At 46.8% G+C, this 71,492-nt stretch overlaps 1 protein-coding gene across 4 annotated transcripts; it reads right to left on the bottom strand.

Annotated features, from left to right (window-relative positions):
* Positions 1 to 20,296: 20,296 nt before the first annotated feature.
* On the bottom strand, positions 20,297 to 71,159 carry TMEM114 (transmembrane protein 114). Of its 4 annotated transcripts, none has more exons than XM_030798194.1 (4): positions 70,674 to 71,159; positions 69,870 to 69,950; positions 52,263 to 52,400; positions 49,636 to 50,140 (listed from the first exon to the last, which is right to left on the bottom strand). In XM_030798194.1, exons 2-4 carry the CDS (start codon positions 69,925 to 69,927, stop codon positions 49,908 to 49,910), a joined length of 429 nt encoding a protein of 142 aa, XP_030654054.1. In that variant the 5' UTR covers positions 69,928 to 69,950; positions 70,674 to 71,159; the 3' UTR covers positions 49,636 to 49,907. The 4 variants fall into 4 exon arrangements, with proteins under 4 accessions (XP_030654055.1, XP_030654054.1, XP_030654052.1 ...); XM_030798192.1 differs by lacking the exon at positions 70,674 to 71,159 and adding an exon at positions 70,276 to 70,495; XM_030798195.1 differs by lacking the exons at positions 49,636 to 50,140; positions 52,263 to 52,400; positions 70,674 to 71,159 and adding exons at positions 20,297 to 20,554; positions 70,276 to 70,495.
* Positions 71,160 to 71,492: the final 333 nt, after the last annotated feature.

Here is a 71,492-nt window from a genome sequence, read left to right as displayed (position 1 = left end):
TCTGTTTTCCCCTGAGTTCATTTCAAGGTGGCTCTCTTCATGAGGTGGCTCCTAGATTGGCAAGGATTAAGACAAGGATTGGCAATGGGTCAAATGCGGCCCACTGCTCCTTTTTGTAAATAAAGTTTTATTGGAATATAGTCACATCCATTCATTGAAGTGTCTATAGTCTATGGATACTTTTGCACTAGAGGCTGCAGCATTGAGTAGCTGCACCAGAGACTGAATGGCCCAAAAAGCCAAAAATATTTACCATCTGGCCCTTTACAGAAAAAAGTTTGCCAATCCCTGATCTAGGTGAAAGATCCCTACTTTTGCCATGTGTGGGTGTAAACTCTCAAAGGACATGTTTGGGACATGATTCTCGCCCTGAATCACGCTGTGGGGCCAGGGATGTAAAAATCTCTGACTGGCCAGGCTTCATCCTGGAACCGTCTTTTTGGCTGGGAGCTGGAACTGGGCAGGACACCTTGATGGAAAGCCCCACTGAGGCCGCAGGGAATGGAAGAGCAGCACTTCCCCTGGGGAAAAGCACAGCACTGTCACTACAGAAAAAGAGAGAAGAATTGCTAGAAAAATAGGGGAAGCCCATTACAAATGAATGAATGAGTCGACATAGCTTGGGGTGACAGGCACAAATGACAGACTCCCTGATTTTCAAAGGCATCCCATCCCGGAAAGTTCACTTCAAGTTTTGAGTCAACCAGAAGATGCTTATTTTCTGGAAGAAGGACTCACCCGGATTCCTAAGCTCAAGAATTCCAGCACTGTTTCATTCTCACCGCTGATGATTTAGCAGAGGAAAGAGAAAACAAAATAAAAAAAAACTATTGATCCTTCAGTTTGAGATATTGCCAAGGGTGGAGGCTGAATTGTTCATACGTCTTAAGCCATAGCTATAATCTGAAGCTGGAAATGACCCTTCAGACACTGCCAACATCCTCCCTTGGCTCTGGTCAAAGGGTTAGAGATGCTACCTCTTTCCCCAGTAGGGCTATGAAGATAACCCAAGTCCAAACAATTTAGACCAGGAATGCAAATACCTGGCAGGTGTCAGTCCTCCATGAGTGTGGAAGGCATAACTAATCAATCATGGGGATTTTTCAACACAGCAGACATGCACTCATTACTAGTTGATATTTACCTCTTTTGGTTAGCCAGACCCCAGAGTCCTCATCTGGCCACAAAAAAGACCTTGCACTACCTTCCTCATTCTAAATACCTACCCCTTTGGGAGGATCGCTTGAGCTCATGAGTTCCAGACCAGCCTGGACGACACAGTGAACATCTGCCTCTACAGAAAAAAAAAAAGTGTTTTGAATTAGCCAGGAGTGATGGGGCACACCTGTAGTCCCAGCTACTCAGGAGGGTGAGGTGGAAGGATTGCTTGAGCCCAGGAGTTGGAGGGTGCAGTGAGCTGAGATGGCTCCACTGCACTCCAGCATGGGCAACAGAGTGAGGCCCTGTCTCAAAAAAACAAACCAAAAGAAAACAAAACAAAACCTGCCCAATACCTATTTCCTCCATCAATTCCCAGACACAACAGTCCCTGTTTCAAAAATATTAAATGAGAAACCAAATGTCCGTCAATGGATGAGTGGATTTAAAAAATGCTTTGTATGTATCTACAATGGAATACTATTTAGCCTTAAAAATAAGGGAAAGTTGGGCCAAGTGCAGTGGCTCATGCCTGTAATCCCAGCACTTTGGGAGGCCGAGGCAGGCGGATCACGAGATCAGGAGATTGGGACCATCCTGGCTACCATGGTAAAACCCCATCTCTACTAAAAATACAAAAGAAAAAAAAAATATCTGGGTGTGGTGGCACACACCTATAGTCCCAGCTACTCAGGAGACTGAGGCAGGGGAATTGCTTGAACCCAGGAGGCGAAAGTTGCAGTGAGCTGAGATCGTGCCACTGCAGCCTGGGCAACAGAGCGAGTTTCCATCTCAAAAATAAAAATAAAAAATAAAATAAATAAATAAAGGAAAGTCAGATAGTTGCTACATGAATGAAACTTCCCAAGACATTATGCTAAATGAAGTAAGTCAGACACAAAAGGACAAATATTGTATAATTTGCTTATATGAGGTATCTAGAATAGTCAAATTCATGGAGACAGAAGGTAAAATAAAGGTTACCAGGGCCTGGGAGGAGAGAGAATGGGGCGTTCATGTTGAATGGGTGCAGAGTTTTAGATGGATGGTGGTGATGGTAGCACAACAATCTGTAATGCCACTGAGCTGGACACTTAAAAGTGGTTAAAATGGCAAATTTGATGTTGTGTATTTAACAAATATCTTTCCATTACCAGCGTGATGTTAGACAAAGGCCAATGATTTGACTCCCAGCGCTCAGTGCAGGTAGCTGCCTAGAAATGCCACCCCCATTCCTCTCAGAGCCCCCTCCCTTCCCTTCCATGGCAGGAGGGGGAGAGGGGTTGCCACAGCCAAACTTTCCTAATTACCTTCATAGCGGCTCGCAGGTCCCTAGCTGACTCTCCTGAGAAAGAGAAATGTCCTTTAGATGTGGGGCCCAAGCAGAGAGCTGGCCTTTGATTGGCCAGAGATAATTGGGCTGTTGTCTGGGTCTCCGGGAATGGGCTGTTCAGGAACATTAGCGAAGGCCACTGGCATCTTGCTGGGACTGTGCATGCAGAGAGACAGAATGAACCAAGCAAGGAGCCTTGTGGTCATCAGAAACTCCGCTGGGTTGCCTCGGGTCCCCTGGGGGTTGAAGGAGGACAAGCCCACAGGCATTTTCAGGAGTTGTGGTGGGTGTCCTCTCTGATTGCTTCTCCCAAAAGCCCCCTTTTGCAGCAAAGTGGATACAGCACCAAGTTCCAAGAAGCTGAGAGATTTGGGTTCAACCACCTACTCTGCCCTTGATCCAGTTCACTTTCATGAACCTCCATTTTCACATCCGTAAAACGGAGATAATGATACTAACTTGTTGGTTTTGTTCAAGGGTTAAAGGAAGTCTTATATACAAAAGTGTCTCAAAGAGTCCATGGAATATAAGTGATCAATACGGTTCCTTTCATCCTCAACTTTTGTTGGGGCCATTCTCGAAATGTTTTCCTGGTCCTGGCATCCAGCTCAAACCACATGAGCCCCCAGACTCTTCCTGGACTCCTCCAGTGGGGAATGATCTCCCCTGCTCCACATTCCAACCCACCTTCCTCGTCCCCACCCTCACTGCCTCTTGGCTCCTACTGAAGGAAGCCACTTGAAGGACTACTGACAAGGTAATCCCTGTTACAACAATTGTTGCCCTTTATTAAATGTTTACTACACACCAGGCCCTGTGTTGAGCATTTTCCCTGTATTGTCCCTTGTCATCCTCACATCTACCCTCTATGCAGTGTCATTAACACCTCTTTTTTAGACATAAGGAAACAGAGGCTCAGAAAAGCTAAAACAGGCTAGGCAGTGGCTCACACCTGTAATCCTAGCACTTTGGGAGGCCAAGGTGGGAAAATAACTTGAGGCCAGGAATTCGAGACCAGCCTAGGTAACACAGCTAGATCCCATCTTTAGAAAAATAAAAAAATAAATTAGCCAGGTATCAAAAACAAATTAGCTGAGTAACCTGTAGTCCCAGCTACTAAGAAGGCTGAAGTGGGAGGACTGCTTGAGTCCAGGAGTTTGAAGCTGCAGTGAGCTATGATTATGCTCTAGCCTGGGCAACAGAGTGAGACTCTGTCTCAAAAAAGACAGAGGAAGGAAGGAAGGAAGCAACGGAGGGAGGGAGGAAGGAAGGAAGGAAGGAAAGAAAGAAAGAAGAAGGAAAGAAAGAAAGAAGAGAGAAAGAAAGAAAGAAAGAAGAAAGAAAGAAAAGAAAGAAAGAAAAAGAAAGGAGAGAGGGAGGGAAAGGCGAGAAAGGAGAAAAGGAAGAGAGAGAGACAGAAAGGGAGAAAGGGAGGGAGGGAGAGAGGAAGGAAGGAAGGAAGGAAGGAAGGAAGGAAGGAAGGAAGGAAGGAAGGAAGGAAGGAAGGAAGGAAAAGAAAGGCTAAAACGCTTGTCCAAAGTTGCTCCATTAGTAAATGGCAGAGCTGGCCTTCAGACCCGTGGCCTGTCAGACACCAGCATCTACATCCTAACTACCACACTGTACCTAGGTGACATCACCATTTAACATGCTCTCTGCACATGTTCACCTTACTTTCTCACTCAAGGTTCATCATAACCCAGAAAAGGCGGAATTATTTTCTCTCTTCTCTATCACAGTTACTTCATAAATGAAAGGCCCAGCAGGATAAAGTTCTTACCCAAATCTTACCTCCGTTGATGGATATTAACCTATGAGGTGTATGGGTGAGGAATAAGGACACAGCATTCCAGTACAGCCTTTTCCCATCAACATAGCCTCTTTCTTAGGAAACAAAAATGCAGTTATCTTGGGACCTCATTGCTGGTTGTAAATGTGAAGTTAGAGCCTTATTTCTAACTCTGGAATTAAATCGTTCACCCTTGCATTTAGAATGTGAGAATTAACAACTGTCGGTTATTTTCTTGATACATTTTCTCTAAAGGGCAAAGATGAAGGCATCTTCTCTGTGTCAGCAGGAAAATCCCCAGAAAAAGACAAAAAACAAAAAAAGAGCTTCCTAGGTTGTCAATTAAACAAGAGTCTGTCTAAGCGCATCCACGCAGCTCTAGGCCACAAAGTTGTTTAATTTTTTTTAGCGACAAGGTCTTGCTCTGTTGCCCAGGCTGGAGTGCAGTGGTGTAATCATAGCTCACTGCAGCCTCAACCTCCCAGGCTCAAGCAATCCTCCCCTCTCAGCCTGCCGGGACCAGGAAGACATTTAAAGAATGGTCCCATCAAACCGTACTCTTCTCTTGCACAAATGCTGTTTCCCAGAAGGTCTTGAAATGTATTGGTCCTAAGCACATCGGAAGAGTAGCAGGCAAGATGCCATCACAGTTCATAGCCCAGCTCTGCCATATATTCACAGTGCGACCTTGGACAAGTGATTCTATCCCTCTGCACATGAGAATTCTCACTGGGAAAAATGGTGGTAGGAATAGTGAGCGCTCACCTCACTGCATTGTTGGGTGTATTTAATGAAACATTGGGTGCAGAGCCTTTAGTCAGGTGCTTTAGCTTATTAAGAACTAAAGAAATAGTAGCTTAAAAAGCCAGGAGCTTGAAGACAGAGAAGAAATAGCCCAGCAAGGAAAGAATGGGAAGGCTTGGAGGAAAGTGTTGCCTTCTGTATGGTGACACCAGACAGCAATGAAGGAGGAATCAGAAAATCCTGGCTTGACTGCAAACCACACCAGTTATATAACTGGGTGCCCAATCCCAACTGTTCTCAGCTTCATTGTCATGAAAGGACTCTTATGAGGATAAAATAGAGCACCACCTATAAAGTATCCAGCCTAATGCAGGGTGTTCAATGAGCTTTGAGTACAACCTTTCTCTCAACCTGCCGTAGCAACTGCCTGGTGTTCAGCAGTGGATACAGATTTGCCATCACTTCCCGCAGCCAGAGCTGTTTCATCCTTGATGGTTTCTCTCCCCTCAGCAGCACTCCCCCTCCTCCTCCACTGTCCCTGGGCACTGCCCACACCCCAGTCCTGGCCACCGTCATCTCCCACCGAACTCATGAGGCTCCCTTGAGATTCAGGTTTCACCCTTTCTCATTGGTTCATCTCCTCATTATATATTCAACTCTGCCACCTTCTCTCAAGAGCAGTGTCAGGACACAGATGAGGATGTTTTCTATATGGTCTAATTGCACTCCAGGGAGTCTTACCCGGAATCTCATCCCTCACTGATGAACAGCAACTCCTAAATGTCTTCCGGAGCCTCCGTTCCTGTCCAGCCTGGAGAGGGGCTCCTTCTCCACCCCGGAAGTCAGGCAGCTCCTCTAAGCCATTTCTCACCCACTTTAAGAGCCCTTTGTGCATTCTCCACCCACTCATGTTGGTTCCAACGTGGGAGTGTTTGAGTGGGCTTAAAGTTCACCTCTCGACTCACCAGCACACTCAGTTATTGAAAATGTCCCCACACACCCTCATGAGTGAACACCTCACCCTCAAACACCACAGCTGTCTGAGGTGTTGTTGGCCTTTCTGAAATGGGTTCTGTGAAAGTCCAGTTCTCAGAGTGAAGGTCATTCCAGCAGGGGTGGTGGACAAAAGACTAGTAAGATGTCTATACCCCGGGAATGAATCAGAAGACAGGGCCATAGAGGTAGCATCCGACACTTAGTCTGAGAGTGAAAGTGAGGCTACAGGGAAAAGCAATCTGAGCTGCAATATTGGGCACAAATCAGAAAATGGAGTGCAAGGTGAATTTATTGATAAATGGTTCATAGGAAACTTTATGGGGTCAATATCACACCAGCATGAGAGCTGACCTTGTGATGCAGGGCAGGTGGGCCCCAAAACTGGGGCTTAGCCCATGAAGATTCTTGGCTTCACTCAGGAAAGAATTCAAGAGCAAGCTGGTGGTAGAAGAAAGCTTAGCTTTAATGAAGCAGCAGCGGTGTTACGGCCTCATGATCGCTCCTGCAGAGCAGGGCTACCCCATAAACAGTGTGTTGAAAGTAGCAGCCTAGGGTCAGGTCTGCAGTCATAGTTATACCCAATTTTAATTACATGCAAATGAAGTGGCTTGTTTTTCAGAAATGTCTAGAAAAAGGATGGCAACTTCCCAGTCGTTGCTATGAAAAAGGGTGGTAAGTCCTGGGTGTTGCCATGGCAATGGTCAACTGACCTGGCACTGGTGGGCTTGTCTTCTGGAAAGGTGCTTTTGCCCCTTCCCTGTTTCAGCCAGTCTTCAGTCTGGTCCAGAGTAAAGTCCCACCTCCTACCTCACTTGCGTATCTCTTCCTTACTTCTCAACATCACATCAGTAGCTTGAAATTAACCGTGGTGGGAGTATTTACACCACAACAATAAACAAATGCTACGGATGTGAGTTTAGTTGTTTTAGTTTTCGTTTTCGGAAAGCTGGTTATTAAACATTTACCAGCACACCACTGGTAGACTAGCAGAACAGGAGGGTAGTTAAGGGCACAGGCATTGTAACCAGACAGACGGGGAAGCCTGCACTTATTTAGCCTTGCTGAACCTCAATTTCATAATCTGTGAAATGGGTTGAGCCACCTGAAAGGGATTCATTCAGCTTCAATGCTCTCATTGTACAAAGTGCTCAGCACAGTTTCAGGGACATAGAAAACCCTCCTTAAAAATGGCAATAACCATGCTGCTGGTGCTGCTATGACAGGGCTCCAGGTTTCTCCTCCTGACATTGTCTTCACAGTCAGGCATAAGCGGCCTAAAAGAGACACTCAGGGGCAAAGTGAAGCTGAATATATATAGTTTCAGAAGTGCCAAAGTCAAGAAGAAAATTTCTACAACTTCTCATCTTTGCCAACTTACTTTTTGGGTGTTTGTTAAAGAAATTGAATTCAAAAAGCCAAGTCATTCTAGAAGAATTTTTCAATAATTGCCTTTTTTCCCTTCAGATGTTCAGAGATTATTTCCGCCACCATCGAGATACAGATAAAAAGGAAGTCAAGTGTTTCAGTGCCAAGCCCAGCCTGCCTCGTGAGCAGGGAGGTTATAACAAGAAGATAGCTGTCTCCGAGAAAAGCTAATCCGTAGTTTTCACGTCCAACCTTTACAAATTGTGCCCGTGTGGCAGAGTTTGAATCACTCTCTCTAACAGCCTCTGAAAACAAATGCAAAACCTTTCAAGTTCATTCAAAGTCATTACAGCACTTTCTAGAACTGAATCAATTACCGTAACCTCTGTGGGTGTGTAAAATATGAAATTACCAGCACCCTCACAGAGCCAAAGAATTGGTAAATTAGCAAAAATTGATTACGGGAGCTTTGGGAGCAGCCCCTGGTGTATTAAGTGTCTTGATGACAAACAGCAATATATTATTTGTGAGATTTTGCTTGATGAAATTGTCTTGTCCGTTAATGGTGCTTTGCCTCGGTTACGGCTGATTTTGCCATCTCAGAAATTTACACGGGGGTTGAGCTTACCATGTTGTGACTGACAAAAACAAGACAATCCAGTTGTTCTGATAGAGCCAGTATTTATTTTGTATCACAATGAAGATGAGAGTTCGGGCTTTCCAAATGAGCTCACCACAGTTTCTCCTCTCTGGACACCATGGGTCATACATCAAGAACAGACTATTATTGAAACTCTCTCCATGTGGGGGAGCTGTTTGTCCTTCTCATCACTCCCTTCTCATAATCCATTCCTTACCCTCCTTCCCTCATGTTATCCTATGGATCCACTTTCTGAGCCAGGTTGATTAAGGGCAGGATCACTGTACACTAAAAGGTCAGTGTCTCTAATCCCAGCACTTTGGGAGGCCGAGGCGGGCAGATCACGAGGTCAGGCGATCAAGACCATCCTGGCTAACACGGTGAAACCCCGTCTCTACTGAAAATGCAAAAAAACAGCAGGGCATGGTGGCACACGCCTGTAGTCCCAGCTACTCGGGAGGCTGAGGCAGGAGAATCGCTGGAACCCGGGAGGCGCAGGTTGCAGTGAGCCAAGATCATGCCTCTGCACTCCAGACTGGGTGACAGCGCGAGACACGGTCTCAAAAAAAAAAAAGGTCGGTGTTCCCCATGTAGCCTACTCTTCTAGTTCCTGCTTTCTTGGTTTATGTCTTGATTTGTCTCAAAGCAAAAAGATAAGCTTCAGATTGTCTTTTCTTGGAATGAAGAGAGAAAAACAAAGGAATGTGGAAAATACCTCCCAGCACTAGCACTCTGAGACCTCATGGGACGTCTATCTGGCTCACAATAATGACCCCACTATATATAGGAACCCCTTCCTCTGCCAACGCAATCATAGCTGAGTGATCCCAGGCATGAGCACCTGGCTGGACCTGGGAAAATCGGATTCCCTACTGGGAATTTGATATTTGGAAGACGAAGATTTAGAAACTGCACGTCATTGGATCTAATGTACTCCAATGAGAAGCATCATGGATTCTTGAGCTCATGTCCCAGAGCAGACTTGGTTTTTGCCTTTATTGATTCTTGGTTATCCAGTACTTTCTGGGACTCCTTACGCTGTTCTGGTACCAGATTACTAAAGCCCCATCTTGTTTCTCCTTCGCTTTCTGCCGTGATGTAACTTTCCTGAGGCCTCCCCAGAAGCAGAAGCTGCTATGCTTCCTGTACAGCCTGCAGAATAGTGAGACAATTAAACATACTTTTTTTATAAATTACCCATTCTCAAGTATTTCTTTATAGCAATGCAAGAGCAGATGGATATACCCTCCAATCTAGCCACACCAAAATAATTCCCACCCATCCCCTGGTCTACAAGAAAAGTTAATGAATATGAGTTAAGTTGGTGGTTTCCCACCTACCCATGAACATTTTCCTGCCACCAACGCTTTAAACTTTGAACATGAAAACATGCTGAGTAGGCCAGGCACGGTGGCTTATGCCTGTAATCCCAGCACTTTGGGAGGCTGAGACAGGTGGATCACCTGAGGTCAGGAGTTCAAGACCAGCCTGGCCAACATGGGGAAACCCCAACTCTACTAAACATAGCAAAATTAGCCCAGTACGGTGGGCACACCTGTAGTCCCAGCTACTCAGGAGGCTGAGGCAGGAGAATCGCTTGAACCCAGAAGGTGGGGGTTGCAGTGAGCCAAGATCATGCCACTGCACTCCATCCAGCCTGGGCAACAGAGCGAAACTATGTCTCAATAAATAAATAAATAAATAAATAAGTATTCCCTCACTGCTCAGCTCATGGGCACTCACAGCTCCTAAGCTCGTGAAGCCATGAGATCTTCTCTCCAGGGAAGGGAGACAGCAGGGGAAAGTGGAAAAGCCCCAGCTTTGGTGTCAGGGACACCCAAATTCAAATCCTGCCTCTGCCTGTTAGTGTCTGTGTGCTTTGAGGCTCATTGTTTATCTGAACCTCAGTCCTCTTGTCTGTGAGATGAGCATAAAGTGGACACTTCCCCGTGGATTTACTGTGAGCACAAAATAAGACGACAACTGTAAAGCCCAAACAAGATTTCTAGTCTGTAGTAAGATTTTTTTTTAATCATGGAATTTTGCGTGTTTTTAGCCAGACTGCATTGAAACTGTACTCTGTGCCTGTACTAAGCCCCTTTCTTGTGCTGTGTCTTTTTATTCTCACATGGGACCATTGAGGGTGGTAGACTTGGACCCCACTTCACAGAAAAGGAAACTATGCTCAGGGAGGTTTAGTAACTTGTCCAAGGCCACACAGCTGCAAATAGCTACCAAACAGGATCCAATTCTAAATCCACGCCATGAGTCTGTCTCCCCCCAGTACGGGGTGCGGAGTGTGGGGTCTGTGAGCTATTTGCAAGTTATTATTTCCCCTTCCTCATCACCTAGACTGGGTCTCTAGTTTTCTGATCGTTTCTTCTTTGTTTGTTTGTTTGTTTTAGACAAGGTCTGCCTGTGCTGCCCAGGCTGGAGTACACTGGTGCGATCTCAGCTCACTGCAGCCTCTGCCGCCCAGGCTCAACTTTATTCTCCCACCTCAGCTTCCTGAGTAGCTGGGATCACCGGCACATGCCACCATGCCCGGCTAAGTTTTGGTAGAGATGGGATTTTGCCATGCTGCCCAGGCTGGCCTTGAACTCCTGGGCTCAAGTGATCTGCCTGCCTCAGCCTCCCAAAGTGCTAGAACTGCAGGTTTGAGCCACCATGCCAGAGCTAGTTTCCTGATGGTTTCTGATATGAATTTGTTCACCCAAAATGCGCACACACACACACACACACACACTCTTTCTCTTTTGAAGGAATTCATAAGTTCTGATAAAGGAGGAAGATGCATCTCACGTCACCCCACTGTCCCACTCTGCTGCAGAAGATGTACCTGGCTCATGCGCCATGCTGTTCTAGTTAATAGGCATCAACACTTTGCTGCCCCTTCTGACCTGCTCCCCCAAACATAGACAGCTGTCTCAAAGCATCCAATCACACCGTTCCTCAACCTCTCACACGAAGGGGGAGCATCTTCTGGAAGCCAGAGTTGAGGGGGACATGCTTTCACCAAGAGGAGCACAACAGGCTTTTGACGGATCAGAGGAAATGACTCTCTCTCTTCACTCTGTTAACATAATGAGGGGGTAACCCGGTATTTAAATCGCAGCCATGGTGGTAAATCTGCACTGTCAGCCTTCAACATGATTTACAAAATAATTTAAAAATGCATGAACTTTCTTCTTTATAAAGCATGAAGGTGCTAACTTAACTTCTAAATATTTCATAGCCCAAGGTGAGCTCTTTGCCTTCTGGCCACCACTCACTGAGCACACGCTCTGTGTGTGCTTCTGAAGACACTCCATTACAGGATGTGTGAATTTGCAAGGCACTCTTGGTAGGGGGGATATTTTGCCTCTGGTCATTTGAATAATGCTATTGTTTGCCATCTCCCTGGAAAATGGCTGCTGCAGGAATCCCTAGCAGACTCTAGATCTTGTCTATTTCATTACAGCTGAGCACAGGACTATTGACTTTGAAGATCTTTCCTGCAAAGTGGGAAAGGCACTCTCAGAAGAGGGCTTTAGAGAATCATTTGGAGAAGACAGCAAAATCCTCAGCATCTTCGCTATCTGGAAGAGATTGCAGCTGGCTAGGGTGAGAAGCAAGGATGACCAAAAATCCTCTACCATTATGGGAAGAGAAGAACGGCTAGACTTGGATGAAGGTTATTTCTCTCTTATCACTAGCTTTCCACTCAAGGCTAGGATTACGTGTGCAGCCCTGGAACTAAAAGTTGAGTACGGCTATTCCAAAATGATTCTGACCAGGACTCCCCAAAGCCATCTGAGACTGCTGGCCTAGAGTCAGAGCTCTCTCCCGTGCAGTTAACCCATTAGTGGAATTGGCTTCTTCTTGTCGCTGGAAGCAGCAAAGTGGCAGTTGGATAACTAGCAGGGACATTTGTTGAAGAGAATCAAATATCACATGGAGAAGTGGACAGGGAGTGTTTCTATGACTGTGGTCCTCAGATCAGCAGCATCAGTGTCATCTGGGTTGTTTGTTCAAATGCTGATTCCCAGGTCCCCCTTCAGAGGAACTGAATTGGAATAGGTAGGCAGAGGCACCCAGGAACCTACATTGATAATTAGCCTCACTGGTGTTTCTCATGCACGCTAAAATTTGAGAACCGGACGGGCGCGGTGGCTCACGCTTGTAATCCCAGCACTTTGGGAGGCCGAGGCGGGCGGATCACGAGGTCAGGAGATCGAGACCACGGTGAAACCCCGTCTCTACTAAAAATACAAAAAATTAGCCGGGCGTGGTGGCGGGCGCCTGTAGTCCCAGCTACTCGGAGAGGCTGAGGCAGGTGAATGGCGTGAACCCGGGAGGCAGAGCTTGCAGTGAGCCGAGATCGCGCTGCTGCACTCCAGCCTGGGCGACAGAGCTAGACTCCGTCTCAAAAAAAAAAAAAAAAATTTGAGAACCACTGGGCTTACTAGTAGTTCTGAATCCTAGCTGGACACTGGAATTCTTAAAAGAAAACTTAAAAAAAAAAAAAAAGTCCTGATATCTCAAGTCTCACCCCCAGAAATTCTGATTTCATTGACACACAGTGTGTCAATGAAATCAGTTTTCAAATCTCCCCTAGGTGATTCTGAGGTGCAGCCAAGGTTGACCAACACTAAGCTAGAAGAATTTTAGGCTCTTGGATTTCTATGAATTAGTATTTGCACTCAATCTGAAATTCTCTAAGTGATGGAATGTGCCTCACTTCACCACGTAGTTCCTTCTTTGACTGATGGTTCTGATCGTGAAACCTTATTTTTTCAACTGAACTGAACTTTTACTCCATACCAATTCTATTTCCTGGTCCCAGTTGCCTTCAGATCAAGTCATCCCAATTAATAAACTGTACAGTTGAAATTTGCGTTAGCTTTCTCCTGCCACATCCTTTTTTCACCTCCACTTTCTCATCTCCTTCCCACCCTCTAATCTCACCTGATAGCCAGTGCTGTGATCTGTCTGCCTCCATGAAAACCCACTCTCAGCAAAGTATCTGAGATGAGTCGATTGCTCACTGGCATGGTGGAGTCCATTGAGGGGTAAGTATTGCAGAGACCTGGCTCCACCTGGCTCTATCCCTGTGGGACCTTGGACATGACCCTTTCACTCTCTGGGTCTCAGAGTTCCCATCTCTAGAGCTAGTGGGACTAGTCTAGATTAGTTCTTAAAACTCTTTCAGCTCCCATAATCTAATCATGGAAGCACTAGACTGGGAAGCATAGGAGTAATAGCTAATGTAGCTAATGGAAAGAGAATGAGAGAGAGGAAAGTAAGGAAGGAGACAGGGAAGGAGAGAGAAAGGAAGATAGCGAGGGAGAGAGGGACGAGAGAAAGAAACCAGGAAGGAAAGAAGAAGGGAAGGTGGGAAGGATGAAGGGAGGGAGGAGAATGTAGTTAACCAATAGAGGAGGATGGGAGGGAGGGAGAGAATTGGGATTAGGGAGGAAGTTTGGAAAAGGAGGAGGGGCCGGACATGGTGGTTCACGCCTATAATCCCAGCACTTTGGGAGGCAGAGTCAGACAGATTGCTTGAGGCCAGGAGTTCGAGACCAGCCTGGCCAACATGGAGAAACCCCCATCTCTACTAAAAATGCAAAAATTAGCAGGGTGTGGTGGCATACGCCTGCAATAGCAGCTACTCAGGAGGCTGAGGAAAGAGAATGCCTTGAACTGGGAGGTGGAGTTTGCAGTGAGCCGAGATCACACCACTTCACTGCAGCCCGGGCAGCAGAGTGAGACTCTGTCTCAAAAAACAGGACGGAGGGAAGAAGGAAGGGAGGGAGGGAGGAGTGAGGAAAGAAGGGAGGCCCATTGCAGCCTTTTGAAAACTTTCTAATGCATTAAGCAAAATATTTTGAAAATGTAGACAACAACACTACTCTTTATATAGTTACTTATTACGCAGTGCTAGTGTGCTGTTTGAATCACAAATTGCATGCTAATGGCCTAATTCATAAACCATTGACATTCTTTATGAGTCCTTAGCATTCAGAAATGAAGAATTTCTGTTCAAAATATAATTTGCATTGCAAAATTCAATAATTTAGTTTCTCATATTCATTAATGCCTAAAACCACAACACATAACTTATCCCATTCCAACCCCCTCCTTGGGACACTGGAAAAAGAAGTGTTTCAGCTGGGAAATCAAGTACTGCTTTTTATGGCCACGTTTGAAACTGCTGTGAGAGTTATCACAAGGGAAGCCATGTTGGTTTTCTTCAAGGAGTGGGCACTGAAGGATTCTGCCACAACAAGATAGCAGAGGTAGAAGGGCCTCTTGCACCCATGCAGAAGTTTATTTAACCTTCCCAATCTCAGGAACCCCATCTGAGACCAAAGTTCCTGCTGAAAGAGATGTGTGAGATTTTCGGTGCACTCATCCATAGAAAACTCAATGAAGTGACCAGTGTAACATTCAAGGGAACAATTGAATAATTCATGGGACACTCAGTTGAATAGTCTGTGGAATCCTCAATGAAATGATCAATGTAACAGTCAGTGGAATAGTCCATGGGAAAATTGAATAGTCTGTGAAGCACTCAGAGGGATTGTCAATCAGATATTTAATGGAAAGGGCTGTAGAATTCTTTGTGAACTAGAAATGAGGAACATTCCCTTGGCAGATACCTCTTGTATGAGATAGGGAACCTACCTCATGTAGATGAGAAGTAAAGTTGAATTGATAGCAGCTCTAGCTGTTTTTGTGTCCAAGTATAAGTGAGGCACTGAAAATCTGTTGGAAGAAAGAATGGAGAGGTGGATTGCTTATGGAAGAGCCAGTGGGAATGCTTACCTGGCTCAGGTGCCCCTAGTAAGGTCTTTTGTGGTACTACCTGGGGTTAAGCTCCAACACACCAATCTTGATTTGATGGGTTTTAATTAGAATGTGCTAATATAAATTTTTCTTTTGAAAGAATGCGTAGGCTGCTCAGAACCCAGATCCTAGTATTCAGACGATAAAATTGAATGAACATAACTCCTGGAGTCAGAAGTCCTGCATTTTAATTTTCAGTCTGCCTCTAGCCCTCTGTGTAAACTTGTCCAAGCCACATCCTCTCTCTGGGACTTATAAATAGGGAAGTTTGGATGTCGTGGATCTCTAAAAACTCTTTTAACACTAAAACTTCTAGGACTTCTGAATCTGACCCTAGTATCATGATTGAAATTGGACACCAGTCACTCCTGTCTGGGTGTGTTTGCCTCCCAGAGCTGCTATCCAAGGCCATGAAAGGTGAAAGGCCAAACACCTTACTAGAATGTCAAGGGGTCCATTAAAGAGAACCATGTGTCTCATTTAGTGCTGTATTCCAGGTGCTCAGCATACAACCTGCATATCATTAGTGCTCAAGAAATAATCATTCAGGCCAGGCACAGTGGCTCACGCCTGTAATCCCAGCACTTTGAGAGGCCAAGGCAGGCGGATCACGAGGTCAGGAGATCGAGACCATCCTGGCCAACATGGTGAAACCCCGTCTCTACTAAAAATACCAAAAATTAGCCAGACATGGTGGCAGGCACCTGTAGTCCCAGCTACTCAGGAGGCTGAGGCAGGAGAATGGCATGAACCCAGGAGGCAGAGCTTGCAGTGAGCTGAGATCACACCCCTGCACTCCAGCCTGGGTGACAGAGTGAGACTCCATCTCAAAAAAGGAAGAAAAAAGAAAGAAAAGAAATAGTCATGCATTCATTCAACGGATATTTTCTGTGCACTGACACTGTGATGAGCTACATTCTAAGCAGTAGGGATACCATGAGGAACAATATAAATAAAGTCCCTACCTTTACGGAGCTTACATTGGACTGGAAGAGACAGATAACCAACAAATAAAGCACACATAAACAAAGCAAACAAGTTTGAATAGAGATGAGAGCTGATAAAATAAAGTAATTGATGGAGAATTGTTGAGATGAAGGGATTACTTCCAATTAGTTCAAGAATATATCCCCAGACATTTGATAGAACATTTGAGTTGAGACCTGGATGACATCAAGAAGCCAGCCGTGGGAAGATCTCAAAGCAGAGTATTCTGGAAAGAGAGAGGAGCAAGTGTCAAGGTCCTGGAGCAGAAACATGCTCTGCGAGTTCATGGAAGATGGGCCAAGGCCTGTGTGGATGGAGTATTGTGAGGGGCAATGAATGGGTGAGGTGGTTATGGTTCATGTCGGAGCCTTTGTTACATGGTCAGGAGTTAGTATATTATTGTTAGTGTAATAGGAAACCACTGAATATTTTTAAAAGATTAATGGCATGAACTGACCCAGAGCTTTAAACAACCAAGTGGATGCTTTATGGAAAATTGAATTGTTGAATGAATGGAGTATGAAGTACCAATTGAATGTTACATTGATTATTTCACTGAGGGTTCCACAGACTATTCAACTGAGTGTCCCATGAACTATTCACTTGTTACCTTGAATGGTACGTTGGTCACTTCATTGAGTTTTCCATAGACCAGCTTACCGAAAATCACACATCTCTTTCAGCAGGAACTTTGGTCTCAGGTGGGGTTCCTCAGATTGGGAAGGTTAAATGTGCTCCTTGGAAGACAGTCATCCCAGGAAAGTGACACCTGTCCAGGAGAAGGACGCAGTCAGGCATTTCAGAAAGCAACTCCAGTGTGACTCCTGCTGCTGTGACATCTGACCATGAAAGCCACCCCTTCTGCCTGGCACCCAGTACCCCTTTGTGAAGACTGAAAGTGACTCTCGTTTTGAGATTTGCTTCACTTCTCCCTCCTTCTGTCCTTGCAAAACTCTATCCCTGCAGCCTTGCCATGAGAGCAAGTCATTCATCAGAAAACCTGAAATATTTATTGTGCATATTTTAAAGGCCAAAGTGCTATATCATTGAGCTCTGCCCAGATGGGGACAAGGTTTCACAGTGTGATGACTGGGGTAAGGATGTGCCGGACAAAATTGCAGACAATTAATCTGTGCAAATGTAATTCTTCAAAGGGGACCGGAGGACTTGCTTAAGCGCCAAAGACAAACCAGTCCATAATGACCATCATTAAAATTTAATGCAATTTGCTTATTTGAAAAAAAAGGGAATTCTTCATGTCCTTTACAGCTATCACTTATCGTACTCCTACAGGGATAATGTGAGAAATGGGAGCAGGTGGACGGTGTAGAATTGCTTTGAGGGCTAACCATGAGCCAAATTCTGGTGGGAGGGTCTCTCCAAGGCAACTACATCCATAGACATCCCTCTCTCCTGTTCCCATCACTACTTTTCCTTTGGCAATGAAAGCAAAAATAGTAGTGGGATGGTACATCAGATGGGATGACACACACAAGTGCTTGGTGGGGGTGCTGAAGGCAGAGGTGCTGGTGGATAGGTGAGCAACTTGGTGGTTGTTACTGACTTTGAGCAAGTCCTTTGATCCTCAGGACTCTCATTTATAAAATCTACAAATGTACTTGGCACATGGTCAACATTGAATTCATGCAAATATCATCAGAGTTATCATCGCTATGGTTGTACTCCTAGATACTGGCTGTGGGCCTTTGGGCAAATCTCCTAAGATTTCCAAAAAGCAGAATTATTACTGTGTCTTCCCCATTGGGATCTTGGGAAGATTAGACAAAGTAACATGTGCCCAGCACTTAGGTCCCTGTGAAAGTTCAGAGAACAGCTACTCCCGTCATCATCACCTTCTCCATCAGTCTCAGTGATTGACTTTCTCCTAAGGTCAAGACTCGCCTTGGAAATGGGGCTGGTGCTGAGATGCTATGGTGGGGCGTGGTGGTGGAGGGGTGTGAGTGGTGGGAAGTCTCACCATCTGAGTGTCCTCTGTGCCTAGTCTCCGAGTCTCTGTGTCCCCCATCAGTAAACAGGGGCACATATTGGAAGCACATACTTCATAAGCCTTGTTTTGAAATAAAATGCAATCATAGATACTAAGGCATTAGGAAGGGTTAAAAAGCTCTATGTAAATGTAAGGTGTTGATGGTTATTGTTTATTAAGTAGCGAGGACTTTTTTATTATTATTTTGATTCCTCTAGCCCTGAGATAGCAGATAAATCAGAAAAATGTCAAGTCAGAGTGAAACATAGATCTCCAGGAACCAGGGTACAGAGCTTCACAGGGATTGTTTTTTCTTCTTAGAATCTTCGCTGAAAGACATTTGAAGGGAAGTTAATAATTGAAACGTAATGAATAATTGCAGTTTGGGGTCCATAGCACAATCATAATTGCCAGTTTATTACTTTTTAATATATTTGCCAAGTATTAATAATATTGAAATAATGCAAGAAGATCATGGGAAATAAATGAAATATATCATTTGTCAAGGAAAAAGGATTTCCAAACTGTAGGCACTGCTTTTATGAGTTCTGTGATGAATGTGGCATTGCAGCAAATCCTTCATTGTGGGAACGTCACCTGCAAATTTTGGTTCCTGCATAATTCTCATCAAGTCAAATCAAGGAGATGGTAGGGAAGACTCACTGCATAGGGAGCCATGCCAACTTTCATGTGCTGCCTGGGGTGTGTGGAACACCATGTTAAAGGAAGTCCCAGAGCTGAGAATCAGAATACCCAGATTATAGCCCCGGCTCTTTGGTTTGATTCTGAACAAGGGTCTTATTAAGTCCTCATGGTCAAAATGAAAGACAAAAGCTTCAAACATGAAGGGGTTGGGGAGGGCGCGGTGGCTCACGCCTGTAATCCCAGTACTTTGAGAGGTCGAGGCAGGCAGATCACCTGAGGTCAGGAGTTGAAGACCAGCCTGGCCAACGTGGTGAAACCCCGTCTCAACTAAAAATACAAAAATCAGCTCGGTGTGGTGGCGTTCACCTGTAATCCCAGCTACTTGGGAGGCTGAGGCAGAAGAATCACTTGAACCTGGGAGGCAGAGATTGCAGTGAGCCAAGATAGCGCTATTGCACTCCAGCCTGGGTGTCAGAGCGAGACTCTGTCTCAAAAAAAAAAAATTAAGGGGTTGAAACAGGTCTTGAATCCCAACTCTTTTGTCTCTAACAACCCATTTTATTATTTTTAGCCCCCAGGTACTTGCATGTTTTGCAAGCTGTTCATATAATAATTTGTACATAGCTAACTTCACCATGCCTTGATGTCTTCTTCGGGAACTTTAAGGGACTGAACATCCTTGTCTCTAAAATGAGAAGGTTGATTTGAGTGAAGGCTTGCAACCTCGGTATCTCAACATAAGGGAATAATGACTAGCAATGGGGAGAGTCACAACTAATTTATTACTAAAATCAGCTCCAGTAACGAAGTCTTCAATGAATTGCTTAAACAAATTAAAGTGGATTCAAAGGTCCCTCTGACAAAGCCATTCTTGCACCCTTAAGTTCAGATGCTTATTCTTTTTCTTTTTTTTTTTTATTTTGGTTTGTTTTTGTTTGTTTGTTGTGACTTTTTTGCTTCCATGTTTTAATCATCTACCAGGCATTGAGCTCAGAAAAAGGGGTGGACTCACAGTTGAGGCACTGGGAATCACCACTGTTCATGGTCTAATTATCCACTTTCAGTCAGTAGTAAAAGGCAGAGCAGGTGTGAAGGGCACTTGTTTGTTTCAAAATAAAGATAATATTTCCTTTGTCATAGCTGTAGGAATCACACATTTTTACTTTTATTAAAAATACAGGCCAGGTGCGGTGGCTCACACCTGTAATTCCATCAGGTGTGAGCCAAAGTGGGAGGATCATTTGAGCCCAGGAGTTGGAGACCAGCCTGGGCAACAAGATGAAACCGTATGTCTACAAAACATGTAAGAATTAGCTGGACTTGGTGGTGCATGCCTGTAGTCCCAGCTTCTTGGGAGGCTGAGGCTGGAAGATTGCATGAGCTCAGAAGTTAAAGCTGCAGAGAGCTGTGATTGCATCACTGCACTCCATCCTGGGCAACAGAGTGAGATCCTGTCTCAAAAAACAAAAACAAGCCGGGCATAGTGGCTCACACCTGTAATCCCAGCACTTTGGGAGGCCGAGGCCGGCAGATGACCTGAGATCAGGAGGTCAAGACCAGCCTGGGCAACATCATGAAATCCCGTCTCTACTGAAAGTACAAAAATTAGCCAGGCGTGATGGCACACACCTGTCGTCCCAGCTACTTGGGAAGCTGAGGCAGGAGAATGGCTTGAACCCGGGAGGCAGAGGTTGCAGGGAGCCAAGACCTCACTATTACACTCCAGCCTGGGTGACAGAGTGAGACTCCATCTCAAAAACAAACAAACAAACAAAAAAAAACAAATATATATTTATATATGATAATAAATCTGCCACCAGGATATAACTGATGCTAATATTTTAATAAACATTCTTCCCAATTCATATAGCTATACACATATATGTATAGATTCTATTTTTCATAACCATGATAATATCATATGATATCATATGGCGTGAAACTACAATCTGATTTTATCCCCCATTCTGTTTTATACCAGGAACTTCTTTCCATGACAGCAAAGCCCTGCAGAAGTTTTCCATTCTATTGATTTACTGTTAATAATTCATCATTGACATCCGTGGAGCTATCAAAAAGCAGCTGTAAAAAAGAACAAGAAAGCTTATTGTGTACTGATATGAACCAACTCCAAGATATGTATAAGCATAAAAGGCAAGGTTAGAACACTGTTTACTTTGCTCCTATTTGCGTAAAACGAAGAGAAAAGAGAAAAGAGGAAAGAAAGGTGTCGTGGCGGGGGTTGGGGAGCAATATTTAAACATTTTTGCCCTGAGACTGGGCGCTGTGACTTACACCTGTAATCATAGCACTTTGTGAGGCCAGGGCAGATAGATTTCTTGATCCCAGTAGTTCGAGACCAGCCTGGGCAGCATGGTGAGACTTTGTCTCTACAAAAAAAAACAAAAACAACGAAAAAAAAACTTAGCTGGGCAGGTGGTGCCTGCCTGTATTCCCAACTACGCAGGAGGCTGAGGTAGGAGGATCACTGGCCCCCAGGAAAGCAAGGCTGCAGTAAGCCATGATCCTTCCACTGCACTGTAGCCTGGGTGACAGAACAAGATGATATCTCAAAAAAAAAAAAAAAAAAAAGATAAACATATTTGCTCTGGAGGGGAAGCCAAAGAATTGATGGTGCTGGTTGTGCTGGGAGATAAGCCAGTAGGCAGGCAGAGACCTGAGGCAGGAGAGAGAAGTGTCATCGTGTACCCTATTGCACCCATGGAATTTTGGACCATATGACTGTATGAACCTAGACAAAGAATGTGTGTGCTGTGGTTTTTTTGTTTGTTTGTTTGTTTGTTTTTTGTTTTTCTGAGACAGAGTCTTGCTCTGTCGCCCAAGCTGGAGTGCAATGGCGCAATCTCGGCTCACTGCAAGCTCCGCCTCTTGGGTTCACGCCATTCTTCTGCCTCAGCCTCCCGAACAGCTGGGACTACAGGCACCCTCCACCACGCCCAGCTAATCTTTGTATTTTTAGTACAAATGGAGTTTCACCGTGTTAGCCAGGATAGTCTCGATCTCCTGATCTCATGATCCGCCCGCCTCGGCCTCCCAAGGCGCTGGGATTACAGGCGTGAGCCACCGCGCCTGCCCGGCCGTGCTGTGTTTTTATGTTGTATATACTTCATTGCATATGTGTGTGTATGTATGTATTTAATTTGAATACAGTAGATAAATTTGTGTTATATTTAAATTATATCATTTATAATGTATCTGTTTGTGACTTCGAGGAAACAGTTTATCACTGTATCCTCCATCTCTAGTCAAATGCCTGGAATAAAAGGAGCTCAATAAATATGTACTCAATAACTTGATGTTTGAATGAATAAATAAATTCTGATTATTAAATAGCATATTTGTGAGTTGCGATTTTTTTTAGTTACTTCCACGTTTTTCACTTTGGGTGTTCGGTCACAATCTGGGCATTGCCATGCAACATGTGACCCATATGAATAACGTGTGCCTGGTGTGCGGTGCTCAATAAATGTTTGAGGATCCCTGGGCCAACTGCCCTCAGGGTACTTCCAGCTGATGTAATCTGGAATTCCAGGATGCGATCTGGAAGACACAAGATTCATGGGTCCTTTTCCTCTGAGAAGGGAACTGAGGGGTGGGATGTAGAGAAGCTAGAAGCAGAATCCCAACCCAAGACCCACTTACCCAGAATACTTGACCCCAGCCCGAGTGACTGCTTCAGCTCCGCAAAGCCTCCTTCTCTCTCTGACCCTCATCAGACCCAGAGGAGGGCTCTGCCTCCTGCAAGCAGGCTCAGATGCCTGGGCAGATCTTCCCCGCAGGCTCACACCATCCTCTCCTTCCATCCTCCCACACCCCAATTCCCTTCTCCGAGGAAAATGACCCCTGAAGCTTCACACTTCCAGATCCCATCCTGGGATTCCAGGTTGTATCAGCTGGAAGCACCCTGCGTGCAACTGGCCCAGGGATCCTTAAATATTTATTCACCACCACAAGCAAGACAGACGTTGTTCGTATAGATCACATGTCCCATGGCAATACCCAGATTGTAATAGGAAACCTAAACTAAAAAAGAAAAAAAATGGAAGTAACTTAAAAAAATTACAACTCACAAATATGCTATTTTTTAAATTATTTTATTTTTTTAGACAGAGTCTCTCTTTGTCACAGAGGCTGGAATGCAGTGAAACAATCTCAGCTCACTGCAACCTCCACCTCCTGGATTGAAGTGATTCTCCTGCCTCAGCCTCTGGAGTAGCTGGGATTACAGGCACATGCCGCCATGCCTGGCTGATTTTTGTATTTTTAGTAGAGATGGGCTTTCATCATGTTGGCCAGGCTGGTCTTGAACTCTTCACCTCAGCCTAAGGTGATCCACCTGCCTCAGCCTCCCAAAGTGCTGTTATTACAGACTTGAACTGCCGAGCCAGGCCACAAATATGGTATTTAATAATCAGAATGTATTTATTCATTCAAACATCAAGTTATTGAGTGCATATTTATCGAACTGCTATATTCCAGGCACTTGGCTAGAGATTAAGGATACAGTGATGAACTACTTTTTCATAAAATAGTTTTTTTATAGGAGCAATAGAACAGTCTCAGATAGAGGCAGGAGCTCTGGAGTCCAGCCACCTGAGCAGGAATCCCAGCTGGACGCTCACCGGCTGGGTATCATTATCTCAACCTCAGTTTCCTCATCTGTCAAATAAGAGTGATGATGACTGCATTGAATTCATCAGATTGTCATAAGTCTTCAATGAAATAATGCAAGTAAAATACCTGGTATATAGCAAGCACTCCAAAAATCTCAGCTATTATTACTATTATAATAGCACCCATTTTATCTAAGGTTGGATAGTCAATGAAAGATACAGAAAAAGACAGGGAGACTTGGGAGTTGATAGGAACAGATGAAGTAGAACTGATGAATCAGAAAGCAGTGAAATTCCATTCACTTACTGAACCAATTTTTATTGACCACTCACTATAGCTCAGCATTCCACTAGGTACTGGGAACCAGTGGTAAGCAAAGACGGACATAGTTCCTATCTTCTTGGAGCTTATAGACTGTTGGGAGAGATGGACATAAACCAAAGAATCACACGAATAACTGCTAAATTTTGACAATGACTACTGTCACAGAAGAGAGATGTAGGATGTTTCAAGAGCTGACAACAGGAAGACTTGATCTAATGAGAGAGATCAGGGCAGGCTTCCCTGGAGAGTAGTGTTTGAGCTGAGATGCAACTCAGGTTAAAAGATTAAGCAGCAGGTGCAAAGTCCCTGTGGCAAAGACATATGCATGGAACTGAAAGAAGTCCAGAGTTGCCAGAGAGAGGCTACAACGTGGAGGGTAGAGTGAGGTGAGGCTGAGAGCAAAGTCTGGACCAGCCCCATGCAGGGTCTAATGATAATAATGACCACAAATAGGGTGGCAGCAATCATATATTGATCTCTTGGTATATGCCAGGCATATTATATCATATCATCTAAACTCATGACAATACCATGAAGTTGGTGCTATTATTTTCTGCGTTTTACAAATGGGAAAACAGGCTTGAGGTCATGTGGCTACCAAGGACGTGAACCAGTTATGTCTAACTCAAGAGCCCTCACAGTCTTGGACCCAGAACATCATACAATTTGTCATACAAATGAGGACAGTCCAGGGGTACATTATTAATAATACTAAGACCACAGACATAAACCAGGACCTCCCCAAGCACTGCTGGAAAATATCTCAGGATTTAAAAAAAATGAAAGTACTTTGTAAACGGTGATATCTACTAACAGATCAGAGACAATTCATCTGACCCTAAGGTTCAGGAAGGGGAAAGATCTCAGTGTAACCAGGAGATCCTTTTCTTGAACCAATGCCTCATTCTGCTACAACATGAAGCTTCTTCCAGTCCCACATCTTCAATATATTTGACACTTTGAAAAATAATTAATTGTGTCAGTTTTATTAATGTTTTAAAATACAAATTAAAAATGTGACAAATGAGTGAGAAAGAGCAGTCTGTTTTAATGAAAATTTCATATTCTCCATCAATAAATCATAAACTAAAGAGGACCCAACATAAGCCACGATATTCCTTGCCTGTCTGTGTAAGGGGTTACTTGGCAGAGGGTTCCACTTGGGAACTGGGAAGATTCTAGAATTCTGCAGGGCCCAAGAGTTCAGGCTGGTGAGGATCAAAGGGGTCTGGCTTAGAAAGATGTAGCACAGGCTCCAATTCCCCTGTTCTTTCCAAGAACAAAGGGCTTAGAGAGATGCAGCACAGTGGCCCAGTATGAACTTTACCTCCAATGGATCCACCACCCTGCGAGGCAGCTTTCACCAGGACAGCATGGTGATCAGGAAAAAGCACCCCACCATCAGGTTGAAATGCAGCAGAAGAATAGCATTGTGTGGCTGGAGAAGTCACCCGCCATCACCCTCCGTGGTTGAGATGTTGAGGATGATTCAGGGCAGGGCGTCCCTTGACCAAGGAGGATGTGAAACCTGGTACCCCTCTACTTCCTCTGCTGAGATTTCTCCTGCTTCAGACTCTGTTCCAACGGTAGGGCTTATTCCCAAACTTTGTGTCTAGAACGTCTACTGAAATGTTCTTTTCCCTGTTTTAACATCTTGCAAGAGATGTTTTATCCTACCTCTGGGTAGCAATAAACCAATTCCATCTATTTCACATTTTTAAAGAAACCCAGATAAGGAGATGCGAGGGTCTCCCTTGGTCATCCCAGGTCACTTTAAATTCCCAAGTCTGCTCCTCCAGCACCATCTTGGAAAACTCTCATATCTGATTTCAGGTTTGCAAAGGATTGGGCCTGATTGAGCTAGATCTGCTTTTCAAAAATTCTAAATATGTAAGAACGATTTGGCAGGGAGTGGTTGAAAATGCAAATTCCTTCGCTTTATAACGTTCTAAATATTGATTCTGTGGGTTTGGGGTGGAGGAGGCCAGCAAAGGGGGTAGGAGTGTGCTTTGTACATAAGCAACCGAGGTGCACTATTCAGAAGCACTACGCTAAATGAGCCTTGGAAGGAACAGGGGAATTGGAGCCTGGGGTTGGTGGGTTATTTGAGGGAACTGGGATATTTCCAACCAGAATCTCCTCAGTCTCAACTCCCCAATCCTCCCAGCTCTTCCCCACATCCTCCCTCTGCACCAGAGTTTAGCAAATGTAGTCTTCTTAGGCCAGATTGAAATGCCAGAATGTATGGAGATTAATCACAGAATAATACAAACTGCCTCTTATCATCTCCCATATATTTGACATAATTACCCTACAAGCAACATGAAAATGTTATACTGTAATAACTCCTAGCCAGGAGAAAAGGCAGTGTTGCTGATAACATGAAAATAGAGAAGAATACAGAACACAGCCCTTCGAAAACTTTTAATTAATTTTTCCCCCTTTCAGCATAATTGATGTCAGTTCAGGCTTCAGTGTTTCCGAAGTGCTTGGCCTCGTAGCGAATAAACTTAGGATCAGGCAGATTGACTACAGAGCTGGGCCCCAGTGGGGGACTACGGAGAGACGGCATGAGGAGCATTTGTTCATCTTTAAACACATAATTTAGACTATGTCACTTTTCTATGTAAATTATTTTATAGCTCCGCCTTGCCCCGCCCTGCAGAACCCAAAGACCAAGGTGCTTTGGTGTCATTGGGAATAATTCATGGTGTGGCACTTGCTTGTTACCTTGTCAATTTCACCTGCTTCCCCTACCCACCAAATGCCCTAGTGTGACTGAGTCGCTTGTATCATGCAATGGTGCACCTTGCACCATGCTTCATTCCTCCAAAACTTTGCACTTGATGTTCTATCTACTAGGACACCCCTCCCACCGAAACTTCATCTGGCCAACCCAACTCATTCTTTAAAACTCAGCTCAGATGTCATCCCCTCCCCAGAGCCTTCCTTTCTCAAAGACAGCCAAGGTTTCTGCCTTGGGCTCCTAGAGCCTCCTGACCTTCCTTCTAACATGGACTGTATCACCCTATATTGCACGAACCCACCTGTTTCTCTCCTCCTGTAGAATGTGAATGTATCATTCATTTCTATAGCCCAAGATCTACACAACGTCTAGGATAGAGCATGTGCTGAAAGAATATTTAAAGAATGAACAAATAAATATTCTCTATAGCTACCAGAGTAACCTAACACTTTGTCACGGTCCGTAACATAGGAACCTACACAGTAAATTCCTTGTGTAAAAAACCATGCATCTCTCTTTATAAACCACTGTGATTCATTGGTCAAACTGGCTTATGTAATCCAATATTTTCCTTTTTGCCTAGACCGCCAGGAAGCTCAAAGGTAAATGCCATGATGAATAATAACAACAGCATTAGCCTGGGTTTTGTTTTTGTTGATTGATTTTCTTTTTCCTTCACTGTGATTTTGTTCCTGTTTTTGTTTTCTGTTTCCCATTTACTGACTCATCAATAGCAAACAACTTTATATAGGCAAGCTGCAAAGACCAAGTAAAGGATATATGGAAGCCCTCTCATGCTTGCTTCATGTCTTACTTAACAGATAAGCACACCTTTTGGATAAATAACGAGTAAAATTTGTCTAGGTGGTAAATGAATACTCAACAAATATTTGTTGAGCATTAACTGAGCCAGGTATCAAGCTGGGTCCTGTGCATATAGAGAAGAAAACACATGCTCTCCTCACTCAAGGAGTACATTGTTTACTGGGAAGTAAAGGGGGTGATATTTGAGCAGGGTCTTAATGGATATATAGCGGTACACCAGTAGAAGAAACAAAACCTGCTGAATTTTAAGAACGTCAAGTGACTTGATATCGCTACAGGATACGTGTGAATGAGCAGTCGCTAGACGACCAACCTGTTGAAATGAGGAAGGATAGTTCATAAGACACTTAGGAACAGACCTTGCTGTTAAGTTTAGACTTTACCCTACAGGCCATTGGTCTATAACTGTTTTACATAGGGGGACCCCTTTTCGGTGTTCAGAGATTTTATGGCAGTACTCTCAGTGCAAATTGACTGAGAAAACACATGACAGCAAAAGTCATAGTAAGTTCAGTGATGCATTTAAATTAATTTATACTTTGTTCAACCCAATCAAATTTACAGACATTTGAAAAATAGCTGCACCCAGCAAAACATACACTGCTCCCCTCAGAGATATAAATAAAATACGAATGTGTCTATTCTAAGTGGTTACTCTTCTCCTCAACATCTTTCTCTCTTTCTCTCTCTCTCCCCCCGCCCCGTAATATCTTATCTTGTGAGGCTTGACATTGAAATGCAGTTTCCACAGTGCGTGTTTCCAGTGTGGTTATAACTTGTGGATCTGTTTTATCAGATGCTCCTGTCTTTTGTTTAATCAGGCCTATATTGCACGCTTTCTCTTTTCTTTCTATTTGTTGTCTTCTTTCTCCTATGTTCTTGATCACTAGTCTATTGTTGGCCAGGCTCAGTGGCTCACACCTGCAATCCCAACACTTTGGGAGGCCAAGGTGGGAAAATTACTTGCGTCCAGGAGTTCAAGACCAGCCTGGGGAACATAGCAAGATCGCTTATCTACAAAAGAATATCTACAAAAAAAAAAAAATAACCAGGCATAGTGGCACATGCCTGCAGTCCCAGCTACTCGGGAGGCTGAGGCAGGAGGATTGCTTGAGCCCAGGAGGTTGAGGTTGCAGTGAGCTGTAATCACACCACTGCAATCACCCTGTCCAACAGAGTTATACTCGGTCTCAGAAAATCACCATCATCATCATCATCATCATCACCATCATCATCATCTATTGCTGTCAAGTTACATTTTGATATGTTAATCTAATGTTGTGGTCCTTAAATGTTCATGTGTATCAGAACCACCCAGAGAGCTACTCAAATACAGATTGCTGGGCGTCATTCCCAGAGTTTCTAATTCGGTAGATCATTAGTGGGGTCGGAGAATTTGCTTTTCTAACAAATTCCCAAATGAGGCTGATGCCGCTGATCCAGGGGCCACACTTTGAGAATCAGTGAGCTACCTTATCTCCCTTCTCCTACTATATTACCATTTCATCTATGGTTTCATCGGTTTCTTACATATTTTACCCTTCTTAAAATTCTCAAGCCTTTGATTTCATAAATAAATGCTCAGCCAGGCAAGGTGCCTCATGCCTGTAATCCCAGCACTTTGGGAGGTTGAGGGAGAAGGATTGCTTGAGCCCAAGAGTTTGAGACCAGCCTGGGCAACACAGCAAGACCCTATCTCTACGGAAAATTTAAAAATTAGCTGGGTGTGGTGGTGTGTGCCTTTAGTCCCAGCTGCCTTGGAGGCTGAGGTGGGAGGATCACTTGAGCCCTGGAGATGGAAGCTACAGTGAGCTATGATCATGTCACTGCACTCCAGCCTGGGAACAGAGCAAGACCCTGTCTCAAAACAAAAAAGAAATGTTCAAAATGAATAAAACAATTATATTAAGAGCATAAATGTTCATAAACACATACAATCCTGAAGAACACTTTTACATGCACCACGATGTTTAAGACTGATTGTGTATAGATTATAGAATTTCTTAACTCATTTCAAACTGTTAAGTAAGTCAACACATACAATTTGCATTCCTTCTAATTGTCACCTGTCAGTAACGGTAAACATGTGTAAATGAGGAGCCAAGACTTTCACGTGATCTCTTTAGGGTTACGTGTTTACCTGAGAGACTCAATGTACTGACAGTGGCCGGACTCTATATAAAGATGAACCCTGACCCAACAGTCTGCAGCGACCAGCCTGGACATAATCTACAGGAACCCGCCCAGGGTGCCAGCCTGCTCTCTGTAAGTCAGACTTGTAGAAAGTCCGGCCACTATCTCTAGCAACTGGTTCAGGAAGCCAAGCAACCACCCCAGTAACAATCAGTCCCAAATGCCCAGGGTTCAAATAATAACTGACAGCTTCCCTAAAATTTTTATCCCTGCATCCAACTGGGGATAAACCCAAGAAAGCTACACAGACACCCCTACCAGATTACAGCAGATGACCACTTCTAATTATCCCACCTTCAGGTTCCCCATGACAACAGCTCCAATCAGAGTGCACCAAGTCTTCTTTTTCTTCTGCAGTAAACATTTCCCTCTCCTCTATCTACCTTTGAGCGTCTGCCAAAACGCAAGTGATTCTGGCTGACTCCCTTGCTACAGCAAGCTCTGAATAAATAGCTTTTGCTTGTTCTTATTTGGTTGGGCTGTGTTTATTTCTAAAGCTAGCTGGGAGGAAAGGGGAAAGCCACAGCCAACTGAGCTTTGGCTAAATGTATCTAAGCATTACATAAAATACCTGTATGTACAAGACCCATTAGAATGTTTATCCAGTCTGCATATAATGGTTGCTGCAGGTGAGTGTTCTCAGGCTCTTTTCCGGAATTCTGTTGAGGGATCGTGTGGTCTCATTGACAGCAAATACGGCTGGGGGAAAGGGGGAGTCATCAAGGAATTTTTGAGCTGAAAGGCGTCATGATTTTTGCATTAAAGACACCAGCACAGCAGCTGTGTGGAGGAAGAGGCGTAAGGAAGGGCAGAATGTATCAACCAGGATTTCTCCAAAGGGGTTAAGCAAGAACTCTAGACCAGATTCTGTCTCCGTGGAGGCCCTTCCTTGTCCTGAAATGCATTCCCATTGCCCCTGAAGAGACACGCCTTCTTTTTTTTTTTTTTGAGACAGAGTCTCAGTCTGTCACCCAGGCTGGAGTGCAGTGGTGCAATTTCAGCTCACTACAATCTGTGCCTCCTGGGTTCAAGCTATTCTCTTGCCTCAGACTCCTGAGTAGCTGGGATTACAGGCGCCCGCCGCTATGCCCAGCTAATTTTTGTATTTTTAGTAGAGACAGGGTTTCACCATCTTGGCCAGACTGGTCTTGAACTCCTGACCTTGTGATCCACCCACCTCAGCCTCCCAAAGTGCTGGGATTACAGGCGTGAGCCACCGCACCCAGCCAGCACGCTTTCTTTACTGAACACAAAGGTTGGCAAGGTTGTCTCCTCAGGCAGGAGGAGGTCCTTGCGTGGCCTCTGAGTGAAGTCTTGGGGAAGTGCGGACCACAGTCATGGTTATTTAATTAGCATGAGAGATTCTCATCAGGACACCAACAGGCAAGTTCACAGCTGAGAAACCCCTCTTAATTGCTGGGCTTGGGAGGCCCATCATTCCTTTGATCGGCCTGTGGCTTGCTCTTTTGACCTCCCACATCTGGATTTGCTGGGGCTGTGGAAATGATTCCCAGTCCGGGTGATAGAAATGTCAGGAACAAGACTCTGGCCGAAACATTTGGCCAGACTTTGTTAATTTCATGAAGAAGGGGAAACGCAACTTTCACGCTCCTGGAACGGCTGCAAGCAAGACCCTCTGAAAAGCCTGTTCTTCAAATAAGTTAAACACCGTGAGTTTGAATCTAAGCTCTAGCCCCTAGTAACGGTGGGACCCTGACTGAGCAAGGGGTTTAGTTATCCTCTCCACCTCTGGATTTTCTCATTTGTGAAAAGGATGTAATATGAGTTCTTGCCTCTCAGGGTTGCTGTGAAATGATGCATCTAAAGGGTTTGGCAGTGTGCCTGACCCATAGCAAACTCTGGCAATTATAACGCATGTTTCCTGAGTGCTAGATGGCACCTCTATAGTTTCCTACAGTCAAGGTCAATGATTCTCAGATACTAGCCATGTACAGCATGGCTTTACAACCTTTTATTATTATTACCTCCCTGATGAGTCTTTTAAACTTTTTTTCCTAATCGTCACCCCACACACACCCTTGAAATAATAGCACAGGTGCACTGTGTATCTGTTTCTGTACTGTGACCTTTTGCAGGGCCACGAACCATTGTATAGTATCCAAGACCTTTTTCACCCACTAAGAGCAAATTATCTCAGCAGAGATGAAATCTTATATGCATTTTTTGTCCTTTTTCTTGCCCATAGAGAAGTGAGCTAAAAATTGCCATGTATATATGTATACAGAAAAAAAATACACCCATATGTGGAAAATACTTTGTTTTACTTTCGCTGATGGGAATGACCATGTGAAATATTTCAATTTTACATAGTCGGTGGAGGAGCTAGTGTTAAAAAGAAATAAAGCATCTTCCAATTTAACAAAGAGGGTGAGAGAGAGAGATCCAGTTGTTGCCTGCGTTAAGAATGCATGATCTCGCCAGGCGTGGTGGCTCACGCCTGTAATCCCAGCACTTTGGGAGGCTGAGGCAGGCGGATCCCAAGGTCAGGAGATCTAGACCATCCTGGCTAACACAGTGAAACCCCATCTCTACTAAAAATACAAAAAATTAGCCAGGCATGGCAGCATGCATCTGCAGTCCCAGCTGCTGGGGAGGCTGAGGCAGAAGAATGGCGTGAACCCTGGAGGCGGAGCTTGCAGTGAGCCAAGATCTCACCACTGCACTCCAGCCTGGGCAACAGAGCGAGACTCCGTCTCAAAAAAAAAAGAAAAGAATGCATGATCTCGGGTTGGGGGTGGTGCCTCACACCTGTAATCCCAGCACTTTGGGAGGCCAAGGTGGGTGGATCACCTGAGGTTAGGAGTTCGAGAACAGCCCGGCCAACATGGCAAAATCTTGTCTCTACTAAAAATACAAAAATTAGCCCGAAGTGGTGGTGGGCACCTGTAGTCCCAGCTACTCGGAAGGCTGAGGCAGGAGAATCGCTTGAACCCAGCGGGCAGAGGTTGCAGAGAGCCACGATTGAGCCACTTCACTCAAGCCTGGGCAACAAGAGCAAAACTCCGTCTCAAAAAAAAAAAAAATGCATGATCTCAAAGTGAGATCTGTGTGAACTGAGAAAAATAAGAAAGTTCACATGCATTCTGTTTAAAGTTCAACCTTTTATTCCAAGATGTCGTATTTTCTTTTGTGTGTGTGTGTATGTGCGTGAGAGACGGTTGTAACAGGAAATGGTAGTGATTATCTTTTTGTATGTGGGCTTCTGTGTCTGTGTGCTCAGGTGGTGGCTGAATTGATGGACTTACTTGCCATGATGAAAAGTAAGTAACAGAACTTCTACCTGTATTAGTCAGGGTTCTCTAGAGGTCAGAACTAGTAGGATAGATGTAGATATATATAAAAGGGAATTTATTCAGGAGAAGTGGCTCACATGATCACAAGCTGAAGTCCCACTACAGTCCATCCGCAAGCTGAGGAGTAAGGAAGACAGTAGTGGCTCAGTCCGAGTCCCAAAACCTCAAAACCAGGGAAGCCAACAGTGAAGCCTTCAGTCTGTAGCCGAAGGCCCAAGAGTCCCTGGCAAACCACTGCTGTAAGCCCAAGAGTCCAAAATCCAAAGAACTTGGAATCTGATGTTCCAGGGCAGGAAGCACGTGCTGGAGCATGGGAGAAGATGAAGCCAGAAGACTCAGCAAGTCAGCTTCTCCCACCATCCCCATCTTCTGCCTGCTTTTTCTAGCTGTGCTGGCAGCCAATTGGATGGTGTCTACCCACATTGCGGGTGGGTCTTCCTCTCCCAGTCCACTGACTCAAATGATAATCTCTTCTGGCAACAGCCAGAAATACCCAGATACACCCAGGAAGGATACTGTGCATCCTTCGAGCCAATCAAGTTGACACTGAATATTAACCATCACAGTACCCCAGAATTTTGTTTGTGTTCTCTGGAATCTAAAATCTGGTCCCTCCTGGCTGGGCGCAGTGGCTCACACCTGCAATCCCAGCACTTTGGGAGGCCAAGGAAGGCGGATCACGAGGTCAGTAGTTTGAGAGCACCCTGACCAATGTAGTGAAACCCCATCTCTACTAAAAATACAAAATTAGCCAGGCGTGGTGGTGCATGCCTGTAATCCTAGCTACTGGGAAGGCTGAGGCAGAAGAATCACTTGAACCCCAGAGGCGGAGGTTGCAGTGAACCGAGATCGCACCATTGCACTCCAGCCTGAGCAACAAGAGTGAAACTTCGTCTCAAAAACAAACAAACGCTGGTCCCTCCTAACACTCCAGCTCTTGGGGCTCTGAAGGTTCACCTCCTGCCCACTCCCATATCCACACATGCTTGTGGCTGCTAGACAGATTCAACCCCTTCCTCACCCTGTGGTCCTCGCTGAACCCACAGGAAAGAACGTCCGCTGCTCTCCTCCTGAGAGAACCGCAGTAGAAGAAGACTGAGCAAAACATTACTGGGCACAGCTATTCTGCACCTCACCTTGTACTTGATTTGCAGAACTACAGAGATGAATGATTCGTGGTTCTGACCCTAAAGGAGTTCAAAGTCTAGCAAAGGTGACAGAGGTCTCCCGCCATCGTGTTCGCTCACTCTTCCTTGTTCTACTGAGCTACGGGTCTCCCAGGAAACCTGCTGTGGTCTGTAGCACTGGAGGATTTTTTCTTCAAAGAAAGGATCCCCTAGAATTCTGGTTTTTACCAGAACCAAGAACCAGGAGCAAGACTCTGGCAAAAACATTTGGCCAGACTTTGTTAATTTCATGAGGCAGGGGAAATGCAAGTTTCATGCTCCTGGAATGGCTGCAAGCAAGACCCCCTGAAAAGCCTGTTCTTCAAATAAGTTAGTCAGAAATCATGTGTTTGAATCCAAGCTCCAGCCCCTAGTAACGGTGGGACCCTGACTGAGCAAGTGGCTTAGCCTACACTGTGTAGCCTTCTCTACACTGTTATACTTAAAAGTAATACTTAACGTAAAAAAACAAAGATGAAAATTTAAAGGCCAAATTAGGTGAGCATTGCATAAGAAGAGAATGCCACAAATAAACTGTTGGCTCCAAACTCAACTTCCTGTGGCCAAAGCAAAGAGAGAAAGTCCATCAGTGACAACATTCCCAGTATCCTCAGATTTAACCATACTAAAGGTTGACAAGAAACATTGACTTTCTGTCTGTGAGGCAGGACAAAAATTCATCTTTGCAAAACCTTTCATAGAGTAGCACAATTGATATTATGAGACCATCTGAAACAATACTCTGAAATAAAATTTAACACTGTGTTTCTAGGGGTGTTTTATTAAACTTCTCCATTCAAGCTCATGTACCAAATGTAAAACCCATGGTCATAATTGTGCAGAACTGAGAGCCACCTAAATGTCCTTCACTAGGTTATTGGATACACAAATTGTACTACATCAGAACTGTGGAATACTACTCAGCAATGAAAAGGAACAAATGCAACAAAGTGGATGGATCTCAAAGGTATTATGCTGAGTGAAGAAAGGCCAGTCTCCAAAGATTCTATATTGTAAGATTCCCTTTATATAACATTCTCAAAATTACAGAGCTCCAGAGGTAGAGGACAGATGAGTGATTGCCAGGGGTCAAGCAACGACTACAAGGGGGACCAGGCACAGTGGCTCACACCTGTAATCTCAGCACTTTGGGAGGCTGAAGCAAGAGGATCATTTGAAGCTAGGAATTTGAGACCAGCCTGGGCAACACAGAAAGACCCCATCTCTGCAAAAAAAATTTTTAAATATTAGCCAGGCATGGTTGTGTGTGCCTGTAGTCCCAGCTACTAGGGAGGCTAAGGTGGGAATCTCACTTGAACCCATGAGATTGAGGCTGTAGTGAGCTATATTCACTCCACTGCTCTCCACCCTGAGCCACAGAGTGAGACTCTATTCTTTAAAAGCAAAAAAAAAAAGACTACAAAGGGTAGCTACATAGAGCTCCTTTGAGTTGATGGAAAAGGTCTGCTTCATGATTGTGCTGTGCAAAAATCTATACATGGCAGAAATTTGCACAAAACTGTACACACACACACAAAGATAAGATCTGTAGTTTAACAGTATTGCAATGTGGATTTTCTAGCTTTGATACTGCACTGCAGTTATGTAGGATGTCACCACTGGGGAAAGATAAGTGAAGGGCTCAAGGGACTCTATGTACTATTTTTGCCACTTCCTGCGAGCCTATAATTATTTCAAAATAAATAGGAAAAAAATAAAAGACAATAGCTGTGCTCTAAGGTCCTACCTGCTCCTGAATTCTCTAACTCAGGGACCCTGGCCTTCTGCCCTGAAGGTGAAACCTTGCTGTTTCTGCATAAACCCCTCCCCTCCCCTCCCAGCAGCCCTTGATTCTTGGGCTTAACAGCTCCCAGGGCCGGCCGAGCTGTGATTCTGAAGTCGTCTTTGATCACTCACTTTAGGTCTCTTACCACTTAAGCTGCCTGTATTTAAACTCTCCCCGAGTGATCTCCATCCTTTTATCCAGGTCCTTTGATGGCTTGGCTCTGGTCACTTGCTAATCCAGCCGAGGTTCTTGCTTCCTGCCAGGTTTTTCTTCCGACTTCTCATCCTCCCCTTTGTTGCTCACCCTTTGCTTGGCGAAGAGGCCAGGATGGAGATGACAGGAGAGCACAGGAGTGCTGACCGCAGCCGTTTCATTCCTCTGGTCTGAGAAACACTCAGCTGGCCCTGGGGCATCAGCTCAGTGCCCCTGCTTTCCAGACCAAGAATCAAGACCTGTGATTTAATGGGCATTGTTTGATATCACTTTGAAATTGAGGTTCTGGAAAATCTGGCCATGGGTGGTCCCTGTGAGTGTCTGCGGCCAGAGAACTCTTTCAGGAGAATGCAAATAGCTGTAGAGTCCAAAGAATCAGGAGATGGAGATTCAAGGACTTGAATCTTTTTTTCTGAGACTGAGTCTGGCTCTGTTGCCCAGGTTGGAGTGCAGTGGCACGATCTCGGCTCACTACAAGCTCCACCTCCTGGGTTCATGCCATTCTCCTGCCTCAGCCTCCCAAGTAGCTGGGACTACAGGCGCCTGCCACCACGCCCGGCTATTTTGTATTTTTAGTAGAGATGGGGTTTCACCGTGTTAGCCAGGACGGTCTTGATCTCCTGACGTCATGATCCGCCCACCTGGGCCTCCCAAAGTCCTGGGATTACAGTCGTGAGCCACCGCGCCTGGCCAATCTCAGCTTTTGAAGTTCATTATCTTCCCACCTCAGCCTCCCAAGTAGCTGGAATTACAGGCTCACACCACTATGGCTGCTAATATTTTTTTTTTTTTTTTTTGAGGCAGGGTCTCTCTCAGTCACCCAGGCTGGAGTGCAGTGGTGCGATCTCAGCTCTCTGCAACCTCTGGCTCCCAGGTTCAAGCGATTCTCATGCCTCAGCCTCCTGAACAGCTGGGATTACAGGCATGTGCCACCACGCCCAGTTAATTTTTGTGTTTTTTGTAGAGACAGGGATTCACCATGTTGCCCAGGCTGCTCTTGAACTCCTGAGCTCAAGTGACCCTCCCGACTTGGCCTCCCTAAGACTGCTTCACTGTAATACTTTTTGCAGAACAATAAGAGATGCGTGTGAAAGGGCTTCCGTTCTTTGATTTTCCCCTTTATTGATTGCCTGGGCCCTGCAAAAAGATGAGGTCATGTGATTTCAGGGAAAAAAAAGGGTAGAGGCGGACAGCGTGGCTCAAGCCTGCAATTCCAGCCCTTTGGGAGGCCGAGGCAGGAGCATCGCCTGAGACCAGGAGTTCGAGACTGCAGTGATCTATGATTGCACCAAACTCTGTCTCTAATAATAATAATAATAATAATAATGAGGCACCATTGCTGACCAGAGAGAGAGTCTCCTTCTTGACCTCTCAGCCCCTTCATAGCACTTGTCTCCGTTTGGAATCATACATGTGACACTTGATTGATCCTGACCCCCAGCTGTGCTTTCTGTGGGGTGGGCTCTGCTTCTCTTTTGCTCTGCATGGACAGGGTCTGCTGGTGCATACTAAGTCTTCCATAATATTTGCTGAATGTAAGAATGATGGAGTTAATTAAGCCCAAGGAGTGAGGCCAGGTTCAAAAGGCCCGGAAATGAGTCAAATAAGAATCCTAAAAGCAGCTGACACTGGCTTAGCGCACACAGATGAGAAGTCCTGTTCTACGTACTTTGCCTGCTATGACTTGTGCAATGGCCACAACAACCCTGAGGGTAGGCACTGATGTTAGTGCTGTCTTAAGGATAAGAAGTTGAGGGACGAGGAGCTTAAGCAGTTTGTCCTTGGTACCACAGCTGGGTGTTCGGATGCCTATAGAGCCTGTGCCTTGAGCCCCCGTGCTCTGCAGACACGCAGAAGTAAACGTGGAAATGCGGTCTCATAGATGGCTGGAAGTCAGAAGGTGAGGCAGCCTTCAGTACCAGGGCCTGCCCACTCATGGGGTTTCCTTCCCCTCTCCTCCCAGGTCTCCTTCTCAGTAACCTTTGTGGTCTCCTCTGGTTTCGCCCATGTGAGTTGGTGTTTATCATGCACATTTCCTGAGCTCTTCTCTCTTCGCATGTGACGCTGACTCTCTGAGCATCTCATACATCCCAAAGGTTTGCGCTACAGATGCAGGGCAGGTTCTTGGCTTAGCCCAGGAAGGATTTCAAGAGCAAGCCTGTGGTAGAAGAAAACAGCTGAATTGAGGAGGTGGCAGGGTTGCAGCTCTGTGACTGCTCTTGCAAGAGCAGGGCTCTTTATACCCACTTTTATTGATATACTAATCAAGGAGCAGCCTTTCAGAATCAGCTAGAAAATGAGCAGTAACGTCCGGGTGGTGGGGAGGTGTTGCCATGGCAAGGCAAGGGGCAGTAACTTCTGGGTGTTGTCATGGCAATGGTAAACCGTCATGGCGCTAGTAGATGTGTCTTTTGGTGCCTCTTCCCAGCTTCCACCAGTCTTCAATCTGGTCCGGGGCCCCGTTGCGTCTGCTGCCTATCTCGCTATTGTTTTCACATCGATGACTCCCCATGCGTCTGACCAGGTAATTCTCAACCAGGACAATCATGTCTTCCAGGGGACACCTGGCAATATCTGGAGATGTTTTTGGTTGTCATAATTGCAAAGATGGGATGCAGTTGGCATCTACTGGGTGGAATCCAGGGATTCAGCCGAACAGCCTACAATGCAGAAGGCAGCTCCCAAGAACAAAGAATATCTGGCCTCAAATGTCACTGGTACCAAGGTTGGGAAAGCCTGGTTGACCTAAACCTAAGAAGTATCTCCAACTACCTCTTGGACATGTGCCTCTTGGATGTCCCCCAGTGTCTCAAGCGCTGTCTTCCAGAATCAATTTACTATCTACTCCCCTCCTTCGACACCACCTGTCAGCATGCCTCCCGGCATTTTCCAGCTCCGTGAATCATAAAACCATCCACACTCATATTTCATCTGGGAACCTGGTCTCTTCTTCCTGCATCCATCGCTCACCCAGTCCATCAATTCTACCTCGTAAATGCCAAGTCTGAATTCTTCTCTCCTTCCCGCCAGCTCTGCCCACATTCTCTCATCTACATAAGTATCAGCCCCTCTGCCGGCCTTTGTCCTGCAGTTATGCCAGCCCCCGCTGCTCCAGCCCATCACTCAAGCTATAGACAGAGATCCTTCCAGGGCACAAAAGTATCGCCTCCTCCATAGAACTCCCCACTGGGTTTCCTTTTGGGTTGAAAAGGGGTGAAAACATTCATCTTTTTCATCCTTTGGGGATGAAAATATTCTAGAACTAGATGGTGGCGATGGTTGCATGACATTGTGCATGTACTGAATGCCACTGAGTTGTGTGCACTTTATTTGCTGCTGTTGTTGTTTGGAGATGGAGTTTCACTCTTGTTGCTCAGGCTGGAGTGCAGTGGTGTGATCTTGGCTCACTGCAACCTCCGCCTCCCAAGATCAAGTGATTCTCCTGCCCCAGCCTCCTAAATAGCTGGGATTACTGGTGCCCGCCACCATACATGGCTAATTTTTTGTATTTTTGGTAAAGATGGGGCTTCGCCATGTCGGCCAGGCTGCTCTCGAACTCCTGACCTCAGGTGATCCACCCGCCTCGGCCTCCCAAAATGCCAGGATTATAAGCGTTAGCCACCGCACCTGACCCATGTGCACTTTAAAATGATTGAAATGTAAATTTTATGTCTTGTGTCTTTTATCACAATTTTTTAACACCCTTCACATTGATCTCAATGCTCCTCCCTGGGGCCTTCCGTAATGTGGCCCCTGCTGACCCCTCCAGCCTCTGTTCTTGCTAAGGATGCAAATAAATAGTTGGATTTTGCTGGGGACCAGAGCTGGAGGTGTCTGAGATCCTAAGGTAGAAACAAAGAGTCAGTGAGGCTTGAGAAAACAGGCTACACTCGGAGAGGGTAGCAGATTGTACTTTCTAAAGGTGGCTCTAGCAGCTTCCAATCCCCCACACCCTTGTTAGAATAGGACCTTGATACTCCTCCCAGGGAGGTGGAGGTCTATGTTCCCTCCTTGTGAATCAGAACAGGCCGTGACTGTGGCAGAAGGGATGCTATATGACTTCTAAGACTGGGTCACAAAAGGTAACGCGTCTTCCACCTTGCCCACGGGAGCACTAGCCCTGGGCCCAGGAACTGCCATATAAGCCTCCCAACAGCCCTGATACTACCATATTGTCAGGAAGCCCAGTCTAGCCCATGTGGAGAGCCATAGGGAAAGGCCCCGAGATGATGTAAAGAGAGAAGGGCTCAGCCTGCCCCTAGCTGCTCCACTGCGTGCTTTTCCAGCTCCAGCTACTGCATAAGAGAGGCCAAACCACAATCGCCCAGCTGAGTCCTTCTGCAATTCCCACCTCTCAAAGACCACAAGCAATATACAAGGGTCACTAGTTTCAGCCACTATGTCTTGGGTGATTTGTTAGGCAGCTACGAAGAAATGTATGTGGCCCTAAGAGCACAAGTGCTGGTCAGCAGTCTTGGTCCCTTTTCCAGAACCAACTTGCCCAGGGCATGAACTCGGGTAATTATTTCCTGCCTCTGAGCCTCAATTTCCTCATTTTGGGAAAGATAATAACAGCACCTACTTCACAGACATCGCGGGAAGACTGAAGAAGATAAAGTGCCATCATCATCTGGTAATGTGAGCTGTTATTAACACTTTGATCTTTAAAATCATCTTGTGATAAAGTGACTTTAGTAACCTCTTAGAGCTGCCCTAACTAACCACCACAAATTAGGTGGCTTCAAACAACAGAAATGTATTCTCTCACAATTCTGAAGGTCCAAAGTTCAAAATCAGTCCAGGCTGGTGTGGTGGCTCACACCTGTAATCCCAGCACTTTGGGAGGCTGAGGCAGGTGGATCACCTGAGGTTAGGAGTTTGAGACCAGCCTGACCAACATGGTGAAACCCCATCTCTACTAAAAATACAGAAATTAGCCGGATATGTGGTGCATGCCTGTAATCCCAACTCCTGGGGAGGCTGAGGCAGGAGAATCACTTGAACTTGAGAAGTAGATGTTGCAGTGAGCACACGCCACTTCACTCCAGCCTGGGCAACACAGCGAGAGTCTGTCTCAAAAAGAAAAATAAAAAAAACAAAGTTCAAAATCAAGGTGTCAGGTGGGCCATGCACCCTCTGAGTACTCCAGTGGAGGATCCTTCCTTGCCTATTGCAGCTCCTGGTAGCTTCAGGTGCTCCTTGGCTTGTGGCAGCATCACTCCAACCCCTGCCTCTGTCCTCATGTGGCCTTCTCTCTGTGTACCTCTCCATCCTCACGTGTTTTTCTTAGAAAGACACCAGTCCTTGGATTTAGGGCCCACCTTAATCTAATATAACTTCATCTTAACTATAGTAATTACACCTGTAAAGATGCCTTTTCCTAAGTAAGGTCACATTTACAGGTACTGAAGTTACAATTTCAACATGATCTTTTTGGGACATGTGCTTGAACCTGCAACAGTCCCCTATTTAGGTAGGCAACTACAACACCCACCCTGAGCATTTCACCCCACCTCTCAGGGCCCCATTGACAGAAGGTGGAAGATCAGATGCCGATATGATTGCACCCAGTTCTTTTTTTTTTCTTTTTTTTTTCTTTGAGATGGAGTTTACTCTGTCACCCAGGCTGGAGTGCAATGGTGTGATCTCGGCTCACTGCAACCTCTGCCTCCGAGGTTCAAGCAATTCTCCTGCCTCAGCCTCCAGAGTAGCTGAGACTACAGGCACCTGCCACCATGCCCAGCTAATTTTTTTTGCATTTTTAGTAGAGATGGGGTTTCACCATGTTAGCCAGGATGGTCTTGATCTCCTGACCTTGTAATCCACCCGCCTCAGCCTCCCAAAGTGCTGGGATTACAGGCGTGAGTCACTGCGCCAGGCCTCTTTTTATTTTTCTTTTTGAGATGGAGTTTGCTCTGTCACCCAGGCTGGAGGGCAGTGGCGTGATCTCGGCTCACTGCAACCTCCGCCTCCCAGGTTCAAGTAATTCTCCTGCCTCAGCCTTCCGGGTAGCTGGGATTACAGGCATGCGCCATCACACCCAGATGATTTTTGTATTTTTAGTAGAAATGGGGTTTCCCCGTGTTGGCCAGGCTAGTCTCCAACTCCTGACCTCAGGTGATCTGCCCACCTCAGCCTCCCAAAACGCTGGGATTACAAGCGTGAGCCACCGGACCCGGCCTGAATTCCACCCGGTTCTGACACTAGCTGCTTCCATCACACACATCAGGACCAACGTCCCAGGTGTGGAGAAAAAGCGGCTACTTCAAGCATTACAGGTGAATCCTCAGCAGCTCCCTGAGCTGCTACTTCCAAGCAAGGACCCAGCAATCCAGTCGGCGCAGGAGGGAGCAAACTCCACCAAGGAACAAAGGTAGAAGGGGATGGGGGAGTCGGCTTTTTCAATGCATGAATATTTTATCAGTCATCAAAGCGTTGTTCCTCTTGTGAGGCTCTGAGTACTCTGTTAAAAGAAGCGTTTCATTGAGGAAATAGAAATGAATGTGGGGCAGACGCCGATGTTCTAACAGAAGCCCCATGCCACCCTCACAAGGAGAAGGTGGTTGAGCCCTGCAGTTGCGATGCTGCCGACTTCGTGCTGCTGATGACGTAGGAGCTGCGTGTGCGTGAAGCCCAGGGTTCCATGACACGGAAGCTGCAGCACCAGGACAAGGACTGAGCTTCCCATGGGGCTCTTTAGACCCCAAGGGTGGGAGGTTGGGAGCCTGGGGTGGCTGAATGGGAGGCAGAAGTGGGCGGCTTAGCTGGGCACTCAGAAGACCGGGCTTTGAGTCTCCGTTCTGCAAATTCCTGGCTAACGATCTTGTTGTGGCTGTTGTTGTTTGAGATGGGGTTTCACTCTGTTACACAGGCTGGAGTGCAGTGGTGCCGTCACAGCTCACTGCAGCCTCGACCTCCTAGGCTCAATTCCCCCACCTCAGCCTCCTGAGTATCTGGGACTACAGGTGCATGCCACCATACCCAGCTATTTTTTTTTAATTTTTTGTAGAGATAGGGTCTTGCCATGTTGCTTAGGCTGGTCTCGCTATGTTGCTTAGGCTGGTCTCAAACTCCTGGGCTCAAGGGATCCTCCTGTCTCAGCCTTCCAAATTGTTGGGATTACAGGTGTGAGCCACTGTGCCCGGCCTGGCCAGTGATCTTGGATGCATCCTTGACCTCCCTGAGTTTCTGTTGGCTTGTCCATCAGTGGGAGCGAGGGTGGGCATCCTCTCCTTGGACAGTGGCAAGGGTCAGATGAGCCTTGGAACTTTCGCTGGAAACTCTAAAGTGCTTGGCCAGGTTAACAAAAGTTCGCATGCCAGCGTGGCCCATCCTCAGCGACTAGGGGCTGGGCACAGGGGAGGCACTTCCTGCTGGCTCCAAAAGGCAGGTTGTTTATTCTCAAGGAAGAAAGGGAGGGAGGCAGCCTGGGATGTCAAAGGGAGATTCTGAGGCTGGAGTTGGAGTCTCACCCCGGTTTCTCTCACTATCAGCCTCTACCAGAGCAAGTCTTCTCTTTCTGTGAGCCTCAGGCTCCTGTCTGCCAGTCAGAGCATGAGAACATGCTTGGCAAGTTTCCAGGGGGCCCTCACTATGTCTGGGATCCCCCATCAGCCCCAACGTTCACCTCCAGGAGAAGGCACCAAAGTTAGCATTGGGGACTGAGCCTGGGTGTATTAGTCTGTTCTCACATTGCTGGTAAAGACATACCTGAGACTGGGTAAATTATAAAGAAAAAGAGGTTTAATGGACTCACAGTTCCACGTGGCTGGGGAGGCCTCACAATCATGGCAGAAGGCAAAAGGCATGTCTTATATAGCAGCAGGCGAGAGAGAGAATGAGAGCCAAGCAAAAAAGGGAAACCTCTTAAAAACCATCAGGTTTCTTAAGACTTACTCGCTACCACGAGAACAGTATGGGGGAAACTGCTCCCATGATTTGACTATCTCCCACAGGGTCCCTCCCACGACATGTGGGAATTCTGGGAGCTAAAATTCAAGATGAGATTTGGGTGGGGACACGGCCAAACCATATCACTGGGTTTTCACTCTACCCCTGTCGGTCCAGCCCTAGGGAGATTCCCCTTCCCTTGCCTACAGCAGAGTCTTGGGCAACACTTATTGAGCTAATTAATCAAGACAAAATTAGGAGGAAGAGTTGCTGGTCTCTCAAAAGATTGGACAGGGTATTATATTCATTGTACAACACACTCTTCCCTGCCACCTTCTCCACGTCTGCTTTACAGATCTTACCAGGAAGCATACCCGCATTCCACCAGCCATGTTTATTGTCTGTCATACCCGTGCACTCATACACACACGTGCACATGTCCCAGAATGTCATCTTCAAAAGGCAGGTTTTGAGTCACTTTTGTTCACTGCTAAATCCTTGGTGTTTTAAAAAGCACCTGGCACATCAGGCATCAAATAAGTCACTGCTGAATGAATGAGTCGATGAACGTATGAATGAGTGACTGAATGAATGAATATATGAACAAGTGAGTAAGCGAGTGAATGAGTGAGGGAGTGAATGAGTGAGCAAATAAATCAATGAGTGAGTGAGTGAATAAAAGAATGAATGAGTGAGTGAATGAATGAGTGAGGGAGGCAATGAGTGAAGGAATGAATGAGTGAGTGAGGGAATGAGTGAGTCAGTGAATAGTGAACGAGTGAGTGAGGGAGGGAGTGAATGAGTGAATGAGTGAGTGAATGAATGAGTAAATGGGTGAGTGAGTGAATGAGTGAATGAGTAAATGACTGAGAGAGTGAGGGAATGAGTGAGTGAATGAGTGAGTGAGTGAGTAAATGAGTGAGTGAGTGAATGAGTGAGTGACTGAATGAGTGAGTGAATGAATGAATGAGTGAATGAGTGAGGGGATGAGTGAGTGAGTGAGGGAATGAGTGAGTGAATGAGTGAGTGAGTGAGTAAATGAGTGAGTGAGTGAATGAGTGAGTGAGCGAATGAGTGAATGAATGAGTGAGTGAGGGAATGAGTGAGTGAGTGAATGAGTGAAAGAGGGAATGAGTGAGTGAATGAGTGAGTGAGTAAATGAGTGACTGAGGGAATGAGTGAGTGAATGATTGAGTGAATGAGTGAGTGAATGAGTGAGTGAGTGAATTAGTGAGTGAATGACTGACTGAGTGAATGAGTGAGTGAATAAGTAAATGAATGAGTTAGTGAGTGAACGAATGAGTGAGTGAGTGAATGAGTGAGTGAGTGAATGAATGAGGGAATGAGTGCGTGAGGGAATGAGTGAGTGAGGGAATTGGTGAGTGAGGGAATGGGTGAGTGAATGAGTGAGTGAGTGAATGAATGAAGTGAGTGAATGAGTAAAGAGTGATGAGTGAATAAGTGAGTGAATGAGTGAGTGAGTGAGTGAATGAGTGAGTGAGTGAATGAGTGAGTGAGGCAGAGAATGAGTGAATGAGTGAGTGAGTGATGAGTGAGTGAGGGAATGAGTGAGGGAGAGAATGAGTGAGTGAGGGAATGAGTGAGGGAGAGAATGAGTGAATGAGTGAGGGAATGAATGAGTGAGTGAGTGAATGAGTAAATGAATGACTGAATAAGTGAGTGAGTGAATGAGTGAGTGAGTGAGCAAATGGATGGATAATGATGGATGGGTGGATGGATGCACGGACGGATGTGTGAATGGATTAATGGGAAAATGTATGAATAAATGAACGAATAAGTGAGTGAATGAATGAAGCATGGGACAGGTATAAGTGAGTGAATTTATGAATGAACAAAGACTGAATATATAAATAAGTGAAGAAATGAGTGAGTAAATGAATGGATGGGTGGATGGCGAGTGAATAAATGAATGAGTGAATAAATGAATGGATCTTCTTTGCCAGATAGAGCACCTTCTCTGAGAGAAAGAGAGCGGCCGGTTGTTTGCCAGGGGTTACAGCCAGGTCTGGACCTGAGGGGACAAATCTGGGCTGAGCCTCCCCAGCAAAGGGACAGGTGCCCTAGTCCCTCTTCCTCCTCCTGTTTACCTTCTCATGAGTATAAATCCCCTCCTCTAACCCCCTGGTTAGTCCAGCACACCTGGATCCGACCACACCTCCACCTGCTCTGAGTTCTTTCTCCTCTCATCTGGCCCTGGGAGGCCCCTCCCTGGACTTCCTGCATCCACTCCCACCCCTGCAGGCCCGTCCATTCACCCAACAGACCTAAGGGTCTTAAAACAATGGTTCTTACCTCCCCTGCACAGCAGAATCACCTGGGGAACTTTGTGAAAATAACAATGCCCAGGTCCACCCTCGAGGGTCTGATTGCATTTGGCTCCATTGGGGCCCGAGTGTTAGCAACTGGTTGTTTTTTAAATAAGACCCCCATGTGATGCTAATGTAAAGCCAGGGTTGAGAACCACTGTCTTATAGGCACATCACTCTCAAGAGAAAGTCTAAATGCAATAGGAAAATAGAAGAGGAGGGGACAAGACAAGATGGAACTGAACAGATCAGAGCAAAATGGATCAGAATAGAACAGAACCGATCCAAATGGATTAGAATAGAACAAGACAGATCAAAACAGAATGGATCGGGCTGGGCACAGTGGCTCACGCCTGTAATCCCAGTACTTTGGGAGGCTGAGGCGGGTGGATCATGAGCTCAGGCGATCTAGACTATCCTGGCTAACATGGTAAAACCCCATCTCTACTAAAAATACAAAAAATTAGCCTGGCACGGTGAATGGTGGTGCGCACCTGTAGTCCCAGCTACTGGGGAGGCTGAGGCAGGAGAATCACCTGCACCTGGGAGGCGGAGGTTGCAGTGAGCCAAGATTGAGCCACTGCACCCCATCCTGGGTGACAGAGCTAGACTCAGTCTCAAAAAAAAAAAAAAAATCAGAATAGAACAGAACAGATCAGAATAGAATGATGGATCAGAATAGAACAGAACAGATCAGAATGGATCAGAATAGAACAGAATGGATCAGAACAGAACAGAATGGATCAGAATAGAATAGAACAGATCAGAATGGATCAGGATAAAACAGAACAGAATAGAATAGAACAGCATCCCAACCCCACTTAATCATCAGCACCTCCTTACCACAGGCCATGGGCACCTCCCACTGCCTTCTCCCTCCCCGCCTCTGCCTTCACCTCCTATTTCTCTCCATCAACCCTCCCTCTTCGTTTCCCTCAAACACAGAAACTTCCTCCCACCTCAGGGCCTTTGCTTGTGCTGTCACCTGCCTGGTCTGCAGTTTCTCTACCTACAGGTTCTTCATGAGGGTCTCAGCCCAATGCCACCTCCTCCAAGAGGCCCTTTCTGATTGTCCTCCCTGGAGTCACATCTCTCCCAGACACCTTTCATCCCATCACCCTGGTTTTTATTTATTTATTTTTTTATTTTTTTGAGACGGAGTCTCACTCTGTTGCCCAGGCTGGAGTGCAGTGGTGCGATCTCGGCTCACTCTAACCTCCGCCTCCTGGGTTCAAGTGATTCTCCTGCCTTAGCCTCTCGAGTAGCTGGGACTACAGGCGCATGCCACCACACTAGGCTAATTTTTTCTTTTTTTTTTTTTTTTGTATTTTTAGTAGAGATGGGGTTTCACCATGTTGGCCAGGCTAGTTTCGAACTCCTGACCTCAGGTGACCTGCCCGCCTTGGCGTCCCAAAGTGCTGGGATTACAGGCATGAGCCATAGCGCCCGGCCTCATCACCCTGTTTTGTTTCCCTCTTAACACCAATCACTGCCTGAATCTCTCAGATAGATTATTCGTTCATGTGTTTATCGTCTGTTCCCATGTGAGCTAGGAAGGGTGGAGATTTTCTTGGCCACCCCCATTCATGTGTCCCCAGGCACTGGAACAGTCTCTGACACATAGTAGGTATCTGGCAAGCTTTTGTCAAATGCATGAATGGATGGGCGAATGAATGAGATTCTTCTATGTTGTCAGTTCCTGGGGTGCACACATGTTTTGGTTTGTTATTGTCCATTATTGCTCGCTTAGCAGAGTGTCTCAGCGTGTCCCAAGGTGGACGTGTGGGACCAGATGTCCTGAGCATCGTAGGATGTTGAGCATCCCTGGCCTCTTTCCACGGAGATGCCAGTAATACCACTCCCTAAGAACAACTAAGAACTAAGAACAACCAAAACTGTCTCCAAACATTGCCAAATGTCAGGTGGGGGAGAGAATCGCCCCAGCTGAGGACTCTGGCCCTGCAGTATTTAATCCAGCACTTGGGCCCAAGGAGGGCTGAAAACGTGTCTTGTGACGAATTTGGGAATTAAATCCTGCCTCTGGAGCAGTTCCACAATAACACCAGCAGGTGGAAGCAGAGACCGCCCTTTCGGTAGCATGGTTGCCCTCACTTTGCAAAAACTTTCTTTTCCCCAGCATAGCAGCTGATCTTCCAATGGCGCTCATTTAGCCCCATGGGGCCGTGTGAGTAATCCACTCCATTTGCGCCTTTCCGGATTAGACAGGGACGTCGCAGCAACTTCCTGAACCCAGGAGCTGACAGCCAGTAAAGAAGTGCAGGCGTTGGTGGAAGTAGGAGGAGGACCATCTTGGGATCAGGCAGTTCTGAAGTTTGCTCCCAGTTGCATCCCTTTCTCTCCTTATGCCCTTAGTCCAGTTATGTTAACCTGCCGGTGCCTCAGTTTCCTCATCTGTACCCTGCTTTGCTTATCTCCTAGTCCTCATCATGGGCTACATATTTCATATGCCGCTCTCTCCTCAATCATGTGGCACCCCACAGAGCAAGGGCTGGGTCTGGAGGAGTCATTGCCCCCCTAGTTGCTGGTGTATACTGGCCTTCCTTTGGGTGTTTGTTGAATGACTGACTGACCGACTGGCATGGAGAATAGCACAGGTGCATAGATGTGGGTGTCAGCTATGATGATGACAATGCTGATGTCATCGTGGTGTCATGTCATTGTGGTGGTGATGTCATGTCATGGTGATGATGTCATGATGTTTGTTGAATGACTGACTGACCGGCTGGCATGGAGAATAGCACAGGTGCATAGAAAGTACTCAGTGGGTGTCAGCTATGATGATGACAATGCTGATGTCATGGTGATGATGATGTCATAATGAAGATGATGACGCCATATTGTTGATAACGGTGTTGTCATCTTTTAATCCACACCAGTATTCCCCAAACCATCAGGACCTCCCAGAGTTTCCTAAGCCAAAGGCTCCTCGGGCCCTCCCCTACATCTCATGACTTGGAATCTCAGAGGAACAGAATCTCAGCCATGGTTTTGGGTTAGAATAGCCTGGAGAGCTCTTAAAAAACACTGCTGCCTGGACACCAGCCCTAGAGAATTTCAGATGAAGGTTGTAGCCAGAGCAGCAGGATTTTTGGAAGATACCCAGGTGATTCTAAGAGCAGCAAGGTGACAACCCTTCTCTGTCACTTAACAAACGCCCCCCCACCTCGGCATTTATGCAAACAGTGGCTCTGGGCCAGAAGCCTCGGCATCGCCTAGAAGCCAGTTAGAAATGTGAGTTCTTGGGCTTCACCCAGGCTTCCTGGCTCAGACACCCTGGGGGTGGCATCAGCCCATGAGTATCAACAAGCCCGTAGAGTCTTGGGCATGCTAAATGTGAACAGCACTGCCCCAGGGACCCGGATGCGGAGCCCATTCCCAGGGGCAGAACACCAGGATGAAAGGAGGGATGGATTTTGCTGGGGGAGGACGGAAAAGGTGTGATTAGTCTTGAAGAGTGCTCTGCCAATTGGCCAACCTCTTGGGAGTCTTGCAGCTTCATATTGTAGACCTAACCCGACTCCGTAGAAAGCCAGTGTCATGCCAGAGTTATTTTAGAGCAAAAGGAAGAAAGCTCCCCAGAGAGCTCAACGCACTACAGGGCCCAGGAGGTAGGGCACCCTCCCGCTTTCCCAGACCCACCAGGGAGCTGATCCAAGGGACACGGGTGAGGAGGAAATGAAGTCGGAGGCGGCGTGAGGACTTTGCAATCTGTAAAGCTCTGTGTGTGATTAAAGGATCGTTTTTATTTCTCGCGAAGCGGTTTGGCACTCCCTCAGGCTCCTCCAGGCCACACGGACACACACGGTCATGAGCACACAGGCACTAGGATAACAGCCAGGACCCGAGCTTAGTCCACGGGGATTTGTGGGGGAAGTGGGGGGTGCCTGGCCTCCCCGAGTGGCCTTTGAGGAAGAGGAGGCCGCAGCCCATGGAGATGGGTCCGTGAAGCTCCGGGGCCAAGCCCCTCCCTCCCCTCCACGACCCAGAGCCCAGGCTCATATGGCCTGGTCCTGCCTTCGTCTCAGGCTGAGCTCGCGGGCTGCTGCCAGGAAGGCCGCCCCGGTGAGCAGTTCAGCGATGAAGCTGATCCAGCCCAGGGCCAGGGACCAGCCGAAGCGGATGTCCACCTGGTCCAGGAGGGCCTTCTCCTCCAGGAGACACAGCGCCTCCCGGAAGGCTGCGGCTGAATATGCTATGTAGACGCTGATCCCAGCGAGGGTCACCATGGCTGCAGGGAGGGCAAAGGGAGAGCAGATCAACCCCCACCCCGCCCCAGCCCTCACCTCCTCCTCCTCGCCCTGCCCAGCCACACTGCCCAACGTCCAGCGTCCTCGCTCCTTCCTGCCGCGGGACCTTTGCGCATGCTGGTCTCCCCCCTGGGTGCATTCACTCCTACTTCTCTGCCTGTCATCGGCAACTCCTACCCTCCCCACACATCGCAGCTCACGCTTCAATTCCTGGACTTGCCTGAGCAGTGATTCCACAGCACCATATAGTTGCCCATCACTGCCCAGGTCACAATTGCAACTTTGCATTCTTTTGTGCAATTTTTTTTTTTTTTTAGACAGAGTCTCGCTCTGTCGCCCAGACTGGAGTGCGGTGGTGCGATCTCAGCTTGCTGCGATCTCAGCTTGCTGCGATCTCAGCTTGCTGCAACCTCTGCCTCCCGGGTTCAAGCTATTCTCCTGCCTCAGCCTCCTCAGTAGCTGGGACTACAGATGCCCACCACCACACCTGGCTAATTTTTGTATATTTAGTAGAGACAGGGTTTCACCATATTGGCCAGTCTGGTCTCAAACTCCTGACCTCAAGTGATCCGCCTGTCTCTGCCTCCTAAAGTGCCGGGATTGCAGGCATGTTTGTGTAATTATTTAACTAACATCTGTCTCCCCCAGTGGCTGTGAGTTTCCAGAGGGCAGACGTGATCCTGTTGGTTTTCCCCATTTTCAATTCCCCAGCACCTAGAATGGTGCCTGGCCCGCGGTGGTTCTCCACACATATTGGATTTGAGCCACACGGTCCAGTACGATAGCCACCGACCAGTTACACATGGCTATTGAAATTTAAGTTGATTAATTTAAATAAAGTTAACAGCTCAGTCCCCCATCAGCACTCGCTGCCCTGGCCTGGTTTGCACCTCCCGATGCTCGGCCCAGATTAGGGAACTTCTCCACCATCGCAGAAACTTCTACCAGGCAGTAGAAGTACCACGCAGGTTTCGAGAATTTGTCATTGGGTGAACTATTAATGCTAGTATTAATAATAATTGTGAGTGGTTAGAGGAGATCAGAGCTTTGCAATATTTTCACCTCCAGACATCCCTTTTGTTTTTTTCCCTCTGTGGATTCCAAGGCTGCATGTGAATCACTGCTGTTTTTTTTTTTTTTTTAAAAAAGGAACATTTCAAATACACAGGGATACAGAGAGTGGTAAGGCAGCCAGCCACATGCCAGGTCCCATTTCTCAAAACCTCTGGTCCACTGAACCAACCAGTGGTGTTAACCTAGCCGTTGTCCGTCCACCTGTTGTTTTGTTTCGTCTTCTTTTCGTGTGTGCTGCTGTTTAATTGACAAGTAAAAATTGCACGTATTTATGGTGCACGGCATGAGGGTTTGATATGTGTTGTACGCTGTGGAATGGCTCAGTCAAACTATTCAACAGAGGCATGGCCTCACATACTTAGCATTTCTTTTGTGTATGGTGGGAACTAAAATCTACTCTCAGCGATTTTCAAGAACACAATAGGCTGTTGTTAACTGCTGTCACCATGATGCCCAATAGATCGCTGAACTTCCTTCTTTTGAACTGAAATTGTATGCTCTTTGACCAACATCTCCCCATCCTCCCCTGCCCCCACCCCCAGCCTGTTCCATTCTCTCTTTCTGAGAATTTGACTGTTCTAGATTCTACATAGAAAGGAGATCATGAGGTGTTTGTCTTTCTGTGCCTGGTCATGCCCATTTTTTAGTCGATCAAAGCAGTATCTATCAGAATGGCTGATCAGCAGGAGCGAGTGAGGGTGGCTGGAGCGAGGGTCTCTTGCCAGCCCACAGCCCTGAAGCTTGAAGCTATCATGAGTTCAGGAAAGGTAATATATATGGCTTCTTTGGTGAAATAATGAAAAGGATTCTTGGAAGCTGCTCCCTCTGCATTGCTCCTGTCTTGGAACCAGAGACTAAGCGATTCTGGACTGGAAACAACCACTCATCTCTTCCAACTGATATCCCAGAAGGGGAAACTGAACCCCACGAGGCCCTGGGATCCCCCTCCTTTGCTGAGGGTTCATACACAATACCCATTGCCCAACCCCCAGGCCACAAACCAGAGCCCCAGGCAGGGTGGGCACCTACCTCCAAAGAGGAAGAGAGTTCCAGTGAGCAGGAGGAGGAGGTAGGCTCGGAGGAGGAAGCTCAGAAACCCCGTCATCCCCCCAAAAACCATCAGGATCAGGCTGAGCGGCAGCAGAATCACAAACGTCCCATGCATGGCTTAGAAGAGACAGAGAGGATACCAGGCAGAGGACAGTTACTAACATCCTTCACTCAGTCAACAAACACTTCCCGAGCACCTACTAGAGCTGGGGAAAATCCACACTGTCACTACCCCTATGACTATTACTTCTACTGTTTCTGCTGCTGATGATGACCATGACAACAGTGGCTGAGGCTCATCGTGTGCAAGGCTGTGGGCTTTGTTGTTGTTCTTTTGTTGTTGTTGTTGTTGTTTTCTTTTTGAGACAGGGTCTTGCTCTGTCACCCAGGCTGAAGTATAATGGCACGACCATGGGCTCACTGCAGCCTCAACTTCCTGGGCTTAAGGAAACCTTTCACCTAAGCTGCCCGAGTAGCTGGGACTGCAGGTGTGCACCACCACACCTGGCTAATTTTTTTATTTTTGGTAAAGATGAAGTCTTGATATGTTGCCCAGACAGGTCTCAAACTCCTGGGCTCAAGCAATCCTCCTGCCTTGGCCTCCCAAAGTGCTAGCATTACAGGTGTGAGCCACTGTGCCTGGCCAGAGCTGGTTTCTAACAAGAGGGAAGCTACAATGCAGATGATCACACACATCATTAATTATTCATTACAAGAGGGGGTGTCAGGAACAACTTGGGATTGGGGGATGTCTGGCAGTGGTTTGTGCCTTGGCTCTGCCTCCACAGCCGTGGGACCTTAAGGGATCTAAAAACCACTGTGGTCTTTAGCATGACATTTTGTCGACAGCACTTGCTGATCATTTGGAAGTTATCCTTCTCCCAAGGCTGGCTTCACTGACTGGAGTGCCGGCCCCGTTCTCTACCAGAACACATTTGTCGCCACAAGGAGGAGCCTCATGCAAGCTTTTTGGGTTTTGTTTTGTTTAAAGTTTTTGCCAGCACCTTGATTGCATCATGCAAGCTTTTTGGATGGGAAAAAGCTTTTGGGGGGAGCAGGGACTCTGTGGATGAAGGGCTTTGGGCATTGAGAGAACTAAAGGGGACACTGTTATTCTCAGGGCTTGAAGACCACGTGATGTGTGGGATAAACAAAGTGAAGGGGGAGATGCTGCCCCCTGGTTGCAGAGCCAAACGGATCCACCTGGAGAACAGTCCTGCGTTGAATGTATTTCTCTTGCCTCCTCTCTAGTAGGAACTGGGGCCATTTCTAGAGAACTCCCAAGCCCAAACAGTCAAAGATAAATAATAATACAACCTATAAAATCAGCCAGTGGAAAAGATGAATGACAAGAAAGTCAAGACCCATGGTGGGGGGCGAATGGAGGAGGAGGAAGTCTAAGGTTTCAGGATCTATACCTCTACCACTAGTTTGGCTCTGAGCTTCCCAGCAGCCAAAGAAAAAAGGGAAACAAGTGCAAAGTTATTTTTTTATCCATTCTTCATTTACCAAATGTGTATCGGTTGTTTACTGTGAGCTGGGTGCCAAGCATCTTTAAATCCTTTTGGCAATAGGATAGGTATGAAAATAAATACTTTCTTATCCTTCAGTACAGGCTAAGCATCATTTGTTCCAGGAAGTCTTTCCTTACACTGCATTCATCACTGTCCACCCAGTCAAGGGCCCTTCCTCTGTGCCCCCTCAGCACCCCATAGTGACGGGCATTTATTACCTAGTGTTGAGGGCATCTGAGTCACTTTTATGTATCACCTGACAGGACATGAGTTATTTGGCAGGGATGATATTACTTCCTTGTGCACAATTGTATCCCTGAGTTTCTAGCAGAGGTTCTGTTCTGGGACATGGTAAGTGCTGAAGAGATATGTGTTGACAACGTATTGAATGAATGAGTGAGTGAATGAGTGAATTTTGAGCTAGACATTGTGGCTCTCAGGCAGGAAAATATGTCAGTTTCTAGGAAATAAGAAAAAACTGAGGGAGCCTAAGAGGTCACCTCATGGCGATAAAAAATATAGACTTCAGAGCCGGATTATTTGCACTGTAATTCAGGCTGACTGTGGGGTCCTGGGCATGTCGTTTAATTACTCAGAACCTCCATTTCCACTTCTTATGAAATGGAGGTAAAAGTATACGGCTCACAGAATTATCATGAAAATAAGACTTATAAAGATCATAGGGCAACATGGGGCAATGTAGTAAGATGTGCAGTGTTGCGTCCCATAGAGCAGGCACTAAATAAATCGTAACTCTATCAATAATAAAGATGATGGCGGTAATAATAACTTGGTCCGTGACCTCCACTCCGATCAAATCATTTTGTCTTCAGTCCCTGAAGTGGCACTAACTTTGCTGAGTCAAGAAAACAAGACTGAACTTCCTCCCAAGGCTGTCCTGGGATAAAATGTGATTACAGGGGATGAGACCTGTGGCTGGTCTTTCTTTCTTTTCTTTTCTTTCCTTTCTTTCTCTTTCTTTCTTTTTTTCTTTCTTTCTTTCTCTTTCTTTCTTTCTTTCTTTTTTCTTTCTTTCTTCTTTCTTTCTTCTTTCTTCCTTTCTTCTTTCTTTCTTCTTTCTTCTTTCTTTCTTTCTTTTTCAGGGAAAAGTCTTGGGCAGGGAAGTACCACAGCTCATGCAAAAACCTAGTCCTTTAAAATCCATCCCCCGCACACCATCGTCTCACAGTGTGACCAAGAAAGGAAATCATTTCTCATTCAGAAATTGGAATAAGGTTTCCCAGAGTTGATGCAGCCGTGGCGGCCCCATGTGAGTTCCCCAGCCGTGCTGCAAGCTGCCTTGATGTCCACATTCGATTAAATGTCTGGGTAAGAACAAGCCACCCAGGAGAGAGCTGTAAAGTCTCCTGCTGAAATTTGGTTTAGCTTTCTTTGTGTGCGTGCCGTATTCTTTGCTACATTTTTTTCCCAGGATTGCGGTTTTGGAACATGAATATTGATTCCAAGTTCTGTTCTACTTGGAAATGTTCCCATCGCTATAGCCACATCTCTGAATGCACTTGGGGAAGATACTCCCCTTTGGAATGTGGATGTGATAAAAATAATCATCATCACCAATTTTGTGGGGGCTGGGTTATTTGGGACGTGGTGGATATGTGGTTTCAGAGTGAGGGGTTACAGTCAAAAGACCACTGAAAAAGAGTCTGTGACATACAAGCTGTGTGACTTTGGACAAATGACTGGACCACTCTGAGTCTCGTCGGCAAAATAAGAGGGAAAACACCTGCCCACTGGTCTCCTAGAACTTATTAAATTCAGCAAACGTATTAACAGTGTCTGCTGTGAGTCTAGCTCCACGCTGAGCACTGGTATGAAGACAAAAATAAATAAGTCACAGACAGTTCCTCTCTTGCGGGCATGTTGACAGAGTACCTGTATGACTGACCATCCAAATCACACTTTTGAGAATCAAACAATCATCAACTGTATTAAATTATCTACCATGACCATAGGTGTCTACAGGGACCAGGCAGGAAAAACCAGGACAACTGGTCGCCCCAGTTCTCCGTTTATTGTTTCAGTAAACACTGATGCAACACCTGCCACCTATGCTCACCAGGGTTCCAATGTCAGCCCTATCACTTCCAGCTGCGGGGCTGTAGGCAACTTACTTTATAACTTTCAAGCCTCAGTTTTCTCAGTGAAATGGGAATACTAGAGCATGCACTTCACAGGATTGTGTACTGAGGATGAGGTAAAATGGACAAACTTCTTAGAATGGTGCTTGTCACATCATAAACTTCATAAAAGTGTTAAATGTTATTGTTTCTCAGCTTGGTATTGGGCTATCTAAATGAAATAATGTGCATGAAATCTTGCAAACCTCTTAGTAATACGGAAAGCCTGTTACAACCAAACACAGATCTAAGGCCATGAGACCTGATTCCCGTTCATCAACAAGCCTCTAATGAACGCCTGTGATGGAGGGAAAGAAGGAAAGAGTTTCCAGCTTCTGGGAACTGGTGTGGTGCGCACAGCTAGACCGCGGTGTTCTGCTGGATATTATCTCCTGGAACTCCAGCATCACACGAGGTCATCTAAGACCACAATGCACTGAGACCCAGCAAGGGCACTTCACAGGCTGTCCAAGCAGAGGTGTAAACAAGGTCTCTGCGCCACCCACAAAATATCAAACACCTCCTTCTCCCAGCTAATGTGACTGTCCCTACTTTCTCAATCACAGCCAGTCTGCCTCCCTATAGATAAGATTGAGATATTTGGTCACAGAATTGTCTCCACTTCCTGATATTACCCAGTCCAGAGCAAACCTCCACCTCCTTAGACCCTCCAAAGACACCCCATCAAAGCCCGAATCCCGTAAGTCCTTCCTAGCAACCTCTTGCTGAGACACCCCACAGCTCCCCATGGTGTGTGTTCTCCTTTGCTGCAATAAGTAACGAACCCCAACTTGAACTGCAAGGGTGTCCCCAGTGGTCTCTGGCTGGAGGGAATTGACAGGGGCCAGGGGCTCTCCCAGGCTCTGGCGAGTGGGGAGGCTATGATGGAGCAGGACGGAGGTGGCAGGGATCAAAGGCCAGCAGGACCTGGAAAATGTATTTCTTGTGATGTATTCTTGCACATCTCTGAACGCCCAATAACTTGCAACACAGAACCTAGAATGTAGTACATGCTCCCTGTGCACTGGATGGCTGAGTTAATGAATGAGAGTGGGAGAGAAGGAAGAAAGGAAGGAAGGAAGGAAGGCAGGAAGGCAGGCAGGCAGGCAGGCAGGCAGGCAGGCAGGCAGGCAGGCAATTGAGCATCTAATAGGTGCATTATTTTGGGATGCGTATCGTAGAGGTACAAAGTTGAATCAGACATAAATCCCACCTCCTTGGAACTTATAATTCAGAAAGGCAGTTCAGATGTAGACATAAATTGCTGTAATGTCAGGTGAAAGTGGTGCCTTAAGAGACTCAGACAGCCATGTGTCAATTCAGAGATGCCAGGCTAAGTCCACAAGATCATAGACCCTCCATTTGAGGCAGTGAATTCTAGAGGAAAGCGTGGAGTATTTAGAGTCAGACCTGAGTGTGGTTCTTACTAGCCATGTGACTTCAGAGGAGCTGCCTCATTGAGCTTCAGTTTTCTCATTTGAAAAACGGAAATGGACCATATTCATCTTGACATGAGGACCGTAGCAGATGACTTGGGCTCAAGCCCTCGACGAAAGCCACTTCCCTTCCCTCTACTCTGCGATCTAATTGGCCCTTTCCTTCTCCCACAGCCCCTGAAGCTGTTAAAGATGTCTGCCTTTAACAGCTAGAGAGGGATGATGTGGGGAAGCTACTGCGTTGGACTCAAAAGCAAACTTCCTGAACCTTGGATTTCCACCTCAGTTCTGTCATTCCCTGTTAATGGTCTTGGGAGAGAAGGATCTTGGGTCTGAGACCAGCCAGATACTCTTACTCACCATGTGACCTTAGGTAAGTCCCTTCAGCTCTGTGAGCCTTCATTTCCTCATTTGTAAAAAATATTTAAGACCTAAGACCTCCCTGCAGGGTTGTTTTCCTGATTGGCAATGTTTTCTTTTTTCTTTTTTGTTTTTTGTTTGTTTGTTTGTTTGTTTTTTTGAGATGGAGTCTCGCTCTGTCACCCACGCTGGAATGCAGTGGTGCCATCTCAGATCACTGCAACCTCCACTTCCTGGGTTCAAGCAATTCTCCTGTCTCAGCCTCCTGAGGATCTGGGACTACAGGCACCCGCCAACACTCCTGGCTAATTTTTGTATTTTTGTTAGTAGAGACAGCATTTCACCATATTGGTTAGGCTGCTCGCGAACTCCTGACCTCAAGTGATCCACCCACCCTGGCCTCCCAAAGTGCTGAGATTACAAGAGTAAGCCACCGGCAGTGTTTTCAAAAGCACTGAACTCAACCCTGAGCACATGCATTCATTCAGAAACAAATGCCTTGGGGTCCCCAGTGAGGGCCAAGCCCTGTCCTAGGGCCTGGGGACACCTCATTGAACAAGGCCACTGCCCTCATGGAGTTCACAGACGGGCACAGGAGACAGAGTAGCCAGGAAGCAAGGAAACAAAGATCATTGCAGGCTGTGATGTGTTACAAAGGAAATAAGTGTGATGATGCAGAAAAATAGGTAGGCAGTGGTGGTGGGGGGGCCTTGTTCTTAGATCAGGTGGTGGTATGTGTTTCCTGTGGCCCCTGTAATACATGAAGGCAAACTGGGTGGCTTCCAAGCAACAGGAATTTAGTCTCTTACAATTCTGGAGGCCAGAAGTACAAAATCAAGATATCAACAGGACTGTGTTCCCTTTATGGTTCTAGGGGAAAATCCTTCCTCGCCTCTCTTATGTCCTGGGAGCCGTTGGCAATCTGTGATGCTCCCTGGCTTGTGGTTACATCACTCCAATCCCTGCCTCCATCCACACGTGTCCACCTTCTCCTCTTCTTATAAGGACCCTTGTCATAGGATTTAGGGCCTACCAAGTTAGTCCAAGATTATCTCATCTCGAGAGTCTGAATTACACCTGCAAAGATGCCCTTTCTGAATAAGTCACATTCGCAGGGACTGGGGCTTGGTACACGAGCATATCTTTTTAGGAGTGACACCATCCACACAGTACCACTTCTTGGATGGCATACAGTAGGAATTCAACAGATGATAGCTATGATTATTACATGGAATTACTAGTAATATTAAAATGTTGGCTGGGCGTGGTGGCCCACACCTGTAATCCCAGCACTTTGAGAGGTTGAGACAGGCGGATCACCTGAGGTTAGAAGTTCAAGACCAGCCTGGGCAACGTGGTGAAACCCCGTCTCTACTAAAAACACAAAAATTAGCTGGGCTTGGTGGCACAGGCCTGTAATCCCTGCTACTTGGGAGGCTGTGGCAGGAGAATCGCTTGAACCTGGGAGGTGGAGGTCACAGTGAGCCGAGATTGTGCCACTGCACTCTAGCCTGGGTGACAGAGTGAGATTCCATCTCAAAAAAATAAAATAATAAAATATTGGCAGGCCATTGTTTCATCGATGGTATACGTGTGTGCCCAAGTGCAGAGATATTTTAGACGCAAAAATACTTTGCTACAAGTCAAGGGAAAAGCAACCCCAGAAAGAAGCAAAGACGTTCACACCAAAAACAAACAAAAAAAGTGTTTGTGACTGCTCCATTATCATGCTATTCGAAGAGCTGCTCAATGGGGAAAGCAGTGTTCCACGATGTTTGTGAGGTCGGGAAGCCCCGGGACGGTCAGTGCTCTTACGCAGAACGGGGGATGTCTCTTACCCCAGGAAGGTCAAAAGCTCTGGCAAAAGAAGAAGTTCTCAGGATCCACTTACTACAAGGAAGAAATATCACCGCCTTTATTTTCTAACCTTGTCAGTGTGACTTTGAGACTTCAGGAAGAGCTCAGAGCTGTGTAGTCCTGTTATGCCTGGTAACGAAGTGGCTTTTAAAATTTAATATATATATGTACATGTGTGTGTCATTAAGTCTGTCCTGGAGGATAGGGACTGCCTCTTCATGGTCTCCAAGAGGTATTGTTAGGATATGGAAAGAGCAGGAGTCTCCGAGCAAAGATGTGGGTTCAAATCCTGACTCCGCCTCTTACCCAAGCAAACCACATCATCGTTCAAAAGCCTCGTTTTCCTCACCTGTCAATGGGACTCTGACCTTGCAGAGCCATGGGCACTGAATATGAGAATAATTGTCTCTTTCTCATCGTCAACTTAGACTCTACCAGGTAGGAGTTTTTAATTCCCATTTCACAGGTCGGAAAATTGAGGTTCAAGGAACTTACATCAACTACTCCAAGATTCAATGGCCATGAAGTGTCAGAGCTGGAATGAGATTACAAAAGAAGTGGACAAAGCGGTCGTGGGACTGCAGACATGGACACGTACTCCAGCTTGAGAAGTTAGAGGCTTCCTGAGTGGGGAGAGGTCTCGGCTGAGACCTGGAAGCAACACGGTGAGGTGTTAACTGGGCTGAGAAGTAGGAGAGGGATTCCCAAAAGTGGGGACAGAAAATGCCAACATCCAGAAGTAGGAGACATCCAAAGTAGCAATATCTCAGCTCTTGCAGCTGGAGAGGTGAGCCGGGGTCACAAATAGCCCTACAAGCCACACTAATGAGAAATCCAACCACAGAGGCAGCCCTCTTCGAGCTTGCTTTACATCCACACCTGATAACATTCTTCTTAGAAAAAATTAAAACAAGGCCTGGCACAATGCATGCCTGTAATCCCAGCATTTTGGGAGGCCAAGACAGGCAGATGACTTGAGGCCAGGAGTTTGAGATCAGCGTGGCCAACACGGCAAAAACCCATCTCTACTAAAAACACAAAAATTAGCCGGATGTGGTGATGTGCACCTGTAATCTCAGCTACTCGGGAGGCTGAGGCAGGAGAATCACTTGAACCTGGGAGGTGGAGGCTGCAGTGAGGCGAGATCACACCACTGCACTCCAGCCTGGGCGACAGAGTGAGATTCCATCTCAAAAGAAGTAAAAAAAGAAAAAAAAGAAAACAAGACCCTCTTGGCCACCCCAAGCCCTGTGTCTTCCTCTCCTTTCCAGAGAGACCCGCCGTAAATGACTCACTGTGCATCTTCCCAGTTTTTGTCCATCCATTTATAATTTTTCTATATATTCACATTTTCCTCAAATTCTACAATGCACACTTGATTATACTTTTTTTGCTGTTTGTTTTTGAGACAGGGTCTCACTCTGACACCCAGGCTGAAGTGCCATGGGCCTTATCTCAGCTCACTGCAACCTCCATCTCCCAGGCTCAAGCAACCTCCGACTTCAGCCTCCCAAGTAGCTGGGACCACAGGCGCATGCCACCACATCCGGCTAATTTTTTGCATTCTTGGTAGAGACACGGTTTCACCATGTTGCCCAGACCGGTCTAGAACTCCTGAGCTCAAGTGATCCATCTGCCTCGGCCTCCCAAAGTGCTGGGATTACAGGCGTGGGCCACCATGCCCAGCCTTTATCATACTTTAACAGATCTGAAAATAGAGTATGTTTGACCGTCCACAGCACCTCACAATCATAATTGGCAGTATATTTGTCTATCTTAATGGCACATAAGGTAAATGTGCATCTTAAAATTTTGTTATATACCCACAGGAAAGGTGTAATATTGGGGAGTTTCTTTGAGGGGGGATAATAAATGACATCCTGCTGCCCATAACACTCTGTAACTTGCTTTTTTCATTCCACAATACATCTTAATATATTCTTTTTATAGGCCATGTAATATTAATACTAATATGCATTAGTATATTCTTTTTACAGGCTATATAATATTCCACAACATGAATATACACCTATAAATGTCTAGCCATCTCTCCATCTGTGGGCAGTGAGGCTGTGCATATCTTGTTTTTCACTGTTTCAAACTGGTATGGTGAACTTCTTAGAAGACTCACATGGCCGATACTAAGAAGTGGACTTGTGTGTGTGTGAGAGACAGGGTCCCACTCTGTTGCCCAGGCTGGAGTGTAATGGTGTGATCTCGGTCCACTGAAACCTCTGCCTCTTGGGCTCAAGCAATTCTTGTGCCTCAGCCTCCCAAGTAGCTGGGACTAGAGGCGCACGCCACCACGCCTGGCTAATTTTCGTATTTTTAGTAGAGACAGGGTTTTGCCATGTTGGCCAGGCTGCTCTCAAACTCCTGGCCTCAAGTGATCTGCCCACCTTGGCCTCCCAAAGTGCTGGCATTACAGGTGTGAGCCACCGCGCCCAGCCAGAAGTGGACTTACTTTAAATATGAACTTTTGTTAGTTTAAAATGTGGCCTTTGTTTTCTAATGGGCACCTCAGAAAGGCAGCCTGAGCCCAGGTCCTTGTGCCCAGAGGAGCGAAGATCCACAGGCACCTGCTCCCTCCCTGACTGCCTGCAGCACAGCTATGCATAAATCACACTGACAGTTCCTCCCTCCTGGGTTCAAGCAGCCTCTTCACGCATTTATGTCCCCATTCCTTGCTCTGTCCCTCACCTCCTCCACTCTTGCAATTTGCACCAGGCATCATGGGTGGGCTGGTTTTAATTTTCCATGTCACTGCAACAGCCCAGCATCCAGAAAAACTAGAAATCCAATCTTGTGATTTTTCCAACCTCACCTCCTCAGAGGACAGCCAGACCAGACCACTTCCTCTCAGTTCAGCTTCCACCTCTGGCATGCTGTGTTGGACAAGGCATTTGACCTCTCTGGGTCTGGTGTCGTCATCTGGCCAGCCTATCCTCTCTCATGGGCTCTTAGAAGACGCAGATGAGGTAACACATAGAAAAAAAAAGCAGGAAGTGCCCTGAAGAAGCACTTTCCACACCACCCTTCAGAAACACCAGCCTTCCTGCTATTTCTGGAACATACCAAGCTCAGTTCTGCCTCATGGCTCTGAACCTGCTGTTCCTTCTCGTAATCCAGGTCTCTGGTTTCCTGTCTGAAAGAGGCAATATTGGATAGCAGCACTCTGAACCCCAGAAACAGGCTAGGAGCTCCTCTGGGCTACCATGACCTCTAATCTTAATATACACACATTACACTGAAACTATACTCAGAGTTGCACTGCTTCAATGGAGTAGAAACAAACTGTTGAGTAGGCTGGCTGCAGTGGTTCATGGCTGTAATCCCAGCACTTTGGGAGGCCGAGGCGGGCGGATCACTTGAGGTCAAGAGTTCGAGACCAGCCTGGCCAACATGGTGAAACCCCATCTCTACTAAAAATACAAAAATGATCCCGGCATGGTAGTGCACATCTGTAGTCCCAGCTACTCAGAAGGCTGAGGCAGAAGGCTCAGGAGAATTGCTTGAACCCAGGAGGTGTAAGCTGCAGTGAGCCGAGATCTCAGCACTGTACTCCAGCCTGGGCAACAGAGTGAGACAAGAAAAGAGAAAGACAAGAAAAGAGACAAGAAAAGAGAAGGGAAGGGGAGGGGAGGGGAGGGAGGGGAGCGGAGGGGAGCGGAGGGAAAGGAAAGGAAAGGAAAGGAAAGGAAAGGAAAGGAAAGGAAAGGAAAGGAAAGGAAAGGAAAGGAAAGGAAAGTGCTAGGGTTCAAATCCTAGAAGTTCCAGTTACTGTGCAAACTTAGATATCATACCTAACTTCTCTATGTCTCCATTGCCTCATCTGCAAAGTGAGGATAAGAATAATAGTGCCTCTTGGGCTGTTGTGAAGATTAAATGAGTAGATACAAGCCAAGAGCTCGGAATGGTGTCCAGCACACAGCAACTGTCTCATCATGTTCTACACCAGGCAGTTAGCCCAGTACTGGGGGTGAAATCATTATGTACCGAGCAAATAAGTGCATCTGGTGGGTCTGCAATGATTAGGTCTATTTCATAGATGAAAAGCTGGAGGCTCAGGAAGGCAATGTGAATTAGAGCATGAAGAGGAGGCATTAACTGAGCTCCTACTATGCGCAGAAGCCAGGGCTGGCTGCTTTATTTATGTGATCTCATTTCATCTTAGAACAGCCCATTTGTGGATGCAGGTGACTCATCAGAAGTCACACAGCTGGCAGAGCACAGTGGTTCAGGCCTGTTATCCCAGAACTTTGGGAGGCCAAGGCAGGAGGGTCGCTTGAGCCCAGGAGTTCCAGACCAGCCTGGGCAGCATAGTAAGACCCTCATCTCCACAAAAATAAATACAAAATTAGTCGGGTGTAATGGTGCACATCTGTGGTCCCAGCTACTTGGGAGGCTGAGGCAGGAGAACTGCTTGAGCCTGGGAAGTCGAGGCTGCAGTGAGCTATGATCGTGCTACTACACTCCAGCCTGGGCAGCAGAGCAAGATCATGTCTCAAAAAAAAAAAGAAGTCACACAGCTAGCAAGAAGTGGGGCCAGGATTTGAACCCCAGTGATGTAGGCACGTGTGGGTTTTCCCTGCCCCTACACCTGAGGACAGCACCTTGATCTGCCTGTGATCATGTGACCACTCCTCCCAACCTTCCCACCCTTATCTATGGAGTTGATCCTACCCCACTCGGGTTACAAGTGGGCACATGACTCAGCCTGGCCAATCAGCATATTCCATCCCCTTGGCTCGAGGGATTGCCTCAGGACTGAGCATGTGACCCAATGTGGTCCAGTGGAAAACCTAGCTGAAAATTTGGTGGAATTCTTGAGAAACAGAACGTGTCCCTTATTAGGGTTGCTAAGGTGGGAGAGAATTTAGCTGAAAGCAGAACCCAAACAGAAGAAAGCAAAGCCCAAAAAGAAGAGGAAAGAAATTGAGTTTAACAGTGGATTTCAGCAGACGTGAGCTTTTCAGTTACATGAACCAGTAATTTCTTTTTTTATTGAAGCCAGTAAGATTTGAGTTTCTGTCAGTTGCCACCAAAAATTTCCTGGCTGATACAGCTAGCCTGGTTTATTCTAGACCATAGTTCTTTAATCTACACTGTGGTAAATTTGAAGACCTCCTTTCCACCAAAGATAATTCCAGTCCCTAGCCCAAGAAACAAACCCATTACTTCCCCAGAGCTAATCTGGAAGGCAAAACACTTCAGCAAAGTGGATATTGCTGGCAAGGAACCTGTTTCATTGAAAACTTCTCTCTGTGGGTGAAAGAGTGGAGGTTATTGGGATGTACCTGTTTATGGACTTGATATTTCTGCTCAACTCCACTCTCCCAAGGTGGCCAAGCAGAATTAAGGAGGTGTGTTAGTCTGTTTTCATGCTGCTAATAAAGACATATCTGGCTGAGCATAATGGCCCACCCTGTAATCCCAGCACTTCGGGAGGCCGAGGCAGGCAGATCACCTGAGGTCAGGAGTTCGAGATCAGCCTGGCCAACATGGTGAAACCCTGTGTTTACTAAAAATACAAAAATTAGGGCCAGGCGCGGTGGCTCACGCTTGTAATCCCAGCACTTTGGGAGGCTGAGGCGGGCGGATCACGAGGTCAGGAGATCGAGACCACGGTGAAACACCGTCTCTACTAAAAAATACAAAAAATTAGCCGGGCGTGGTGGCGGGTGCCTGTAGTCCCAGCTACTCGGAGTGGCTGAGGCAGGAGAATGGCGTGAACCCGGGAGGCGGAGCTTGCAGTGAGCCGAGATTGCACCACTGCACTCCAGCCTGGGTGACAGAGCAAGACTCCGTCTCAAAAAAAAAAAAAAAAAATGAGCCACGTGTGGTGGTGGGCACCTCTAATCCCAGCTAATCGGGAGACTGAGGCAGAAGAATTGCTTAAACCTGGGAGGCGGAGGTTGCAGTGAGCCGAGATCGCGCCATTGCACTCCAGCCTGGGCAACAAGAGCGAAACGCCATCTCAAAAAAAAAAAAAAAAAAAAAAAAAAAGACAGAAAGAAAGAAAAGAAAAAGAGAAAGACATACCTGAGACTGGGTAATTTAGGAAAAGAGGAAAGAGGTTTAATGGACTCACAGTTCCACATGGCTGGGGAGGCCTCACAATCCTGGCTGAAGGTGAATGAAGAGCACAGTCACGTCTTAAATGGTGCCAGGCAGGAAGGTTTGTGCAGGGGAACCCCCTTTATAAAACCATCAGATCTCGTGAGACTTATTCACTATCATGAGAACAGCATGGGAAAGACCCACCCCATGTTTCAATTACCTCCCACCAGATCCCTCCCACAACACATGGGAATTAAGGGAGCTATAATTCAAGATGATATTTGGGTGGGGGCACAGCCAAATCATATCAGGAGGCAAGTTAGATCATGGGACTTCCCTAACAGTCCTCCATCTGCCAGGTGATTACAGCAAATTACTTGGCACTGAAGTGGTCTCTCTGTGAGGGTTTTCTTAGAGGAAAAATCAAGGTTTCTTCCCATACACCCCACCAGGATTTATCTAGGAGGCTGAACTTAAGAGAACATGCTGCTTGTCAAACATGCTGCTTGTCAGCTATCTTCTCCTCTATGGCCTCTGCAGCAGGTCCTTAAAGGAATGAAATGTCTTCATATAATAGAAGAGCTTGGACCAAACTCAAAATTCATTTTGGAAGAAAAAGAGATTATGCGGAGAAAAAAAAAAAGCTCTTTCTGGGGGTGATTTGCAAGGAGTACATGGTATGAAAGGGCAGCCTGTCCTTTTTCCTGGATTATATAATGGGAATAATAGCCGCTACCACTTATAGCATGCTTACGGAGGCCAGACACCACATTAGGCTCTTTAAATACACTCTCCCGTTTTAGCCTCCCAATAACCTTAGAAAAAGAGATGACAATTATCCTCATTTTGCACAGGAGGGAACTGAGGCTCAGAGAGGTATAAGGAAATAAGGAAAGGCCCATGGCCACGTGCCTCCTTGGTGGTGAAACTGCGGGTTAGCCCTAGGACTGAGGGTGAACGAGTGAATAGACTGTGGATGTGAGTTCTGGTCTTTCTCAAAATCCTGAAACAAGCAGGGTTGTTGCATTGTCAAGATTGAAGAGGAAGCCAGCCCAGTGCCTACTGTGGTTGGCCGTCCAATTGACCCATGGATGTGATAAGTCGGCTGAATGTGCACACCCAGCTTGGCAAAGGGTCAGCACTCCGTAGATGTTACTACCTCTAGAAGGAGGCTGGAAGGAAGGGCAAAGGGAGAGCTCATGCTTACTGAGCACTTACCGTATGTCTGGAAACTTGATGTCAAGTCATTCCTTTCTGACAAGTCTGGTCATTCCTTATGACTGGTCCTAGGCAAGGTCCATTTTGTTCACCCATTTTTATTCCCTCTCATGGCATTCTAACCATATCCCTTGATGGTGTCCACATCTCATTTTGACGGATGTGAACATTCAGGCTCAGAGAGGTTAAGACACCTATCCCAGGATCACAGAAGACCTCTGTTTTGTAAGGGTTTTAGCTGGTACATGACCCCCATCTCCCTCACTTCCATGACCAGAATTCTTATCATTCTTTTTTTTTTTTTTTTTTTTTGAGACAGAGTCTCACTCTGTTGCCCAGGCTGGAGTGCAGTGGTGCAATCTCAGCTTGCTGCAACCTCTGCCTCCCAGGTTCAAGCGATTCTCATGACTCAGCCTGCTGAGTAGCTGGGACTACAGGCATATGGCACCACACTAGGCTAATTTTTGTATTTTTGGTAGAGATGGGGTTTCACTATGTTGGCCAGGCTGGTCTCAAACTCCTGACCTCAGGTGATCTGCCTGCCTCGTCCTCCCAAAATGCTGGGATTACAGACACGAGCCACCACGCCTGGCCGAAGTCTTATAATTCTTGAAAGAGTGCTTCAAAGGCACTCAAAGTTTCTGCTTGTGCAGTTTGGGGCTCAGGACAGAGCACACGGTACCTCCCACACATCCCAGGTGTCTAGGGTATGTCTCCTTTGGTGGAACTTTACACAGTGGTGTGCTGGAGCTGACCGATATCAACTCACAAGAGCCAATAAAGATTTTGAGAATTTTGTGAGCCAGGTAACATCATGTTGGTATCTCGAAATTGGCCATGGTGGAAGAATTTGCACCACAGAAACTGGCAAATGCTACAAACCAGGCCTTTTTTTTTTCTTTTAATTTTGCAGAGATCTAGTTGTTCAATATTTCCCAGCATGTCTCTGGGCTCTAGGGAAACAGTTCTGGTTCACCATAAACCCATACATTGATACAATAAATACATATATTGAGCTCCACCTACAATATAATATAATTTGCATTCACTAACATGTTTGTTCAGCAAACTTTCACTCATGGGCTACTATGTGCCAGGTTCTATGCTAAATATTGGGAATTCAGCAGTGGCAAGACAGACACGGTCCTTGTCCCCATGGAGCTTTCAGTCTAATGAGGGAGTCAGATTTAAACCCCCACAAAAAAAGTCATACAACCTGCACTATGAGTGGGAGTTAGCCAAGTCAAGTTGGTGGGATAAAAGCAGGGAGATTCCAAGTAGAGGGAACAGCATGTGCAAAATCCTTGTGGCAGGAGAAAACTTGGCATGTTCCAAGAACTGGCCAAGGCCAGCACAGCTGGAAAGAAAGGAGTAAACGGGAGAATGGGGCTGGAGAGGGACCCTACGAGGCCTTGTGGGCCATGCTAGGCACTTGTCTTTATTTTTTTATCCCCAGCCTCAGTAAGTCTATCAAAAACTGCTCATGCCTATCATCTCAGCACTTTGAGAGACTGAGGCAGGAAGATCGCTTGAGCTTAGCAGTTTGAGGCTGCAGTGAGCTGTGATCGTGCCACTGCATTCCAGCCCGGGCAACAGAACGAGACCCTGTCTCTGGGTAGGGTTGAGTGGAGGGAGAAGGCCAGGCACAGTGGCTCACACCTGAAATCCCAACACTTTGGGAGGCCAAGGCAGGAACATCACTTGAGGCCAGGAGTTCAAGACCAGCCTGGGAAACATAGTAACTATGTTTCCTATCACTATGAAAAAAAAAAATCTTTTTTAATTAAAAAAAAAAAAACTGATACCAATGCAGTGGCTCACACCTGTAATCCCAGCACTTTGGAAGGCTGAGATGGGCACATCACTTGAGGTCAGGAGTTCGAGACCAGCCTGGCCAACTTGGTGAAACCCCATTTGTACTGGCAACACAAAAAATTAGCCCAGCATGGTGGCAGGCACCTGTAGTTTCAGCTACTCGGGAGGCTGAGACAGGAGAATCGCTTGAATCTGTGAGGAGGAGGTTGCAGTGAGCCAAGATTGTGCCGCTGTACTCCAGCCTGGGCAACAGAGCAAGACCCTGTCTCAAAAAAAACCTGCCCATGTTTTCAACGTCTGCGAAACTCAGTCTTCATTTCCTCATCAGATCCTCCTACAGAACCTCTCTGGGCCTCCTCATTGGAAAAAATGAAAGCAGAAATGAAGATCCTAATAACTTCATAGGGTGTGGCTGTAGGAATCAAATGAAGACATAGATGAAAAGCAGTTCCCTCCATGTCTGGCTTATCGCAAGCCTCAATGAATTGAACTGTTACGTTTATTTCTCTCCTTCCACAAATGCTCGTTCATCCCATTTCCTTTCTTGCTTTCAGTCCTCACAACTTTTACTGAGTTCCAGGCACTGAGTTGGGTACCAAGAACCAACCACGAATAAGAGGGACACAATGGACCTGAGAGGAGGGGCTGTTCCCACCTCCTAATTGCCTGGCTCCAATCATATATTTATATGCAAATTTTTATCGCACCCCACTACTGCAAAGCCCTTGTTCTAGGCAATGTGAATACAAACACCGCTGGCATGGAATCTGTGGAATGAGACCTCTCTTTCACCATTCACCTCCCCAGGCTAATTTAGGTCCCTGCAGGGGCTTCCCACCTTCCCTTCCTCAGGCTGCTGAACTCTAACTGCGCGTCTCCGCATTTGTCCCAGCACCACTGTGAGCTCCTTGAGGGGATGGCCTGTGTCTTAACCATCAATCAAAACGGTGCAAAGAAAGCCATTAGTCAACGTGAGCTGAATGAAGCCTAAACCACAAAACGTTACAGGTGGATCAGGAGAGACCCCGCCCCCCGGTCTTAAGCCCACTCCATTCTCAGGCCGGGCTGTCAGAGGCCACCCCAGCCGCCCTCTCCGCAGGCCCCGAAGCCCGGCTGTTTGGGGAAAGGCTCCAGAACCCACGGCTAGGACCGGGGCGCTCCCTCCATCCTCACCCTCCCCGGACTCACTGAGAAGTTGCCGGCTCGATTCGCTGACTGTCACGTTCTCCAGCCTGAAGGGGTTCATCAGCGGTGTGCACGGGCTCTGCACTGGATAGGACGGAGGAATCCATGGGCGCAGGACCCCGGAGTTCTGTGCAGAACCCCCATCTGCGGCTTTGCCCCCATGCTCACCCTAAGTGCCCCACCCGGGGAGGGCGCGGGGAGAGCTAGAGCAGTTGGGATCGCAGCCGGGTGCCTCTCGGAAGGGTTTTCGCAGCCCCGGCCTTCTGCTCACCTTCCCCCCGAGTCCCTAGACATTGTATTTTAGGGACTTGGGGGAGGAGTGCGCGCCAAGCAACAGGTCCCAAGCGAGCAGGGCACCGCGCAGGGGGCGTTCGCAGCCACAGCTCCCAGCCACCGGGTGCACCCTTACCCCGGCAGGTCCGCCAGAGGCCGGAGTGGGAGCTCAGAGGCTCGGGCTGGCTGCGATTGATGGACCCCAGCAGGTCCTGCGCCCCCGGGCCGCTCCTCTCCAGCCGCTCGGTGTCAATGATGTACCAGAAGTCCGTGCCGATGGCGGCCGCCAGGAGCACAAAACTGAGCGCCCCGGTCAGCGCAGCCGCGCCGGCCAGCCCGCCCAGGTGCACCCGCATCGCCGAGCCCAGGACCAGCAGCCGCGGGTTCCAGCGGCCGAGGCGCGACCCCTCTCCGCCTGCCCCCTTCCCCAGCCGGCCACCGCGGGCTCCCAGCTCCACCGCCGGAGCCGCCGAGCTCAGATCTGAAAGCCTTTCCTTTGGACCCCGGTCCCTAGCTCAGATCCTGGCTCCTCACCTGCCGGCTCCAACCTGCACGCGCGCCCCGCTCAGCCACCGTCCACGTTCCCAGCCCTCCAATGCCAGCTCTACCTGCAGACCCCCTCACTTGTGCCGTCCGACCTCCACCTCCGCCTTCAGACCCTCCTGGAAGCCCTAGTCCTTCCCCACCAGCACCTTAACCCACCTCGTCCCTCAGCCCCACTCCACCCTCGGCCCTCCACGCCCAGCCCAAGCGGACTCTCTCACTTCAAAATCCTCACTTTCCCCAGACTCCTACTCCCTCCATTCCCCTGCCTCACTCTCCACGAACCCTCCCCACGATCCCAGATGCTACCCTCTCTGCCTCTGTCTCTGGCTTTCCTCCCCAGCCCTTTTTCTTGGCCCCAGACTGCCAGCTCCCCACTCCCAGCCCTGCTCTCCAGGGTCTTCCCGCAGCTCCTGCTCTGGCCAGAGCTCAGCTGACCCTCTGCACCCTCCTCCTCGCCGAGGAAAAGCTCGGAGTGCGCACGTAGCATGGACGGGGGCGGTCCCCAGCCCTGGAGCGCTGGAGGCTGCCGGTGTGGAAGGGCAGGCGGCCTTGGGAACACCTGGGGCAGTAAGGAAGGGTGTGGCGGGCCTCACAGTCCCGCCAGGATTTGCAAATCATCTCCAAGACCCCCTCCAGCTCCAAGTACCCTTCCTCCAAAATCCACCTTCAAGTATAGTCTGGGCTGACTAGAATGTGAAAAGGCACATTAATTTCTCATAAAAGTTCTCTAAAGCACTGAGGTAGTCCAGGTCCTCAGAATCTATCATTTCTACCCCCAAAATCTTTCTTGATTATCATAGCCACCAC

Source organism: Nomascus leucogenys, chromosome 18, assembly GCF_006542625.1.
Source record: "Nomascus leucogenys isolate Asia chromosome 18, Asia_NLE_v1, whole genome shotgun sequence".
NCBI lineage: Eukaryota > Metazoa > Chordata > Mammalia > Primates > Hylobatidae > Nomascus > Nomascus leucogenys.
Note: the sequence above shows the minus strand (reverse complement) of the source record. Positions and strands in the feature narration are given on the sequence as shown.

What these genes read in the sequence shown, in the direction of transcription:
- TMEM114 (XM_030798192.1), bottom strand. Translation starts at nt 70,495, where the DNA reads ATGCGGGTGCACCTGGGCGGGCTGGCCGGCGCGGCTGCGCTGACCGGG. An exon ending in ATCGAGCCGGCAACTTCTCA is followed by an intron (nt 52,401 to 69,869) that starts GTGAGTCCGGGG and finishes GTCTCTTCTAAG; the next exon opens with CCATGCATGGGACGTTTGTG. An exon ending in AACTCTCTTCCTCTTTGGAG is followed by an intron (nt 50,141 to 52,262) that starts GTAGGTGCCCAC and finishes CCCTCCCTGCAG; the next exon opens with CCATGGTGACCCTCGCTGGG.